This window comes from Zea mays, chromosome 7, assembly GCF_902167145.1.
Source record: "Zea mays cultivar B73 chromosome 7, Zm-B73-REFERENCE-NAM-5.0, whole genome shotgun sequence".
Lineage (NCBI taxonomy): Eukaryota > Viridiplantae > Streptophyta > Magnoliopsida > Poales > Poaceae > Zea > Zea mays.
In genome coordinates, this window is record NC_050102.1 from 178,423,219 (window position 1) to 178,484,166 (window position 60,948).

Here is a 60,948-nt window from a genome sequence, read left to right on the forward strand (position 1 = left end):
TCACTACGCAGCCTGCAAAAGGTCTTCTCATCTAAAGGCTTGGTAAAGATATCGGATAGCTGGTTCTCGGTGCTAACATGAAACACTTCGATATCTCCCTTTTGCTGGTGGTCTCTCAAAAAGTGATGCCGGATGTCAATGTGCTTTGTGCGGCTGTGCTCAACAGGATTTTCCGCTATTCGGATAGCACTCTCATTATCACATAGGAGTGGGACTTTGCTCAGATTGTAGCCAAAGTCCTGGAGGGTTTGCCTCATCCAAAGTAGTTGCGTGCAACATTGTCCTGCGGCAACGTACTCGGCCTCAGCGGTGGATAGGGCAACGGAAGTTTGTTTCTTGGAATTCCATGACACCAGGGACCTTCCTAAGAATTGGCACGTCCCCGATGTACTCTTCCTATCGACCTTACATCCAGCGTAGTCGGAATCTGAATATCCAATCAAGTCAAAGTTAGACCCCCTTTGGATACCAGATCCCAAAGCAAGGCGTAGCGACTAAATATCTAAGAATTCGCTTCACGACCACTAAGTGACACTCCCTTGGATCGGATTGAAATCTAGCACACATGCATACGCTAAGCATAATATCCGGTCTACTAGCACATAAATAAAGTAAAGATCCTATCATTGACCGGTATGCTTTTTGATCAACGGACTTACCTCCTTTGTTGAGGTCGGTGTGTCCGTTGGTTCCCATCGGCGTCTTTGCGGGCTTGGCGTCCTTCATCCCAAACCGCTTTAGCAAGTCTTGCGTGTACTTCGTTTGGGAGATGAAGGTACCATCCTTGAGTTGCTTCACTTGGAACCCAAGGAAGTAGTTCAACTCGCCCATCATTGACATCTCGAATTTCTGCGTCATCACCCTGCTAAACTCTTCACAAGACTTTTGGTTAGTAGAACCAAATATTATGTCATCGACATAAATTTGGCACACAAAGAGATCACCATCGCAAGTCTTAGTGAAAAGAGTTGGATCGGCTTTCCCAACCTTGAAAGCATTAGCAATTAAAAAATCTCTAAGGCATTCATACCATGCTCTTGGGGCTTGCTTAAGTCCTTAGAGCGCCTTAGAGAGCTTACACACGTGGTCGGGGTACCGTTCATCCTCGAAGCCAGGGGGTTGCTCCACGTACACCTCCTCCTTGATTGGCCCATTGAGGAAAGCGCTCTTAACATCCATTTGGTACAACCTGAAAGAATGGTGAGCGGCATATGCTAGCAAAATACGAATAGATTCTAGCCTAGCCACAGGAGCAAAAGTCTCCTCAAAGTCCAAACCTGCGACTTGGGCATAACCTTTTGCCACAAGTCGAGCCTTGTTCCTCGTCACCACCCCGTGCTTGTCCTGTTTGTTGCGGAACACCCACTTGGTTCCCACAACGTTTTGCTTGGGACGAGGCACCAGTGTCCAAACTTCATTACGCTTGAAGTTGTTTAGCTCCTCCTGCATGGCCAACACCCAGTCCGGATCTAGCAAGGCCTCTTCTATCCTGAAAGGCTCAATAGAAGAGACAAAGGAGTAATGCTCACAAAAATTAACTAGTCTAGAGCGAGTAGTTACTCCCTTGCTAATATCACCCAAAATTTGGTCGACGGGATGATCCCTTTGAATCGTCGCTCGAACTTGGGTTGGAGGTGCCGGTTGTGCTTCTTCCTCCATCACATGATCATCTTGTGCTCCCCCTTGATCACACGCCTCCTCCTGATGAACCTGTTCATCGTCTTGAGTTGGGGGATGCACCATTGTTGAGGAAGAAGGTTGATCTTGCTCCAATTGTTCCTGTGGTCGCACATCGCCAATCGCCATGGTGCGCATTGCGGCCGTTGGAACGTCTTCTTCATCTACATCATCAAGATCAACAACTTGCTCTCTTGGAGAGCCATTAGTCTCATCAAATACAACGTCGCTAGAGACTTCAACCAAACCCGATGATTTGTTGAAGACCCTATACGCCTTTGTATTTGAATCATAACCTAATAAAAACCCTTCTACAGCTTTGGGAGCAAATTTAGAAGTTCTACCTTTCTTTACAAGAATATAACACTTGCTCCCAAATACACGAAAATAAGACACATTGGGTTTGTTACCAGTTAGCAGCTCGTACGAAGTCTTCTTGAGGAGGCGGTGAAGGTAGACCCGGTTGATGGCGTGGCAAGCCGTGTTCACGGCTTCCGACCAAAAGCGCTCGGGGGTCTTGAACTCTCCAAGCATAGTCCTTGCCATATCGATGAGTGTCATGTTCTTCCTCTCTACCACACCATTTTGTTGTGGTGTGTAGGGAGCGGAGAACTCGTGCTTGATCCCATCCTCCTCAAGGAACTCCTCCACTTGAAGGTTCTTGAACTCGGACCCGTTGTCGCTCCTTATCTTCTTCACCTTGAGCTCAAACTCATTTTGAGCTCTCCTGAGGAAGCGCTTGAGGGTCCCCTGGGTTTCAGATTTATCCTGCAAAAAGAATACCCAAGTGAAGCGGGAAAAATCATCAACTATAACAAGACCATACTTACTTCCTCCTATACTTAGATAGGCGACGGGTCCGAAGAGGTCCATATGAAGCATCTCCAAGGGTCTTGATGTGGTCATCACATTTTTGGTGTGATGAGAGCCTCCCACCTGTTTCCCTGCTTGACAAGCTGCACAAGGTCTATCTTTTTCGAAATGTACGTTAGTTAGACCTATCACGTGTTCTCCCTTTAGAAGCTTGTGGAGGTTCTTCATCCCCACATGTGCTAAGCGGCGATGCCACAGCCAACCCATGCAAGTCTTAGCAATTAAGCATGCATCTAGACCGACCTCTTCTTTTGCAAAATCAACCAAATAAAGTTTGCCGTCTAGTACACCCTTAAAAGCTAGTGAACCATCACATCTTCTAAAGACAGACACATCTACATTTGTGAATAGACAATTATATCCCATATTGCATAATTGACTAACAGATAACAAATTATATCCAAGAGACTCAACTAAAAACACATTAGATATAGAGTGCTCAGATGAAATAGCAATTTTACCTAACCCTTTTATCTTGCCTTGGTTCCCATCACTGAATATTATTAAATCTTGGGAATCCTTGTTTTTGACGTAGGAGGTGAACATCTTCTTCTCCCCCGTCATATGGTTTGTGCATCCGCTGTCGATAATCCAGCTTGAACCTCCGGATGCATAAACCTGCAAGGCAAATTTAGGCTTGGGTCTTAGGTACCCAACTCTTGTTGGGTCCTACAAGGTTAGTGACAATGGTCTTAGGGACCCAAATGCAAGTTTTGTCTCCCTTACATTTGGCCCCTAACTTCCTAGCAATTACCTTCTTATCCTTTCTACAAATAGCAAAGGAAGCATTGCAAGCATAATAAATTGTAGAAGGTTCATTCATTACTTTCCTAGGAGCATGAACAATATTCCTCCTAGACATATCTCTACCATGCATATGGGAAGAACTAGAAGCAAACATGGCATGGGAATCAAAAGCATCATAAGCATTATAACTCCTATAAGCATTTCTAGACTGTCTCCTATGATGGTACATAAAAGCATGGTTCTTTTGCACACTACTAGCCATAGGGGCCTTCCCTTTCTCCTTGGTGGAGATGGAAGCCTTATGGCTTGTTAAGTTCTTGACTTCCCTCTTGAAGCCAAGACCATCCTTAATTGAGGGGTGTCTACCAATCGTGTAGGCATCCCTTGCAAATTTTAGCTTGTCAAATTCACTCTTGCTAGTCTTAAGTTGGGCATTAAGACTAGCCACTTCATCATTTAATTTAGAAATGCAAACTAGGTGTTCACTACAAGCATTAATGTCAAAATCTTTACACCTAGTGCAAATCACAACATGTTCTACACAGGAGTTAGATTTATTTGCTACTTCTAGTTTAGCATTTAAATCATTGTTGATTCTCTTTAAGCTAGAGATAGAGTCATGACATGTAGACACTTCACTAGAAAGAATTTCATTTCTTTTAACTTCTAGAGCAAGTGAATTTTGTGCACTAACAAATTTATCATGCTCTTCATATAAAAGGTCCTCTTGTTTCTCTAAAAGTCTATCCTTTTCATTCAAGGCATCAATCAATTCATTAATCTTATCTATTTTAGCTCTATCCAATCCCTTGAACAAACTAGAGTAATCTATTTCTTCATCACTCGACTCATCATCACTAGAAGAATTATAAGTATTACTGTCTCGAGTACATACCTTCTTCTCCTTCGCCATGAGGCATGTGTGACGCTCGTTTGGGAAGAGAGATGACTTGTTGAAGGCGGTGGCGGCGATTCCTTCATTTTCGGAGTCAGATGACGAACAATCCGAGTCCCACTCCTTGCCAAGGTGTGCCTCGCCCTTAGCCGTCTTGTATGCCTTCTTCTTCTCCCTCTTGCTCCCTTGTTCCTGGTCACTATCATTATCGGGACAGTTAGCAATAAAATGACCAATCTTACCACATTTGAAGCATGAGCGCTTCCCCTTTGTCTTGGTCTTGCTTGGCTGTCCCTTGCGACCCTTTAGCGCCGTCTTGAAGCGCTTGATAATGAGGGTCATCTCTTCATCATTGAGTCCGGCCGCCTCAACTTGTGCCACCTTGCTAGGTAGCGCCTCCTTGCTCCTCGTTGCCTTGAGAGCAATGGGTTGAGGCTCATGGATTGGACCATTCAACGCGTCGTCCACGTATCTCGCCTCCTTGATCATCATTCGCCCGCTTACGAACTTCCCAAGGACTTCTTCGGGCGACATCTTGGTGTACCTAGGATTTTCACGAATATTGTTCACCAAATGTGGATCAAGTACAGTAAAGGACCTTAGCATTAGGCGGACGACGTCGTGGTCCGTCCATCGCGTGCTTTCGTAGCTCCTTATTTTGTTGATGAGGGTCTTGAGCCGGTTGTATGTTGGGTTGGCTCCTTGCCCCTTATCATCGCGAATCTTCCAAGCTCGCCCTCCACCAACTCCATCTTGGTGAGTAAGGTGACGTCGTTCCCCTCATGAGAGATCTTGAGGGTGTCCCAGATCTGCTTGGCATTGTCCAAGCCGCTCACCTTATGGTACTCGTCCCTGCACAAAGAGGCTAACAGCACAGTAGTAGCTTGTGCATTTTTATGAATCTGTTCATTATAAATATAGGACTATCCGAGCTATCAAATTTCATTCCATTCTCAACAATCTCCCATATGCTTGGATGGAGAGAGAACAAGTGACTACGCATTTTGTGACTCCAAAATCCGTAGTCCTCCCCATCAAAGTGTGGAGGTTTGCTAAGAGGGATGGAAAGCAAATGAGCATTTGAGCTATGCGGGATACGCGAATAATCGAAAGAAAAGTTTGAGTTAACCGTCTTTCGTTTGTCGTAGTCGTTGTCGTCGTTGTCCTTTTGGGAAGAAGTAGACTCATCGCTGTCGTCGTAGTAGACGATCTCCTTGATGCGTCTTGTCTTCTTCTTCTTCCCATTTTTGCGTCTGTGGCCCGAACCCGAGTCGGTAGGCTTGTCATCCTTCGGCTCGTTGACGAAGGACTCCTTCTCCTTATCGTTGATCACGATTCCCTTCCCCTTAGGATCCATCTCTTCGGGCGATTAGTCCCTTCGTGAAGAGAACGGCTCTGATACCAATTGAGAGCACCTAGAGGGGGGGTGAATAGGTGATCCTAATAAAACTTGAAACTTAAGCCACAAAAACTTGGTTAAGTGTTAGCACAATAATTGCCAAGTGGCTGGAGAGGAGTCTCAACAAAACACAATAACCACAAGAGATCAATCACAGAGATGGCACGGTGGTTATCCCGTGGTTCGGCCAAGACCAACGCTTGCCTACTCCACGTTGTGGCGTCCCAATGGACGAGGGTTGCAATCAACCCCTCTCAAGCGGTCCAAAGACCCACTTGAATACCACGGTGTTTTGCTTTGCTTTTCTTAATCCCGTCCGCGAGGAATCTCCACAACTTGGAGTCTCTCACCCTTACACTTAAAGTTCACAAAGAAGCACGGAGTAAGGGAGGGATGAGCAACGCACACAAGACACAAAAATCAGAATGTCAACATGCACACAAGTCGCAACAAGAGCTCACAACACAACCCGACGAGTTCACAACTCAACAAGAGCTCTAGATGCTATCACGAAGAAACAAATGTGTGGAATCAAAGTCTTGGTGCTTAGGAATGCTTTGAGTATTCTTAGTATTGTCCTCCATGCGCCTAGGGGTCCCTTTTATAGCCCCAAGGCAGCTAGGAGCCGTTGAGAGCATTCCAGGAAGGCTGATCTTGCCTTCTGTCGCCTGGCGCACCGGACAGTCCGGTGCACCCTCCCGACCGTTGGCTCGGCCACGTGTCTCGCGCGGATCGCCCGGCCGACCGTTGGCCCGGCCGACCGTTGGCTCACCGGACACTGTCCGGTGCACACCGGACAGTCCGGTGAATTATAGCCGTACGCCGTTAATTTCTTCCCGAGAGCAGCCAGTTCGCCTGAGCCAGCCCGACGCACCGGACACTGTCCGATGCACCACCGGACAGTCCGGTGCACCCAGACCGAGCTGACTTTGGCTGAACAGAGCCATCTCATTTCCAATTCAATCTTTCCTGTTTCCAGCACTTAGACACAATACATTAGTCCATAAAACAATGTACTAAGTCTAGAAACATACCTTTTGACATGATTTGCACTTTGTTCACCACATTGCATAGATCAACACAAAAGCACTTGCGTTGGCACTCAATCACCAAAATACTTAGAAATGGCCCAAAGGCACATTTCCCTTTCACCCATCCCCAGTGCCTCGGGCACCCATCCCTTCCACGCACGATCCCTAAGGTGAGATCAACATCTCCGTCCTAGAAATGGATTACAAAATCTTATCTCATAACATTATAACTCACATTTATACATAAGTTATTATAGTATTCTATGTTTCCGTTGCAACGCACGAACACTCACATAATAACTTCAATAACTATCTGTCATCACCATGCCACAACGGTGGAGAGCAGCTGATAGCAGTGACGCCTAGCAGGCCAAGGGAGGGCACGAGCGTCGGCTTAGGCGTGGCAACGTCCGCGTCTCAGGTCCAGAATGGGCATTGTAAATATGTGTGGCTGTGGGAGACGATAAGGTTGTCTCCAGCAAGACACGCTAAACGATATTGTCCGCTATATTTAGGGGAGTGAAATGTCCGGTAGGCGTCCAGCAACGTCCGGTAACGGACCTGTAAATTTTGGCGTGCATCCTTCAACCTCTAAATGTGGTGGAAGGGAATCGTTCGTCAAACGTCGGTTGCATCCTCCTCCCGCCTCGATCTGGAAATTTCTGAGCTCGTGTCTATGCTGCTTGCGACCTTCTCCCTCGAGGCGATAGTTGGATTACAGCGGTTCTCGTCGGAGCTCGACACAAAGCTGGGCAGCAGGAGGGCTGAGTGTGGCGGATCCAGCCATGGAGCGCTAGCTTCGTCGGCTAGATCCGAGCGAGAGAAGATCAGGCGACGACGGGCTTTGTGTGTGAAGGCGGTGACCCGTGACCAACACCAACCTGCGTCCGAAGAGCGCCATCGGAAAACAAAATTAATATTATAGATATGCCACTAACAAATAGCACACTTACAACCGTCTCGAAGAACAATATCAATAGAAACAAAATTAATATTATGTTATTCACGTTTTAGTTTCGAAAATAAAAATTATAAATAATTTAAATATACTATGTTGCACATGATTTATTTGAATTAGCGTGTAATGAAAAGAAAACAAATCAAAACTAAAGAAATAGAGAAAAGAAAGTAGCTTTAGAGGTCCGAATTTAGGGGACATTGATGGAGACTGAGAAGATACAGAAGAAAAAACTTTTAGGGATAGTTTGGGAACCTCATTTTTAAGAGATTTCTATTTTCTTATGGGAAAATGAACTAATTTCCCTCGGGAAAATAGGGTTTCCAAACTAGCCCTTAGAGTGTGTTGTATAGGTTTCTAAGGGGATGGAACATGTAAGAGAATGGATGATCGCATATATAGATGGCCAAATGGACCGTGCTTAACGGGCCGGTCCGAAGCACGACCCGTTTAATAGTGCCGGGTCGGGCCCGACACGACAGCCGTGCCGTGCTTGGGCCGCTGTCTCGGCCCGCAGTGCCGGCCCGGCCCGGCACGATTATATTTTTTTTATTTTATAAAACATAGTATATATATTTAGATTTTATATTTGCTATTTACAACAAATGCACTAGAGTTCCACTAGCTATTCTCTTACATATAGTGCGTTCAGCTTTGGTAGAGGGAGGTCCTGGGTTCAAAACCCCATTACGCACAGGTTTTTTGATTAAATAGACAACGTGGGCGAATTAAACGGGCCAGGCCGCATCTGCGGCACGCGGGCCGACCGGGCACGACCCGTTTATCTGTCGTGCCTAACGGGCCCGTGCTGGGCCGCCCGTTTGGGCACCTATAATCGCATATAATAGAATACTAGCTGAATGCCCGTTGTGACTGTTGTTGCTACAATAGCAATAGCCGACAAAACAAATTGCCCGTGCGTTGCCACGAGAGTTAAAAATTAGTATAAACCATAGATATGAAACAACAAAAATCACTATAACATGCATAATCCGGTAACACTAATTTTATATCGACGTTTAAATATGTGTTATTATTATAAATATGTTGACTCAAATAAAATGAACAGAAGTCGAACAAATATTATAATACCGCACAAATTATTGTAAAGAATCAATATAGAATTTTAAATGATAGGCAAATATATCAACAACACCACACTAATTTAATATTTTTTAGCGTTATTGAAAAGTCTCTGTTGTATGTTTGAAGAGATGTCATATCGATACGAATTGCCTTTATAACTTAACAAATCAATCACAAATTTCCTCCGAAAAATCTCCGCAACCTATGCAAACATAAGAGAACAAAACATTATTTTTTTATTATGTAACTTGAATTTATGTTTAAACATGGAACAAACTTACTCTACTCTTCCTGACAAATTTCATCCGCATCGTTTCTCCACATTTCCATAGCTTGTAAAACAATTCCATAGCTTATAAAACGATGTAGCTGGTGTTACTTCTATAGACTAATGTTTTGTCAACTATATTATATATAATAAAAATCATAGAAAAATTTAAATTGCTGAGAAGGTGGTACGAAGAAAATACCTTGAGTCAATTTGAGCATCAGTCTAAATTGTATGTTCCCACTTAAAAATATATTATGTCCATGTAAAACGTTTCTTGTATGCAATCTTATTTTTTATGAAGCCATGATAACCGCTTCTACAAATCTTTTGTATGGCATGGGCTTACATAACTCATAATTATGCACATAATTTTTGGTAGAAAAAAGATACCTAGCCTGAGTATTGTAAATCTAAGCCAAAGAGGAGACTATAAGATTTCTATCAGAGTTGTCAAGGGAAATAAAAAGTGTGTAACACAAAACATTGATGTTAAGGTTTACCTGCTATTGGCGGTAAACATCATCATCCATATACGAAGTCCAGCACCAGCCTTACTAATTTAACATTCGATTCCAAATATCCAGAATGGTACAAAGCTTCAGCATACATAGAAATATCAGAAACATAAAAATTGTGGGAATGAAAATTGATACCTACCTGAGATTATTTTTTCTCGTGTAAAAAAGAATATTGTAGGGTTCCAACAGAGCTGAGAAGAGACTTAAACAAGTGTGACACTTCAATAAAACCCATTGTACGATAATAAATAGCAGAAGGGAACGGTATACATCATGAGTCCCAACTATGAATAAAAATATTTAAATGTTCAGCTAATGATCTAGACTTATAGATCTTTCATAGGCATGCCTTGTTGGAGAATGTGGCCTGCTCCTCATTCTCCCTCGGGCGCTTGTCATATCACCACTCCTGTATCTATGACCGACTCTTTCAGAATCCCTCCCATTTCTATAGAGATTGCTTCGGTGCTCTGATCCTCTCTCTCTCTCTAATCATAGGATTTGTCTTTTCTACAACTTTGCTCATACTGACGATCACGATTATAGTCATGCTCCCTAGACCTCTCTCTTCTGGTATCTCTATCCCTGCCTCCACATCAGACTCTTTTCCCCTCTGCTTTTGACGCTCCTCTGCTTTCTGCTCCCTGGCAAGCCTATCTATCTCTTTCGACTTCTCTTTTGTTGCCTGGATTAGATACAACCATCATAAGTGCTCAATAAATTTAATCATTATTCAAAAGCTTCTAGTGAAGTAATAATTCACCTTGTATCCCACCAAAAAAATCTCTAACCATAGGAGGTTGAAGGTTATGCTCCATTGACTGATGTAACTTGATGAGTATATGTTTCTAAAAACTACATCATGTTTTGGATTAACCAATATAAAAACAGAATAGTTTGTTCCTTTACGCAAATTGCAGACCTCGATTAAGTGCTTGTTTTTCGGTCCTAACTTTACATTCTAAACTGAACACTAATTCAAAGCATGTTTCTGCCCACTAAACTGAACATATACCCCTGTTTTCAGTCCTTACTTTACATTCTAAACTGAACACTAATTCAAAGCATGTTTCTGCCCACTAAACTGAACATATACTCCTGTTTTCAGTCATAACTTTACATTCTAAACTGAACACTAATTCAAAGCATGTTTCTGCCCACTAAACTGAACATATACCCCTATTTTTCAGTCCTAACTTTACATTCTAAACTGAACACTAATTCAAAGCATGTTTCTGCCCACTAAACTGAACATATACACCTATTTTTCAGTCCTAACTTTACACTCTAAACACTAATTCAAAGCATGATTAACTAAAATAAATTCAACCCATCTGTGGACCACCTCTTTTTTAAATAACACTCTAACGAGTAAAGCTGACACCATATTGTCATTCTATCTTTAACCTGCTTTGTGGTTATCCATCTATTTTTCATGTGTTGTTAATCAGATGTTGAGGTTCGAGGCAAAGTTAGGCTTGAGTTATTTGTTCAGGAATGAACTAAAAACAGAAAATGAGCAAGAAAAATCAAATGCTACTGCAATTGGACAATTAATAGGACAACTATTAGCTGCTGACCGATGATGAGGAAATTGGCTATCAACATAACATCTGAAAATCTGAAAGAAGCATTTGAAAAATACGCATTCATTTTCTTAACTCAAGAAAATTAGGTACATACATGCAACAAAAATGGGGGTCAACTGAACTCTTCAAACATGTTTAAAAAATGAAACATGAGGGACTTAACTTTACTCTCCGTTTAAAATAACAAAAATTATAATTTAGAAAAGAGGGAATAGTAACAAGAGTGAGAAATTACTTAGTCTAGAATGGCAGACAAGTCCTTGACAGAGGGGCTAGAGTTCCCAACAAGGGCAGTAAGCAGGTACACAACCAGCAACAAACTTCATGTGCAAACCACCATTCCAGTTAGTTCCCAACTTTTAGCTATGTTGGACCCAACTCAACTATCAAATGGACCTGTTTGTTTCGCCTTTACCCCTGCTCCCCTCCCATGCTAAAAACAACAAAGACATTGAAGTTTGGAGACCCTTCAAAAACCAAAACCCAGATGACCAAGAGAACCCAACCTAGAAGCTTTGATTAGGAGGACCTGTGTCGATGCAATAGACCACCTAATATTCCTCACACTACATTACTTATGTCTTCCTTTAGGACTATGTTTTTAGCTCTGTATTAAATGTTATGAACCTATGTATTAAAAGGTTGCATTTGAGACAACATGTCATTTTTGTTGAAATATTTCTTTCTTATATGCTACCAAAAATCCAGGAATATGTTACTCCACCCCCCTAACAGCAAGAATGGTACCAAAAATATTTCTTTCTTATCAACCAAGCAATGTTTCACTAATTCAATATGTAGGATGGATGGATATGCCTACCTTGTGGAAGAGGGGTGGCATAGAAAAGAATGCATCTAAAAAAGTCAAAATGTCTTATATGTTGATTTTAGCTCTACCTATAGGCACACACCACAACTGAACAACACGTAGACCAGCTGTTGTTCCTGATCGTTACCACAAATGAGAACCTACCAAAGAACCTTCTGCTCGCACCACACACACATTTAGCTAAGAAAACAGGTGGCTATGTAGAGTGATTTGAGCTGACTACACTTCTAGCATCAGGGCTTGTACTGGTTGGGATCGTAGGTAACACTGTTCCTAGTTTGCAAGAACAAAAATGGTCCAAGCATGTCTGTAACTGCAAAACCAAGGCCCTGAAGCATCTAATAATTGCACCACTAAATTCATCTGAAGAATCTCAAGGTGAAAGCATAGCCCCAGAAGTCAACTATTTTAGCATTGCTACTATCGTGAGGAGGAAAAGGAAAAGAAGCGCAAGAGTTACACACAGAAACCACACTGTGTGCCTAATTCATTTCATACCATCCTCAACTGGCCCTGAATCAACTGTTGGAACAAGTGCTATTTCACTTCATAATGTTATCAACTAACCCAAAATAAACTACTGAAACAAGTACTAATTAGTTCACTGCAGAGTCAGATTTTCAGTAAAGCCGCTAACTGCTAGACTGTAATTAAGGGATTCGATGATATGAGTACGGCAGAGCAGAATTAAGCGGGTGACCTGATTCATCGAGGAGAGGCGTCACTTGCATACCTGAGGAACAATATGGTGGCCCGGTAACTGGAGATGAGCATTGCATAGGGGCAGACAAAAATGCAGGAGCAGCAGAAGGTGCTGGCGCAGGAGCAGGCGCAAGCACTGGTGCAGCAGGAGGTGCAGGTGTAACATAAGGGGCAGGCACAGGCACAAGAGAGGCGGTCTTCAGTTCGCCATCAGCTGGTAGGGGTGGGCACTTTTTTACCAAAAACCGAAAATCGAACCGAACCGTACCGAACCGAAATTTCGATTTTTTCGGTAGTTCGGTTCGGTTTCGGTTTTTGTATCTCAAAAGTTCGGTTTTCACCGTATACCAAACCGAAATACCAAAAAACCGAATTACCTAACTTTATCAATTCTAAAATTTGGCTATTCGATTATGTGAACTAAATGTGTGAAACAATTAAATTGTTATTCACTTATTTATATGTGATGTATGATGAATCTCTAAATATTTGTACATATATAATTTTTAATTTTTAAAATTATGTGTAATCTATCATATAAACTTTTTATATGTGTTGTCGTGAGTGTAAGTTTGGTATTCGGTTTTTACCGAAAAACCGAAATAAAAAACCGAAACCGAACTTCTCAATTTTTCATTTTCAAGAAAACCGATCGGTTTCTAATGTCTAGAAAACCGAAGTTTTTTAAAACCGAAAAACCGAACCGAAGTTTCAAAAAAACCGAATGCCCAGCCCTATCAGCTGGACTTCCATCAGCAACAGCTTCAGCAGGATCCACAGGGCCTTGAACCTTCTGCTTCTCATACTTGGTCAAACCTTGCCCCCATCCAAGGCGTGCCTTCTTCCTTGGTGCCTCGTCCTCGGTCCCATGAGGACAGACACAGACAAAGGCTGAGCTGAAGCCTCCTTCCCTGAGGCAGAGAGCCGGGTGGTTTGGCCAACAGAGTCTGCTGGCTCAGATCCGCTTTCCCTTCTCCGCCATGGTGTCACCCGTGGGAGGTTATCCCTATCCGGCCGGCCAGAACAGCGCGGCCACGCGCTCGTAGGGGTCGCGCGATAGCACGGCCGGCCCGGTTGAAAGGGAAATGTGCCCTTGGGCCATTTCTAAGTATTTTGGTGATTGAGTGCCAACACAAGTGCTTAAATGTGAATTTATGCTCATGGATAGACAAAGTGCAAATCAAGAGTAAAGGTATGTTTCTAAGCCTTAGTACATTGGTTTTGTGTACTAATATACTTGTCTAAGTGTTAGAAACAGAAAGAAGAAGAAAAGAAAAGAGGTGAAAAAGGCTTGGCTGTGTACAGCCAAGACTCAGCTCAGTCTGGCACACCGGACTGTCCGGTGGTGCACCGAACAGTGTCCGGTGCGCCAGGCTGACTCGGCGTGAAGTGGTCGCTCTCGGGAATTCGCCGACGGCGTACGACTAAAATTCACCGGACTGTCCGGTGTGCACCGGACTGTCCGGTGAGCCAACGGTCGGCCGGGCCAACGGTCGGCCGCGGAATCTGCGCGCGACACGTGGCCGGGCCAACGGTCGGAAGGGGGCACCGGACTGTCCGGTGTGCACCGGACATGTCCGGTGCGCCAACGGCTCCCAGATCAGCAACGGTCGGCTGCGCCATTTTAGGAAGGAAATCGGGCACCGGACTGTCCGGTGCACCCGACGACAGAAGGCAAGATTGGCCTTCCAGATTTGCTCTCAACGGCTCCTTGCTGCCTTGGGACTATAAAAGGGACCCCTAGGCGCATGGAGGAGAACACAAAGCAACCTTAGAGCATTCTTGATCATCCATATTCAGTCTTTGCGCATTCGTTTGTCATTCTCAGTGATTCGAGCTCCGTTCTAGTGAGAACTTTGAGATAGTCTTTTGAGCTCGATTCTTGGCCGTGTGTGTGCGCATTTTGCTGTGGATTTGTGTGTGTTGCTACCCTCCCTTACTCCGTATTTCTTTGTGAATCTCAAGTGTAAGGGCGAGAGGCTCCAAGTTGTGGAGATTCCTCGCAAACGGGATATTGAAAGGCAAAGCAAAACACCGTGGTATTCAAGTTGGTCTTTGGACCGCTTGAGAGGGGTTGATTGCAACCCTCGTCCGGTGGGACGCCACAACGTGGAGTAGGCAAGCGTTGGTCTTGGCCGAACCACGGGATAAACCACTGTGTCATCTCTGTGTTTGATCTCTTGTGGTATTGTGTTTTGTTGAGACTCCTCTCTAGCCACTTGGCGATTATTGTGCTAACACTTAACAAGTTTTTGTGGCTTAAGTTTTTAAGTTTCACAGGATCACCTATTCACCCCCCCTCTAGGTGCTCTCAATTGGTATCGGAGCCGTTCTCTTCACAAAGGGACTAACCGCCCGAAGAGATGGATCCTAAAGGGAAGGGAATCGTGATCAACGACAAGGAGAAGGAGTCCTTCGTCAACGAGCCAAGGGATGACAAGTCCAACGACTCGGGCTCGGGCCACAGACGCAAAGATGGGAAGAAGAAGAAGACAAGACGCATCAAGGAGATCGTCTACTACGACAGCGATGAGTCTACTTCCTCCCAAAAGGACGAAGACCACAACGAATACAAGAGAAAGAAACCAGTCAATTCGAACTTTTCTTTTGATTACTCTCGTATTCCTCAAAGTACTAATGCTCATTTATTATCTATTCCACTTGGTAAACCTCCTCATTTTGATGGAGAGGACTACAGATTTTGGAGTCACAAAATGCGTAGTCACTTGTTCTCTCTTCATCCTAGCATATGGGAGATTGTAGAAAGTGGAATGCACTTTGATAGTACGGATAGTCCCATGTTTATTAATGAACAGATTCATAAAAATGCTCAAGCTACTACTGTGTTGCTAGCCTCTTTGTGCAGGGACGAGTACCATAAGGTGAGCGGCTTGGACAATGCCAAGCAGATCTGGGACACCCTCAAGATCTCTCATGAGGGGAATGATGTCACCTTGCTCACCAAGATGGAGTTGGTGGAGGGCGAGCTTGGACGGTTTGCAATGATAAGGGGCGAGGAGCCAACTCAAACATACAACCGGCTCAAGACCCTTATCAACAAAATAAGGAGCTACGGAAGCACGCGATGGACGGATCACGACGTCGTCCGCCTAATGCTAAGATCCTTTACCGTTCTTGATCCTCATTTGGTGAACAATATTCGTGAAAATCCTAGGTACACCAAGATGTCGCCCGAAGAAGTTCTGGGGAAGTTCGTAAGCGGGCGAATGATGATCAAGGAGGCAAGATATGTGGACGACGCGTTGAATGGTCCTATTCATGAGCCTCAACCCATTGCTCTCAAGGCAACGAGGAGCAAGGAGGCGCTACCGAGCAAGGTGGCGCAAGTTGAGGCGGCCGGGCTAAATAATGAGGAGATGACCCTCATCATTAAGCGCTTCAAGACGGCGCTTAAAGGTCGCAAGGGACAGCCAAGCAAGACCAAGACAAAGGAGAAGCGCTCGTGCTTCAAATGTGGTAAGATTGGTCATTTCATTGCTAACTGTCCCGATAATGAAAGTGACCAGGAAAAGGGGAACAAAAGGGAGAAGAAGAAGCATTACAAGAAGGCCAAGGGCGAGGCACATATCGGAAAGGAGTGGGATTCGGATTGCTCCTCCTCCGACTCCGACAATGAAGGACTCGCCGTCACCGCCTTCAACAAGTCATCCCTCTTCCCCAACGAGCGTCACACTTGCCTCATGGCAAGGGAGAAGAAAGTAAGCACTCATGATACTAGTACTTATGCTTCTTCAAGTGAGGATGAGTCTAGTGATGATGATGAGATAGATTACTCATGCTTATTCAAGGGATTAGATAGATCTAAAATTAATAAGATTAATGAGTTGATTGATGCTTTGAATGACAAGAATAGATTACTAGAAAAACAAGAGGATCTTTTATATGAGGAGCATGATAAATTTGTTAGTGCACAAAATTCTCTTGCTCTAGAAATTAAAAGGAATGAAATGCTCTCTAGTGAATTATCTACTTGTCATGAATCCATCTCTAAACTAAAAAGTGTTAATGATGATTTGAATGCTAAGTTAGAAATAGCTAGTAAATCAACATCTTGTGTAGAAATTGTTGAAACTTGCAATAGGTGTAAAGATTTTGACATTGATGCTTGTAGTGAACACCTAGTTTCAATTTCCAAACTTAATGATGAATTGGCTAGTCTTAATGCTCAACTTAAGACTAGCAAGAGTAATTTTGATAAGCTAAAATTTGCAAGGGATGCCTACACAATTGGTAGACACCCCTCAATTAAGGATGGACTTGGCTACAAGAAGGAAGCCAAGAACTTGACAAGCCATAAGGCTCCCATCTCCGCCAAGGAGAAAGGGAAGGCCCCTATGGCTAGTAGTGTGCAAAAGAACCATGCCTTTATGTACCATGATAGGAGACAATCTAGAAATGCTTATAGGAGATGTAACGCATATGATGCTTTTGATTCTCATGACATGTTTGCTTCTAGTTCTTCTTATGTGCATGATAGAAATGTTGGTAGGAGAAATGCTGTTCATAATATGCCTAGGAGAAATGTTGTTAATGTTCCTAGGAAAGTAATGAATGAACCCTCTACAATTTATCATGCTTTAAATGCTTCCTTTGCTATTTGTAGAAAGGATAGGAAAATAGTTGCTAGAAAATTAGGGGCAAGATGCAAGGGAGACAAAACTTGCATTTGGGTCCCTAAGGATATTTGTGCTAACCTTGCAGGACCCAACATAAGTTGGGTACCTAAGACCCAAGCCTAAATTTGCCTTGCAGGTTTATGCATCCGGGGGTTCAAGCTGGATTATTGACAGCGGATGCACAAACCATATGACGGGGGAGAAGAAGATGTTCACCTCCTACGTCAAAAACAAAGATTCCCAAGATTCAATAATATTCGGTGATGGGAATCAAGGCAAGGTAAAAGGGTTAGGTAAAATTGCAATCTCAAATGAGCACTCTATCTCTAATGTGTTTTTAGTAGAGTCTCTTGGATATAATTTGCTATCTGTTAGTCAATTATGCAATATGGGATATAATTGTTTGTTTACAAATGTAGATGTGTCTGTCTTTAGAAGAAGTGATGGTTCACTAGCCTTTAAGGGTGTATTAGACGGAAAGCTTTAATTAGTTGATTTTGCAAAAGAAGAGGCCGGTCTAGATGCATGCTTAATTGCTAAGACTAGCATGGGCTGGTTGTGGCATCGCCGCTTAGCACATGTGGGGATGAAGAACCTTCACAAGCTTCTAAAGGGAGAACACGTGATAGGTTTGACTAACGTACAATTCGAAAAAGATAGACCTTGTGCAGCTTGTCAGGTAGGTAAACAGGTGGGAGGAGCGCATCACAGCAAGAATGTGATGACCACATCAAGACCTATGGAGATGCTACATATGGACCTCTTCGGACTCGTCGCCTATCTAAGCATAGGAGGAAGTAAGTATGGTTTAGTTATTGTTGATGACTTTTCCCGCTTCACTTGGGTGTTCTTTTTGCAGGATAAGTCTGAAACCCAAGGGACCCTCAAGCGCTTCCTCAAGAGAGCTCAAAATGAGTTTGAGCTCAAGGTGAAGAAGATAAGGAGCGACAACGGGTCCGAGTTCAAGAACCTTCAAGTGGAGGAGTTCCTTGAGGAGGAAGGGATCAAGCACGAGTTCTCCGCTCCCTACACACCACAGCAAAATGGTGTGGTAGAGAGGAAGAACAGGACGCTAATCGATATGGCGAGGACGATGCTTGGAGAATTCAAGACCCCCGAGCGTTTTTGGTCGGAAGCCGTGAACACGGCTTGCCACGCCATCAACAGGGTCTACCTTCACCGCCTCCTCAAGAAGACTTCATATGAGCTGCTGACCGGTAACAAACCAAATGTATCTTACTTTCGTGTATTTGGGAGCAAGTGCTACATTCTAGTAAAGAAGGGTAGAAATTCTAAGTTTGCTCCCAAAGCTGTAGACGGGTTTTTGTTAGGTTATGACTCAAATACAAAGGCGTATAGAGTCTTCAACAAATCATCGGGTTTGGTTGAAGTCTCTAGCGACGTTGTATTTGATGAGACTAATGGCTCTCCAAGAGAGCAAGTTGTTGATTGTGATGATGTAGATGAAGAAGATGTTCCGACGGCCGCTATACGAACCATGGCGATTGGAGAAGTGCGGCCACAGGAGCAAGATGAACGAGATCAACCTTCTTCCTCAACAACGGTGCATCCCCCAACTCAAGACGATGAACAGGTTCATCAAAAGGAGGCGTGTGATCAAGGGGGAGCACAAGATGATCACGTGATGGAGGAAGAAGCGCAACCGGCACCTCCAACCCAAGTTCGAGCGGTGATTCAAAGGGATCATCCCGTCGACCAAATTTTGGGTGACATTAGCAAGGGAGTAACTACTCGATCTCGATTAGTTAATTTTTGTGAGCATTACTCCTTTGTCTCTTCTATTGAGCCTTTCAGGGTAGAGGAGGCCTTGCTAGATCCGGATTGGGTATTGGCCATGCAGGAGGAACTCAACAACTTCAAGCGCAATGAAGTTTGGACACTAGTGCCTCGTCCCAAGCAAAATGTTGTGGGAACCAAGTGGGTGTTCCGCAACAAACAGGACGAGCACGGGGTGGTGACAAGGAACAAGGCTCGACTTGTGGCAAAAGGTTATGCCCAAGTCGCAGGTTTGGACTTTGAGGAGACTTTTGCTTCTGTGGCTAGGCTAGAGTCCATTCGTATCTTGCTAGCATATGCCGCTCACCATTCTTTCAGGTTGTACCAAATGGATGTGAAGAGCGCTTTCCTCAATGGGCCAATCAAGGAGGAGGTGTACGTGGAGCAACCCCCTGGCTTCGAGGATGAACGGTACCCCGACCACGTGTGTAAGCTCTCTAAGGCGCTCTATGGACTTAAGCAAGCCCCAAGAGCATGGTATGAATGCCTTAGAGACTTCTTAATTGCTAATGCTTTCAAGGTTGGGAAAGCCGATCCAACTCTTTTCACTAAGACTTGTGACGGTGATCTTTTTGTGTGCCAAATTTATGTCGATGACATAATATTTGGTTCTACTAATAAAAAGTCTTGTGAAGAGTTTAGCAGGGTGATGACGCAGAAATTCGAGATGTCTATGACGGGCGAGTTGAACTACTTCCTTGGGTTCCAAGTGAAGCAACTCAAGGATGGCACCTTTATCTCTCAAACGAAGTACACGCAAGACTTGCTGAAGCGGTTTGGAATGAAGGACGCCAAGCCCGCAAAGACTCCGATGGGGACCGACGGACACACCGACCTCAACAAAGGAGGTAAGTCCGTTGATCAAAAAGCATACCGGTCAATGATAGGGTCTTTACTTTATTTATGTGCTAGTAGACCGGATATTATGCTTAGCGTATGCATGTGTGCTAGATTTCAATCCGATCCTAAGGAGTGTCACTTAGTGGCGGTGAAGCGAATTCTTAGATATTTGGTTGCTACGCCTTGCTTCGGGCTCTGGTATCCAAAGGGGTCTACCTTTGACTTGGTTGGATACTCAGATTCCGACTATGCTGGATGTAAGGTCGATAGGAAGAGTACATCAGGGACGTGCCAATTCTTAGGAAGGTCCCTGGTGTCGTGGAACTCTAAGAAACAAACCTCCGTTGCCCTATCCACCGCTGAGGCCGAGTATGTTGCCGCAGGGCAGTGTTGCGCGCAACTACTTTGGATGAGGCAAACCCTTCGGGACTTTGGCTACAATCTGAGCAAAGTCCCACTCCTATGTGATAATGAGAGTGTTATCCGCATGGCGGAAAATCCTGTTGAACACAGCCGCACAAAGCACATAGACATCCGGCATCACTTTTTGAGAGACCACCAGCAAAAGGGAGATATCGAAGTGTTTCATGTTAGCACCGAGAACCAGCTAGCCAATATCTTTACCAAGCCTCTAGATGAGAAGACCTTTTGCAGGCTGCGTAGTGAGCTAAATGTCTTAGATTCGCGGAACTTGGATTGAATTGTAGCATACATGTGTTTATGCTTTTGATCATGTTCCTTCTGCATTTTGTTGCTTAATAATGGTGCTCAAGTTGTACAAACACTCACTGGACCTCACAAGTCCATTGCAAAGTGGTGCACATGTTTAGGGGGAGATGTGTTACAACTTGACCCTTTGAGACTAACCATGTGCTTGAGTTTGCTTGTTTTAGTCTCAAATGAGGTTTGAAAGGGATAAGGTGGACTTGGACCATGAAAGACTTCCACTGCACTCCGATGAGAGGGTAACTTTTCCAAGTTCATCTCATGAACTCTTATTGCCATTTGCTCTTAATTGAAGATTTTGGTGAGGCAATGGGGTTAACGGGCCAAGATTGATCCCGTTTTGGTGCTTGATGCCAAAGGGGGAGAAAATAAAGGCCAAAGTGATAAATGGATCAGCTACCACTTGAGAAATTTTGAAAATAGTAAAATAGAGCTTTTTGTTTTGTCAAAACTCTTGCATTGTCTCTTTTGTCAAAAGTTGGCCTCTTGTGGGGAGAAGCGTTGATTATGGGAAATAGGGGGAGTTTTGAAATCTTTGATCAATCTCTTTTGGAATGACTCTCTTTATGCTTCAACATGTGTGTTCGACTTAGAGATAGAGATTTGAGTTTGATTTGCAAAAACAAACCAAGTGGTGGCAAAGGATGATCCATATATGCCAAAATGGAATCAAAATAAATTTGAGTTTTATTTGAAGTGATATTGCACTTGTTCTAGTTGCTTTATGTTGTGTTGGCATAAATCACCAAAAAGGGGGAGATTGAAAGGGAAATGTGCCCTTGGGCCATTTCTAAGTATTTTGGTGATTGAGTGCCAACACAAGTGCTTAAATGTGAATTTATGCTCATGGATAGACAAAGTGCAAATCAAGAGTAAAGGTATGTTTCTAAGCCTTAGTACATTGGTTTTGTGTACTAATATACTTGTCTAAGTGTTAGAAACAGAAAGAAGAAGAAAAGAAAAGAGGTGAAAAAGGCTTGGCTGTGTACAGCCAAGACTCAGCTCAGTCTGGCACACCGGACTGTCCGGTGGTGCACCGGACAGTGTCCGGTGCGCCAGGCTGACTCGGCGTGAAGTGGCCGCTCTCGGGAATTCGCCGACGGCGTACGGCTAAAATTCACCGGACTGTCCGGTGTGCACCGGACTGTCCGGTGAGCCAACGGTCGGCCGGGCCAACGGTCGGCCGCGGAATCTGCGCGCGACACGTGGCCGGGCCAACGGTCGGAAGGGGGCACCGGACTGTCCGGTGTGCACCGGACATGTCCGGTGCGCCAACGGCTCCCAGATCAGCAACGGTCGGCTGCGCCATTTTAGGAAGGAAATCGGGCACCGGACTGTCCGGTGCGCCCGATGACAGAAGGCAAGATTGGCCTTCCAGAATTGCTCTCAACGGCTCCTAGTTGCCTTGGGGCTATAAAAGGGACCCCTAGGCGCATGGAGGAGTACACCAAGCAACCTTAAAGCATTCTTGATCATCCACACTCAGTCTTTGCGCATTCATTTGTCATTCTCAGTGATTCGAGCTCCGTTCTAGTGAGAACTTTGAGATAGTCTTTTGAGCTCGATTCTTGGCCGTGTGTGTGCGCATTTTGCTGTGGATTTGTGTGTGTTGCTACCCTCCCTTACTCCGTATTTCTTTGTGAATCTCAAGTGTAAGGGTGAGAGGCTCCAAGTTGTGGAGATTCCTCGCAAACGGGATATTGAAAGGCAAAGCAAAACACCGTGGTATTCAAGTTGGTCTTTGGACCGCTTGAGAGGGGTTGATTGCAACCCTCGTCCGGTGGGACGCCACAATGTGGAGTAGGCAAGCGTTGGTCTTGGCTGAACCACGGGATAAACCACTGTGTCATCTCTGTGTTTGATCTCTTGTGGTATTGTGTTTTGTTGAGACTCCTCTCTAGCCACTTGGCGATTATTGTGCTAACACTTAACAAGTTTTTGTGGCTTAAGTTTTTAAGTTTCACAGGATCACCTATTCACCCCCCCCTCTAGGTGCTCTCACCGGTCCCTGCCTAGACCTTGTCGATGTACTGTAGGATGATCTGGGACTTGTTTACGGGGCGACCCACGTGGAGCAGCACGGGCACGGTCTTGTGCACCGGGTTGGAGCTGAGCAGGAGCGCGCTCTTGTTGCCGAGGTCCTCCTCCACGTACTCGTACGCCAGGCCCTTGAGGTTGAGCACGATGCGGACTCGGATCACAAACGGGCTCGTCCACATTCCCAGCACCTTCAGGTCGTCGGCTCCCGCCATTGCCAGCTCTCTCTCTCTCTCTCCTGCCCAGTCCAATGGGTTGCCCGGTGAGTCATAGCAGATCAGAACAGCGACTCACCTCAACGGAGACCTTCTAGGTGGTGGCGGAGGGGGCTACTCTGGATGGTTTTGGGAGAAGTCGCTTCCATAGCCACCCCTGTATGGGGACCTCCGGTTTGAACCCCTCATGTCACGGCCGTCCCTGTGGCCACGCCGCCATACCGAACAAAACCCTTGTATCCCCCGCCGTCGTCCTTCGGCCAGTACCGGTCCGAGCGCGACGGTGTGTAGATAGGCTGCGGGTCGTCAGGGTAGGAGCGGTCGTACGCGCCACCGCCCTATCGGTAGTAGCCTCCTGAAATAGCAGAACGGTTGGAGGAAATTAGGGGCGCCGAAGGGGGGTCGGCAAGGCGGCGGCCTCAGATCTGAGGATTCGCGAGGGGCATGCCTACCTGAGGAGGCCGACATCGGCGCTCGGCGCGGCGAGGGCCGCGCATGGTCCCGCAGATGTGGTGGTGGCGATGGGTGGTACGGCGAGTCCCACCAGCGCGGAGGCATTGGGGCGGGCAGCAGGAGCGGGTCGCCTTCGCCGCCGTCGTGCCTGCGGCCCTCCCGGTACAAATACTCCCTTTGATCCGGCGGCGGCGGAGGCATCCACGGCGCCGTTGTCATCGTTGCCCCAGCTGCGGCTGTGCCAGCCTCCGGCCGCCGCCTCAAATCACATGCGCGCGACGAAGCCAACTCTGAGGCGTCTGTGACCTCCTCCTAGAGTGTAGAAAACCTACAAAGAGGCACACAAACGGAGTCTGCGGGAAGCGCGGTTGTTTGCGGCGGAGGGAGACGCGGTTGTTTGTGGCGGTCGCGGCATGTGCGGGATTGCGGCGGGGTCGCGGGCGAACAGACTGCGGCGGTGTTTGCGGCGGGCGGGCGGGCGGAGGGAGGGAGGGAGGCGGGGGCAGTCTACAATAGAGACTTAATAGTTAGTAGAGATAGAACACTACTGGCCTTCGATCGTCTTCCTTCCGCTCTGCTTTCTATCGTCTTCCTCATGCCATATCTTCCCATTCTGCACACCTCTAGCGAAGGAGCAGTAAGCCAAGGGAGGGCACAAGCATCGGCTTATGCGTGGCAACGTCCACGTCTCAGGTCCAGAATGGGCCTTGTAAATATGTGTGGCCGTGGGAGAGGATAAGAGGATTGAATTTGTAACAGAACGGATGATCGCATAACAGAATACAGAACACTACTAGTCTTCATCGCTGTAACACCCCTGGTGTTTAGCATACTGATACATGGCATGTGCATCATAAAAACATTATCATGAGCATTATCAATCATTCACTACCTATATTAGAATCTAGAACTACCACTATTTGTTATGAAGTGAACTCTTGCTTGAACCAATAGGGGGCCCATGTTTCATGGCAATAGAGTATCCTTGAGTGCTTGTATGCATTAGTAAAATCCACCTAGATAATCTAGATTGATAATGGTTGATCTTTTAACTCTTGAGTCCATGTGATGATAGTTTCTTAAACTATATGTGATGGTGTGACTTAGTGAAGGTTGTGCTTGATAAATGAAATTCTCTCAAATACCAAAACTTAGGAAGCAGACATTTGACTCATAAAAATATTAAATTACAAGAATTCAAATTCCAAAGAAATGAATCTCAACCAATAATGAAAGTTTGAGTAATGAGCTAAAGGAATAAGAGCAACCCTTATTTTTCTAAGTCCAACTGTATACCTCTTTTCAAATGCCAGCATGTTCAAATAGAAATAATTATCAAATCAAATTGCTCCAATTACAAAAGTTCTAGATAATTACTTAAGACATACCCTGTAAAAGGCTGGCAAACTTTTGAAGTCGTTTGACATGTTTTGACACAGTTAGACATCTAGTTTCCACTGTTTTGCGCAGTGCTGACAAACCAAAGTTTGGAGGCCTGTAATTCAAAAACTAGCTGCCAAATCACCCAAATCCCTATAACAAAATTGTAGCCGGTAGAGAGGGGGACAAATCGGTTGTAGTGGGCGATGCTTCGTGCTCTCCATTTGGTCTCACTCGCGTCTGCAAGAGCCGCAGACCATGTTCGCCATGTAGCACCCTCTGGGACGCGAGAAGCTCGCGCCCTAGCGCGCACATCGCTCCTCCTCGCGTGCACGCCTCGTCCAGCACTTCATTTCCTCCACTCTCCACTCGTTTCCCTTGCTCTCCCCTCTTCTTCCACCCAACGCCGACCGCCATGGCTGACACGAGCTGAGCTCGTGGCCACGCTCCCACCTTTCCCCCATTGTCCGAACCAAGCCCAGTCGTTGCTTCGCCGTCGTGAGCCGAGAACCCGGAGTCCGTGCTTGAGCTCAGAGGAACCCCAGGCGCACACCGTTGACATCGCCGAGCTTCGGTTTGCGCCGGTGAACGTGGACCGAGCGCCACCGCCCACCGTTCGCGAAGCCGAAGACACCATCGAGTTTGTCATCGACCACCTCTTCTCCCCGTCCCTTGCCTCGATCGTCTCATCACTGGTATGCCACCATCCGACCCGCCATTCTCTCTCTCTCTCTCTCTCTCTCTACCGAAGAAGGAAGTGGTCAGACCACGGGCTAGAATAAGGGAAAGCCTAGGGGGTTGTCTACGAACTGTCATAGACCCATGCGAATAGTGTTAGAGGACCTTGAAGTGAGATCTGCATTTATTTAGAACCCAAGGGGCTAACATGCAAAGTGTTTTTTCTGATTTCCTTTTTCCTTTTCGGTTTAAAACGTAGTGAACATTAGAAAAATCAGTAGTTCGAGTTGAACTCGAAAAATGGTGAAATAAATTTTGTAGGACTCCTCTGTGATAGATCTATAGTTTAAAAATGTTGCATGTCAAGTTTGAATGTTTTTGTACACGGTTTGAATTTAAATATGAAAACCAAGTTTCTCTATAAGTGATAAATAAATAAATCCGAGGCCACAAAAATATGAGTCCAATTTTTATTAGGTTCCTTTATTTATTGTCTACATGTGATAAATATTTTGGGAGTATGTTTTGTTGATTAATTTATGTGTATGGATTAAAAGGTTAAGTTGTTGATTTCATAAAATTAGGAAATAAATAGCAGAACCTCCAATATTGTTATGAAAGTTTTTGTGAGCAAATCATGTGTCATCAACCACCTCTAAATTTAATTTGAACCAGCAGTCTTGTAGGGAAATTTTGAATAATAAATTCAAAACAGAAAATGTTGATTTCTTTAGAAAACCGTGGAAAAAGATTTGTAAAGGAAATATCTGTGTAAATTTTTATGACATGTTGTTAGACCAAGAGTATAGGGAAAATATGGCAATAACTGTTTGGCTGGTTTAGTAATGAAAAGTAGTTTAAATTATTTTCTACACCATTTCTTGTTACTTTTGTGCAGTCAAAAGCATTGGTCCAAATCAATTGAAATTTCTGTGGCGAAGTATGGTAGAGGAATACTATTTGCTAGAATTTATTAAATAAATTTTGAAGTAATTGAGTGGTAGTCTCAATATAAGTCTAACTAAATGAAATGCACATGTTTGAATGATGTTAGGTAATTCTAGTTCAATATGGAGTTAGTCCGAAATAATTTAGGAGCTAATTACTATTGAGATAGTAGAGTTTGAAAAAATCCCTCTCTCAAAGTATAACTAACTTCTAAAAGAAAAGGGAGGGCTAAATGAAGAATATTGCTTAGTGTGTTTGCACCTATAGGTGTAAGGCAATTAGAAATATATTGTAATATAACTTGTGAAAGGGAAATAGGGTCAAACCTTTTCCTAAATGATTTTGGTGGTTGAAATGTCCAACACAAATAATTGGACTAACTAGTTTGCTCTAGATTATATATTCTACAGGTGCTAAAGGTTCAACACAAACCAATAAAAAGATCCAAGTTAGGGTTCAAAAGAAAGGAGCAAAAGAAACCGAAGAGAACCCTGGTCTGGCGCATCGGACTGTCCGGTGCCGAGGGCCGTACGCCTTCAAACTCTTCACCTTCGGGTTTTTGGGACCGCGCTCCGCTATAATTCACCGGACTGTCTGGTGTGACATCGGACTGTCCGGTGTGCCAACGGAGCAACGGCTAGCGAGCACAACGGTCGACTCCAATAGTCGCCTGCAACGTGAACAATGCGCAGATAGTTCGCGCAGAGTCAGAGCAGCGCCAGTAGGCGCACCGGACAGTGAACAGGACATGTCCGGTGCGGCACCAGACTGTCCGATGCCCCAAGATGTCAGAGCTCCAACGGTCAAAACCGTCAGAACCCTAACGGTTGGGTGACGTGGCTGGCGCACCGGACTGTCCGGTGCGCCCATCGACAGACAGCCTTCCCAAAGGTTGAATTGGTGGTTGGGGCTATAAATACCCCCCAACCACCACCACTCCAAGCATCCAAGTTTTTCAGACATCTCATTCAATACAAGAGCTAGTGCAATCAATACAAGACACAATTCAAAAGAATCAAAGCCTCTCCAAGTCCCAAATACACTCCAAACACCTAGTGACTAGAGAGAGAGTTTTGCTCGTGTTCTTTGAGCTATTGTTTTTTGATCGCTTTCTTCTTACTCATTCTTGTTCTTCAAGCACTTGTAATCAAAGCAAGAGACACCAGTTGTGTGGTGGTCCTTGTGGGGTCTAAGTGACCCGTTTGATTAAGGAGAAAGCTCACTCGGTCTAGGTGACCGTTTGAGAGAGGGAAAGGGTTGAAAGAGACCCGGTCTTTGTGATCACCTCAACGGGGACTAGGTTCATTGGAACCGAACCTCGGTAAAACAAATCACCATGTCATACGCTCTATTTCTTTGAGTTGATTTGTTTTTTCCCTCTCTTTTGGACTCGGATTTAATTCTAACGCTAACCCCGGCTTGTAGTTGTGCTTTAAGTTTATAAATTTCAGTTTCCGCCTATCCACCCCCTCTAGACGACTTTCAATTGGTATCAGAGCCCGGTGCTTCATTTGAGTCTAACCACTCGAAGTGATGTCGGGAGATCACGCCAAGAGGGAGATCGTGACCGGCAGTGACAAGTCCGCAAGCTCAGGAAGAACTCATTCGAGGGAGTCTGGCCACAAGCACAAAGAGGAATCCTCTTCCTCCATCAAGTCACAACGAAGAGGTGACAAGAAGAAGATGATGAAGAAAGTGGTCTACTACGAGACCGACTCTTCGTCACCATCCACCTCTGGCTCCGAATCAGCGTCTGTCACTTCTAAGCGCCATGAGCGCAAGAAGTATAGTAAGATGCCCCTCCGCTATCCTCGCATTTCCAAACGCACTCCATTACTTTCTGTTCCCCTAGGCAAACCACCATTTTTTGATGGTGAGGATTATTGTATGTGGAGTGATAAAATGACGCATCACCTAACTCCACTCCACAAAAGCATATGAGATATTGTTGAGTATGGAGCGCAGGTACCGAAGGTAGGGGACAAGGACTACGATTCGGACAAGGCCGACCAAATTCGGCACTTTAACTCCCAAGCCACAACTATACTACTCGCCTCTTTGTGTCGAGAGGAGTATAATAAGGTGCAAGAGTTAAAGACGGCCAAAGAAATTTGGGACGTCCTCAAGATGGCGCACGAAGGGGACGAGGTGACCAAGATCACCAAACGAGAGACGATCGAGGGAGAGCTCGGTCGATTCATCCTCAACCAAGGAGAGGAGCCACAAGCAATGTACAACCGTCTCAAGACCTTAGTCAACCAAGTGTGCAACCTCGGGAGCATAAAATGGGATCACCATGAAATGGTCAAGGTTATTCTTAGATCACTCATATTTCGCAATCCTACTCAAGTTTAATTAATACGTGGTGATCTTAGATATAAGCTAATGTCTCCTGAGGAAGTAATAGTAAAGTTCGTGAGCTTTGAGTTGATGATCAAAGGCTCCAAACATATCGTCAACTTGGAGCAAGGCGACACCTCCACACCTGAGGTGCAACCCGTCGCATTCAAGGCGACGGAAGAAGAAAAAAGGAACCTATACCAAGTAGGATTCCCATCGACGCCTCCAAGCTCGACAACGAGGAAATGGCGCTTATCATCAAAAGCTTTCGCCAAATCCTCAAGCAAAGGAGGGGGAAGGACTACAAACCCCGCTCCAAAAGGGTGTGCTACAAATGTGGTAAGCCCGATCATTTCATTGCTAAATGTCCTATGTCTAGTGACAGTGACAGGGGCGATGACAAGAGAGAGAAGAAGGAAAAGAAGAGATACTACAAGAAGAAGGGCGGCGATGCCCACGTGTGTCAGGAATGGGACTCCGACATGAGCTCCACCGACACCTCCTCCGACGAGGACGCCGCCAACATCGTCGTCAACAAGGGACTTCTCTTCCCCAACGTCAGCCACAAGGGCCTCATGGCAAAGGACGACAAGAAAAAGAAGGTACAAGCTAGAACCACCACCAAGTATACTACATCTAGTGATGAGGGTAGTTCTAGTGATGATGAAGATAACTTGCTTAGTCTTTTTGCCAACCTTAACATGCAACAAAAAGAAAAATTAAATGAATTAATAGGTGCTATTCATGAGAAGGATGAACTCTTGGATAGCCAAGAGGAATTCCTTATTAAGGAAAACAAAAGGCATGTTAAGGTAAAGAATGCTTATGCTCAGGAAATAGAAAATGTGAAAACTTGACTAAGGAGCTTAGCATTTGCCATGATACTATCTCCAACCTTAGAACTGAGAATGTTAACTTGATTGCTAAGGTTGAGAAATCAAATGTTTGCCATGATTAATTTGCCAATCTTAGAAATGAAAATGCTAGTTTAATTGCTAAGATCGATAAACTGAATGAATCAATTTCTAGCCTTAAGACTGAGAATGCTAGTTTAATTTCTAAGGCTAAAGTTTTGAGTGTTTGCAATAATTCTATTTCCTATCTTAGAGATGAAAATGTCATGCTAAAATCTAAGATAGATGAATTAAATGTTTGCAAACCCTCTACATCTAGTGTCGATCATGTTTTTATTTGTACTAGATATAGAGATATTAATGTTGATGCTATTCATGATCACCTAGCTTTAATTAAACAACAAAATGATCACATAGCTCAACTAACTGCTAAAATTAATGAGCATGAGATAGAAAATGAAAAATTCAAATTTGCTAGAAGCATGCTTTATAATGGGAGACGCCCTGGCATTAAGGATGGCATTGGCTTCCAACAGGGAGACAATGTCAAGCTTAATGCCCCCAAGAAATTGTCTAATTTTGTTAAGGGTAAAGCTCCCATGGCTCAGGATAACGAGGGCTATATTTTATATCCTATTGGTTATCCCGAGCACAAAATTAGGAGAATTCATGCTAAGAAGTCTCATTCTGTTTCTCACCATGCTTATATGTACAAGAATGAGGCATCTAGCTATAGTCATTCTACACATGTTAAAATGCCTAAAAAGAAAACTCCTACTGCATCAAATGAGCCTAATGTTTCATTTAAGACTTTTGATGCTTCTTATGTGTTTACTAACAAATCAGGCAAAGTAGTTTCCAAATATGTTGGGGGCAAACACAAAGGCTCCAAGACTTGTGTTTGGGTACCCAAGGTGCTTGTTTCTAATGTGAAAGGACCCAAGACCATTTGGGTACCTAAGAACAAGGCCTAAACTTGTTTTGTAGGTATATGCATCCGGCGGCTCAAGTTGGATCATTGATAGCGGATGCACGAACCACATGACAGGGGAGAAAAGGATGTTCTCCTCCTATGAGAAAAACGAAGATCCTCAAAGAGCTATCACATTCGGGGATGGAAATCAAGGTTTGGTCAAAGGACTTGGTAAAATTGCTATATCACCTGACCATTCTATTTCCAATGTTTTTCTTGTAGATTCTTTAGATTATAACTTGCTTTCAGTTTCTCAATTATGTAAAATGGGTTACAACTGTCTTTTTGCGGATATAGGTGTTACTGTCTTTATAAGAAGTGATGATTCAGTAGCATTTAAGGGAGTACTAGAGGGTTAGCTATACTTAGTTGATTTTAATAGAGCTAAACTTGATACTTGCTTAATTGCTAAGACTAATATGGGTTGGCTCTGGCATCGCCGACTAGCCCATGTTGGGATGAAGAATCTTCGCAAACTTCTAAAGGAAGAACACATTTTGGGACTAACCAATGTTCATTTTGAGAAAGACAGAGTATGTAGCACATGTCAAGCAGGAAAGCAAGTTGGAACCCATCATCCACACAAGAACATCATGACGACCGACAGGACGCTTGAGCTACTCCACATGGATTTATTCGGCCCGATAACTTACATAAGCATCAACGGGAGTAAGTATTGTCTTGTAATTATGGATGATTATTCTCGCTTCACTTGGGTATTCTTTTTGCAGGAAAAATATCAAACCCAAGAGACACTTAAGGGATTCTTGAGACAGGCTCAAAATGAGTTCGGATTAAGAATCAAAAAGATAAGAAGCGACAACGGAACGAAGTTCAAGAACTCACAAATCGAAGGCTTCCTTGAGGAGGAGGGCATCAAGCATGAGTTCTCTTCTCCCTACACACCTCAACAAAATGGTGTAGTGGAGAGGAAGAATAGAACTCTATTGGACATGGCGAGGACCATGCTTGATGAATACAAGACTCCGAACCGGTTTTGGGCCGAGGCGATTAACACCGCCTGCTACTCCATCAACCGGCTCTACCTTCACCGAATCCTCAAGAAGACATCATATGAACTCATAACCAGTAAAAGTCCAATGTTTCATATTTTAGAGTCTTTGGTAGCAAATGTTTTATTCTTGTTAAAAGAGGTAGAAAATCTAAATTTGCTCCTAAGGCTGTAGAAGGCTTTTTACTTGGTTATGACTCAAACACAAGGGCATATAGAGTCTTCAACAAATCCACTGGATTAGTTGAGGTTTCTTGTGACATTATGTTTGATGAGACTAATGGCTCTCAAGAAGAGCAAGTTGATCTTGATGAGCTAGATGATGAAGAGGCTCTGTGCGTCGCGCTAAGGAACATGTCCATTGGGGATGTGTGTCCTAAGGAATCCAAAGAGCCTCCACAAGCACAAGATCAACTGTTATCTTCCATACAAGCTTCCCCTCCAACTCAAGATGAGGAACAGGCTCAAGACAATGAAGATAAAGATCAAGAGGAAGAGCCATCTCAAGACTAGGACAATGATCAAGGGGAGATAAAATTGATCAAGACAAGGAAGATGATCAGGGTCAAAGACCGCCACACCCAAGAGTCCACCAAGCGATTCAAAGAGATCACCCCGTGAACTCCATCCTCGGCGATATTCGTAAGGGGGTAACCACTCGATCTCGAGTTGCTCATTTTTGTGAACATTACTCTTTTATCTCCTCTATTGAGCCATACAGGGTAGAGGATGCACTAAGAGATTCGGATTGGGTGCTGGCAATGCAAGAGGAGCTCAACAACTTCACGAGGAATGAGGTATGACATTTAGTTCCACGTCCTAACCAAAATGTTGTAGGAACCAAGTGGGTATTCCGCAACAAGCAAGATGAGCATGGTGTGGTGACAAGGAACAAAGCATGACTTGTGACCAAGGGATATTCACAAGTCGAAGGTTTGGATTTCGGTGAAACTTATGCACCCGTAGCTAGGCTTGAGTCAATTTGCATATTACTTGCCTATGCTACTTACCATGGCTTTAAGCTTTACCAAATGGACGTGAAAAGTGCCTTCCTCAATGGACCAATCAAGGAAGAAGTCTATGTTGAGCAACCTCCCAGCTTTGAAGATAGTGAGTACCCTAACCATGTCTATAGGCTCTCAAAGGCTAAGAGCACCTAGAGGGGGGGGGGTGAATAGGTGATCCTGTAACACTTTAAAACTTAAGCCACAAAACTTGGTTAAACGTTAGCACAGTTAATGCCAAGTGGCTAGAGAGAAGATCTTGCACAATACGATAACCACAAAGAGTTCAACACAGAGAGGACACAGTGGTTTATCCCGTGGTTCGGCCAAGTACAAAACTTGCCTACTCCACGTTGTGGCGTCCCAACGGACGAGAGTTGCACTCAACTCCTCTCAAGTGATCCAATGATCAACTTGAATACCACAGTGTTATGCTTTTCTTTTCTTATCCCGTTCGCGAGGAATCTCCACAACTTGGAGCCTCTCGCCCTTACACTTTTGATGTTCACAAAGAATCACGGAGTAAGGAAGGGAAGCAACACACACAAATCCACAGCAAAATGCGCACACACACAGCCAAGAATCGAGCTCAAAAGACTATCTCAAAGTTCTCACTAGAACGGAGCTCGAATCACTGAGAATGACAAATGAATGCGCAAAGACTGAGTGTGGATGATCAAGAATGCTTTAAGGTTGCTTGGTGTACTCCTCCATGCGCCTAGGGGTCCCTTTTATAGCCCCAAGGCAGCTAGGAGCCGTTGAGAGCAATTCTGGAAGGCTGATCTTGCCTTCTGTCATCGGGCGCACCGGACAGTCTGGTGCACACCGGACACTGTCCGGTGCCCGATCTCCTTCCTAAAATGGCACAGCCGACCGTTGCAGATCCGGGAGCCGTTGGCGCACCGGACATGTCCGGTGCACACAGGACAGTCCGGTGCCCCCTTCCGACCGTTGGCCCGGCCACGTGTCGCGCGCAGATTCCGCGACCGACCGTTGGCCCGGCCGACCGTTGACTCACCGGACAGTCCGGTGCACACCGGACAGTCCGGTGAATTTTAGCCGTACGTCGTCGGCGAATTCCCGAGAGCGGCCACTTCGCTCGAGCCAGCCTGGCGCACCGGACACTGTCCGGTGCACCACCGGACAGTCCGGTGCCCCAGACCAAAACAGCCTCTTGAATGTACACAGCCAACTCTTCTCTTTTCTTCTTCTTTCTGTTTCTGATACTTAGACAAGTATATTTAGTACACAAAACCAATGTACTAAGACTTAGAAACATACCTTTGCTCTTGATTTGCACTTTGTTCATCCATGGGCATAGATTCACATTTAAGCACTTGTGTTGGCACTCAATCACCAAAATACTTAGAAATGGCCCAAGGGCACATTTCCCTTTCAATCTCCCCCTTTTTGGTGATTTATGCCAACACAACATAAAGCAACTAGAACAAGTGCAATATCACTTCAAATAAAAACTCAAATTTATTTTGATTCAATTTGGCATATATGGATCATCCTTTGCCACCACTTGGTTTGTTTTTGCAAATCAAACACAAAATCCTATCTCTAAGTCAAATCCACTTGTAGAGACATAAAGAGAGGTTTTTCAAAGAAAATTGATTCAAGATTCCAAAAACTCCCCCTTTTTCCCATAATCAACACTTCTCCCCACAAGAGGCCAACTTTTGACAAAAGAGACAATGCAAGAGTTTTGTCAAAACAAAAAGCTCTATTCTAAAGCTCTATTCTACTATTTTCAAAATCTCTCAAGTGGTAGCTGATCCATTTATCGCTTTGGCCTTTATTTTCTCCCCCTTTGGCATCAAGCACCAAAACGGGATCAATCTTGGCCCTTTAACCCCATTGCCTCACCAAAATCTTCAATTAAGAGCAAATAGGCAATAAGAGTTAAAAGATGAACTTGGAAAAGTTACTCTTTTCATCGGAGTGCAGTGGAAGTCTTGCATGGTCCAAGTCCACCTTTTTCCTTTTAAATCTCCTTCGAGACTAAAACAAGCAAACTCAAGCATATAGTTAGTCTCAAAGGGTCAAGTTGTAACACATCTCCCCCTAAAACTGTGCATCACTTTGCAACGGACTTGTGAGGTCCAGGGAGTGTTTGGACAACTTGAGCACCACAATAAACAACAAAATGCAGAATGATCAAAAGCATAAACATATGTATGCTACATTTCAATCCAAGTTCCGCGAATCTAAGATATTGAGCTCACTACGCAGCCTGCAAAAGGTCTTCTCATCTAGAGGCTTGGTAAAGATATCGGCTAGCTGGTTCTCGGTGCTAACATGAAACACTTTGATATCTCCCTTTTGCTGGTGGTCTCTCAAAAAGTGATGTCGGATGTCAATGTGCTTTGTGCGGCTGTGCTCAACAGGATTTTCCGCCATGCGGATAGCACTCTCATTATCACATAGGAGTGGGACTTTGCTCAGATTGTAGCCAAAGTCCCTAAGGGTTTGCCTCATCCAAAGTAGTTGCGCGCAACACTGTCCTGCGGCAACGTACTCGGCCTCAGCGGTGGATAGGGCAACGGAGGTTTGTTTCTTAGAGTTCCATGACACCAGGGACCTTCCTAAGAATTGGCACGTCCCCGATGTACTTTTCCTATCGACCTTACATCCAGCATAGTCGGAATCTGAGTATCCAACCAAGTCAAAGGTAGACCCCTTTGGATACCAGAGCCCGAAGCAAGGCGTAGCAACCAAATATCTAAGAATTCGCTTCACTGCCACTAAGTGACACTCCTTAGGATCGGATTGAAATCTAGCACACATGCATACGCTAAGCATAATGTCCGGTCTACTAGCACATAAATAAAGTAAAGACCCTATCATTGACCGGTATGCTTTTTGATCAATGGACTTACCTCCTTTGTTGAGGTCGGTGTGTCCGTCGGTTCCCATCGGAGTCTTTGCGGGCTTGGCGTCCTTCATCCCAAACCGCTTTAGCAGATCTTGCGTGTACTTCGTTTGGGAGATGAAGGTGCCGTCCTTGAGTTGCTTCACTTGGAACCCAAGGAAGTAGTTCAACTCGCCCATCATCGACATCTCGAATTTCTGCGTCATCACCCTGCTAAACTCTTCACAAGACTTTTGGTTAGTAGAACCAAATATTATGTCATCGACATAAATTTGGCATACAAACAAATCACCATCACATGTCTTAGTAAATAGAGTTGGATCGGCTTTCCCAACCTTGAAAGCATTAATAATTAGAAAGTCTCTAAGGCATTCATACCATGCTCTTGGGGCTTGCTTAAGTCCATAGAGCGCCTTAGAGAGCTTACACACGTGGTCGGGGTATCGCTCATCCTCAAAGCCAGGGGGTTGCTCCACGTACACCTCCTCCTTGATTGGCCCGTTGAGGAAAGCGCTCTTCACATCCATTTGGAACAACCTGAAAGAATGGTGAGCGGCATATGCTAGCAAGATACGAATTGATTCTAGCCTAGCCACAGGAGCAAATGTCTCCTCAAAGTCCAAACCTGCGACTTGGGCATAACCTTTTGCCACAAGTCGAGCCTTGTTCCTTGTCACCACCCCGTGCTTGTCCTGTTTGTTGCGGAACACCCACTTGGTTCCCACAACATTTTGCTTGGGACGAGGCACCAGTGTCCAAACTTCATTGCGCTTGAAGTTGTTGAGTTCCTCCTGCATGGCCAATACCCAATCCGGATCTAGCAAGGCCTCCTCTACCCTGAAAGGCTCAATAGAAGAGACAAAGGAGTAATGCTCACAAAAATTAACTAATCGAGATCGAGTAGTTACTCCCTTGCTAATGTCACCCAAAATTTGGTCGACGGGATGATCCCTTTGAATCACCGCTCGAACTTGGGTTGGAGGTGCCGGTTGCGCTTCTTCCTCCATTACGTGATCATCTTGTGATCCCCCTTGATCACACGCCTCCTTTTGATGAACCTGTTCATCGTCTTGAGTTGGGGGATGCACCGTTGTTGAGGAAGAAGGTTGATCTCGTTCATCTTGTTCCTGTGGCCGCACTTCTCCAATCGCCATGGTTCGTATAGCGGCCGTCGGAACATCTTCTTCATCTACATCATCACAATCAACAACTTGCTCTCTTGGAGAGCCATTAGTCTCATCAAATACAACGTCGCTAGAGACTTCAACCAAACCCGATGATTTGTTGAAGACTCTATACGCCTTTGTATTTGAGTCATAACCTAACAAAAACCCTTCTACAGCTTTGGGAGCAAATTTAGAATTTCTACCTTTCTTCACTAGAATGTAGCATTTGCTTCCAAATACACGAAAGTAAGATACATTGGGTTTGTTACCGGTTAGAAGCTCATACGACGTCTTCTTGAGGAGGCGATGAAGGTAGACCCTGTTGATGGCGTGGCAAGCCGTGTTCACGGCTTCCGACCAAAAACGCTCGGGGGTCTTGAATTCTCCAAGCATCGTCCTCGCCATATCGATTAGCATCCTGTTCTTCCTCTCTACCACACCATTTTGCTGTGGTGTGTAGGGAGCGGAGAACTCGTGCTTGATCCCTTCCTCCTCAAGGAACTCCTCCACTTGAAGGTTCTTGAACTCGGACCCGTTGTCGCTCCTTATCTTCTTCACCTTGAGCTCAAACTCATTTTGAGCTCTCCTGAGGAAGCGCTTGAGGGTTCCTTGGGTTTCAGACTTATCCTGCAAAAAGAACACCCAAGTGAAGCGGAAAAGTCATCAACAATAACTAAACCATACTTACTTCCTCCTATGCTTAGATAGGCGACGGGTCCGAAGAGGTCCATATGCAGCAGCTCCAGAGGTCTTGAAGTGGTCATCACATTCTTGCTGTGATGCGCTCCTCCCACTTGTTTACCTATTTGACAAGCTGCACAAGGTCTATCTTTTTCGAATTGCACGTTAGACAAACCTACCACATGTTCTCCCTTTAGAAGCTTGTGAAGGTTCTTCATCCCTACATGTGCTAATTGGCGATGCCACAGCCAGCCCATGCTAGTCTTAGCTATCAAGCATGCATCTAGACCGGCCTCCTCTTTTGCAAAATCAACTAAATAAAGTTTGTCGTCTAATACACCCTTAAAAGCTAGTGAACCATCACTTCTTCTAAAGACAGACACATCTACATTTGTAAAAAGACAATTATATCCCATATTGCATAGTTGACTAACGGATAGCAAATTGTAACCAAGAGACTCAACTAAAAACACATTAGAGATGGAGTGCTCATTTGAAATTGCAATTTTACCTAACCCTTTTACCTTGCCTTGATTCCCATCACCGAATATAATTGAATCTTGGGAATCCTTATTCTTGACGTAGGAGGTGAACATCTTCTTCTCCCCCGTCATATGGTTTGTGCATCCGCTATCAATAATCCAGCTTGAACCCCCGGATGCATAAACCTGCAAGGCAAATTTAGGCTTGGGACTTAGGTACCCAACTCTTGTTGGGTCCTACAAGGTTAGTCACAATTGTCTTAGGGACCCAAATGCAAGTTTTATCACCCTTGCATTTTGCCCCTAATTTCCTAGCAATCACCTTTCTATCCTTTCTACAAATTGCAAAGGAAGCATTCAAAGCATGATATATTGTAGAAGGTTCATTCATTACTTTCCTAGGAACATGAATAATATTCTTTCTAGGCACATGATGAATAGCACCTCTCATATTTCTACCATGTATATAGGAAGAACTAGAAGCAAACATGGCATGAGAATCAAAATCATCATAAGCATTATAACTCCTATAAGCATTTCTAGTCTGTCTCCTATCATGGTACATAAAAGCATGGTTCTTTTTAGCACTACTAGCCATAGGAGCCTTCCCTTTCTCCTTGGCGGAGATAGGAGCCTTATGGCTTGTCAAGTCCTTGGCTTCCCTCTTGTAGCCAAGTCCATCCTTAATTGAGGGGTGTCTACCAATTGTGTAGGCATCCCTTGCAAATTTTAGCTTATCAAAATTACTCTTGCTAGTCTTAAGTTGAGCATTAAGACTAGCTAATTCATCATTAAGTTTGGAAATTGAAACTAGGTGTTCACTACAAGCATCAATGTCAAAATCTTTACACCTATTACAAGTTTCAACAATTTCTTCACAAGAATTAGATTTACTAGCTACTTCTAGTCTAGCATTTAAATCATCATTAAAACTCTTTAACTTAGCAATAGTTTCATGACAAGAAGATAGTTCACTAGAGAGCATTTCATTTCTCTTAATTTCTAGAGCAAGAGATTTCTGAGCTTCTACAAATTTATCATGTTCTTCATACAACAAATCCTCTTGCTTTTCTAAAAGTATATTCCTATCATTCAAGGCATCAATCAATTCATTAATTTTGTCTACCTTGGTTCTATCTAATCCCTTGAATAAGCATGAGTAATTATCTCATCATCATCACTAGACTCATCCTCACTTGAAGAAGCATAAGTACTAGTATTATGAGTGCTTACTTTCTTTTCCCTTGCCATGAGGCAAGTGTGTCGCTCGTTGGGGAAGAGGGATGACTTGTTGAAGGTAGTGGCGGCGAGTCCTTCATTGTCGGAGTCGGACGAAGAGCAGTCCGAATCCCACTCCTTGCCAAGATGAGCCTCGCCCTTTGCCTTCTTATAGTTCTTCTTTCTCTCCCTCTTGTTCCCTTGATCCTGATCACTATCATTTTCGGGACAGTTAGCAATAAAATGACCAAGCTTACCGCATTTGAAGCATGAGCGCTTCCCCTTGGCTTTGGTCTTGCTTGGCTGTCCCTTGCGACCTTTAAGCACCGTCTTGAATCTTTTGATGATGAGAGCCATCTCTTCATCATTAAGTCCGGCCGCCTCAATTTGTGCCACCTTGCTAGGTAGCGCCTCCTTGCTTCGTGTTGCCTTGAGAGCAAGGGGTTGCGGCTCGTTGATTGGACCATTCAAGGCGTCGTCCACGTACCTCGCCTCCTTGATCATCATTCGCCCGCTAACGAATTTCCCAAGAACTTCTTCGGGCGACATCTTGGTGTACCTGGGATTTTCACGTATATTGTTTACCAAATGAGGATCAAGAATGGTAAATGACCTTAGCATTAGGCGGACGACGTCGTGGTCCGTCCATCGCGTGCTCCCGTAGCTCCTTATTTTGTTGATAAGGGTCTTGAGCCTGTTGTATGTTTGTGTCGGCTCCTCGCCCCTTATCATTGCGAACCGTCCAAGCTCACCCTCCACCAACTCCATTTTGGTGAGCAAGGTGACGTCGTTTCCCTCATGAGAGATCTTGAGAGTGTCCCAGATCTGCTTGGCATTGTCCAAGCCGCTCACCTTGTGATACTCGTCCCTGCACAAAGAGGCTAGCAACACAGTAGTAGCTTGTGCATTTTTATGAATCTGTTCATTAATAAACACAGGGCTATCCGAGCTATCAAATTTCATTCCACTTTCCACAATCTCCCAAATGCTTGGATGGAGAGAAAACAGGTGAGTACGCATTTTATGGCTCCAAAATCCGTAGTCCTCTCCATCGAAGTGAGGGGGCTTGCCAAGTGGAATGGGGAGCAATTGAGCATTTGAGCTATGCGGGATGCGCGAATAATCGAAAGAAAAGTTTGAGTGAACCGTCTTTCGTCTATCGTAGTCGTCGTCCTTTTGGGAGGAGGAAGATTCGTCGCTGTCGTAGTAGACAATTTCCTTGATGCGCCTTGTCTTCTTCTTCCTCCCATCTTTTCTTTTGTGGCCCGAGCCCGAGTCGTTGGACTTGTCATCCCTTGGCTCGTTGACGAAGGACTCCTTTTCCTTGTCGTTGATCACCATCCCCTTGCCTTTAGGATCCATCTCTTCGGGCGGTTAGTCCCTTTCTTGAAGAGAACGGCTCTGATACCAATTGAGAGCACCTAGAGGGGGGTGAATAGGTGATCCTGTAACACTTTAAAACTTAAGCCACAAAACTTGGTTAAACGTTAGCACAGTTAATGCCAAGTGGCTAGAGAGAAGATCTTGCACAATACGATAACCACAAAGAGTTCAACACAGAGAGGACACAGTGGTTTATCCCGTGGTTCGGCCAAGTACAAAACTTGCCTACTCCACGTTGTGGCGTCCCAACGGACGAGAGTTGCACTCAACTCTTCTCAAGTGATCCAATGATCAACTTGAATACCACAGTGTTATGCTTTTCTTTTCTTATCCCGTTCGCGAGGAATCTCCACAACTTGGAGCCTCTCGCCCTTACACTTTTGATGTTCACAAAGAATCACGGAGTAAGGAAGGGAAGCAACACACACAAATCCACAGCAAAATGCGCACACACACGACCAAGAATCGAGCTCAAAAGACTATCTCAAAGTTCTCACTAAAACAGAGCTCGAATCACAGAGAATGACAAATGAATGCGCAAAGACTGAGTGTGGATGATCAAGAATGCTTTAAGGTTGCTTGGTGTACTCCTCCATGCGCCTAGGGGTCCCTTTTATAGCCCCAAGGCAGCTAGGAGCCGTTGAGAGCAATTCTGGAAGGCTGATCTTGCCTTCTGTCATCGGGCGCACCGGACAGTCCGGTGCACACCGGACACTGTCCGGTGCCCGATCTCCTTCCTAAAATGGCACAGCCGACCGTTGCAGATCCGGGAGCCATTGGCGCACCGGACATGTCCGGTGCACACCGGACAGTCCGGTGCCCCCTTCCGACCGTTGGCCCGGCCACGTGTCGCGCGCAGATTCCGCGACCGACCGTTGGCCCGGCCGACCGTTGACTCACCGGACAGTCCGGTGCACACCGGACAGTCCGGTGAATTTTAGCCGTACGTCGTCGGCGAATTCCCGAGAACGGCCACTTCGCTCGAGCCAGCATGGCGCACCGGACACTGTCCGGTGCCCCAGACCGAAACAGCCTCTTGAATGTACACAACCAACTCTTCTCTTTTCTTCTTCTTTCTGTTTCTGATACTTAGACAAGTATATTTAGTACACAAAACCAATGTACTAAGACTTAGAAACATACATTTGCTCTTGATTTGCACTTTGTTCATCCATGGGCATAGATTCACATTTAAGCACTTGTGTTGGCACTCAATCACCAAAATACTTAGAAATGGCCCAAGGGCACATTTCCCTTTCAAAGGCGCTCTATGGGCTTAAGCAAGCACCAAGAGCATGGTATGAATGCCTAAGAGACTTCCTAATCACTAATAGCTTCAAAGTCGGTAAAGCCGATCCAACTCTCTTTACTAAAACTATTGCAAATGATTTTTTTCAATGCCAAATTTATGTTGATGATATCATATTTGGGTCTACTAACAAATTTACTTTTGAAGAGTTTAGTAGGATCATGATTCAAAAATTCGAGATGTCTATAATGGGGGAGTTGAAGTACTTTCTATGATTTCAAGTTAAGCAACTCCAAGAGGGCACCTTCATCAGCTAAACGAAGTACATTCAAGACATACTTACCAAGTTTGGGATGAAGGATGCCAAGCCCATCAAAACACTCATGGGAACTAATGGGCATCTCGACCTCGACACGGGAGGTAAATCCGTAGATCAAAAGGTATATCGGTCGATGATAGGATCTTTACTCTATTTATGTGCATCTCGACCGGACATTATGCTTTCCGTATGCATGTGTGCAAGGTTCCAAGCCGATCCTAAGGAAGTTCACCTTAGGGCCGTGAAAAGAATCATGAGATATTTTGTTTATACACCTAAGTTTGGACTTTGGTACCCCAAGGGATCCACTTTTGATTTAATAGGTTATTTAGATGCTGATTGGGCAGGGTGTAAAATTGATAGGAAGAGCACATCAGGGACTTGTCAGTTTTTGGGAAGATCTGTGGTGTCTTGGGCTTCTAAGAAACAAAACTCAGTAGCTCTTTCTACCGCCGAAGCCGAGTATATTGTCGCAGGCCATTGTTGCACGCAATTACTTTGGATGAGGCAAACCCTCAGGGACTATGGCTACAAATTGAGCAAAGTCCCTCTCCTATGTGACAATGAGAGTGCAATCCGCATGGCGGATAACCCCGTTAAACACAGCCGCACTAAGCACATAGCCATTCGGTATCACTTTTTGAGGGATCACCAACAAAGGGGGATATCGAGATAGCCTATATTAACACCAAAGAACAATTAACCGATATCTTTACCAAGCCACTAGATGAGAAAACCTTCACCAAACTTAGGAATGAGCTAAACATTCTTGATTCTCGGAACTTTGATTGAAACTTTGCATACATAGATCATGTATATACCTTTGATCATATCTCTTTTATGTCTACGACTAATGTGTTTTCAAGTGTATTTTTATGCTAAGTCGTACATTGAAAGGAAAATGGAGTCTTCGGCAAAGACAAGGCTTCCACTCAACTCTATCAGTATTATTCACCCTTCGCCGTCACTCTGTATCACACTCTACTGTGGTATAATCTTTCACTCATATTTACTTGTACCAATAGGAGAGAAAGTAAAAAGGGCTCTCAAAAGACTCCGTTTTTGGCGATTAATGCCAAAGGTGGAGAAATACTAAGCCCAAAGCAAAAGGACCGCACCACCACCAATTTAAAACTTTTTAAATTGCTATATTTTGGGTATGTTTATTTTCAAGAATCATTTCGAAATTGGTACCTAAATGTATTTGATCTATATTTACAAAAAATGGTAAAACCCTCTTGAACACTAAGAGGAGCATTTGACTCAGGGGGAGTTTTGTTAAGTCAAAGGAAAAGCATTTGAAACAGGGGGAGGAAATTTCAAATCTTGAAAATGCTTCTCACAATCTTATTCATATACCTTTGACTATTTGCAAAAAGACTTTTAAAAGAGTTTCCAAAAGAATTTGCAAAAACAAAACAAGTGGTGCAAGCGTGGTCCAAAATGTTAAAAGAAAGAAAGCAATCCATGCATATCCAGTGAAAGTATAAATTGGTTTAAATCCAAGCAACCTTTGCACTTGCCTTATGCAAACTAGTTCAATTTTGCACTTATATATTTGCTTTGGTTTGTGTTGGCATCAATCACCAAAAAGGGGGAGATTGAAAGGGAAATAGGGTCAAACCTTTTCCTAAATGATTTTGGTGGTTGAAATGTCCAACACAAATAATTGGACTAACTATTTTGCTCTAGATTATATATTCTACAGGTGCTAAAGGTTCAACACAAACCAATAAAAAGATCCAAGTTAGGGTTCAAAAGAAAGGAGCAAAAGAATCCGAAGAGAACCCTGGTCTGGTGCATCGTACTGTCCGGTGTGCCACCGGACAGTGTCCAGTGCCCAGGGCCGTACGCCTTCAAACTCTTCACCTTCGGGTTTTTGGGACCGCGCTCCGCTATAATTCACCGGACTGTCCGGTGTGCCAACGGAGCAACGGCTAGCGAGCGCAACGGTCGACTCCAACGATCGCCTGCAACGTGAACAGTGCGTGGATAGTTCGCGCAGAGTCAGAGCAGCGCCAGAAGGCACACCGGACAGTGAATAGGACCTGTCCGGTGCGGCACCGGACTGTCCGGTGCCCCAAGATGTCAGAGCTCCAATGGTCGAAACCGTTAGAACCCTAACGGTTGGGTGACGTGGCTGGCGCACCGGACAGTGTCCGGTGGCGCACCGAACTGCACGATGCGCCCATCGATAGACAGCCTCCCCAGCGGTTGAATTGGTGGTTGGGGCTATAAATACCCCCCAACCACCACCACTCCAAGCATCTAAGTTTTTCAGACATCTCATTCAATACAAGAGCTAGTGCAATCAATACAAGACACAATTCAAAAGAATCAAAGCCTCTCCAAGTCCCAAATACACTCCAAACACCTAGTGACTAGAGAGAGAGTTTTGCTCGTGTTCTTTGAGCTCTTGTTCTTGGATCGTTTTCTTCTTCCTTATTCTTGTTCTTCAAGCACTTGTAATCAAAGCAAGAGACACCAATTGTGTGGTGGTCCTTGTGGGGTCTAAGTGACACATTTGATTAAGGAGAAAGCTCACTCGGTCTAGGTGATCGTTTGAGAGAGGGAAAGGGTTGAAAGAGACCGGTCTTTGTGACCACCTCAACGGGGACTAGGTTCATTGGAACCGAACCTCGGTAAAACAAATCACCGTGTCATCCGCTCTATTTCTTTGAGTTGATTTGTTTTTTCCCTCTCTTTCGGACTCGGATTTATTTCTAATGCTAACCCCGACTTGTAGTTGTGCTTTAAGTTTATAAATTTCAGTTTCTGCCTATCCACCCCCCTCTAGGCGACTTTCAACTTGTGCTAAGTTGTGTGGAATCTTTAAGTAGCAGTCAGGATCAACCAAGAAAAGACAGACTACATGTTCTTGGACGATGTAGACTATCTTGTAGAAATCCTTATGTAATGAATCGATTTAATATTTATATATACACATTCATGCACCCATAAGCATCATACATCTCTTGCATGAAGCATCATGTATCCTCATACTGCATCCATACATCATACAAGATCGCAGGAAGAAGTACCAGTGAGGATTGTCGAGTAGCTGCCAGGAATTCTCGTGGAAGAGGGTGAACCGAAGCTGAAGCTCAGGAGTGTCCTGATCACCGCCCTAGTTCCTTCGAGAAAGGCGAGCCCCGACATCTAACTTCCTACATTTGCAATACTTTAATTTACTCACTGCTCACCTATACTGTTGCATTAGGTAAAGGAGTTGATTGAAACCAAATCGCTGCATATACCCTTGATTACTTTGTTTACCCTATCCTTGCCACATATTTAAAGTAAGCACACTTTAAATGCTTAGGCCTGCTTAGACGATAGAAGTCGGTTGATTTCCTGTCACCTGTGAGATATAGGTGATTACTTATACTTGATTTGGGATAAGTCATCGGGTAATATCCATGATGGAAACAAAGATTTAAAATGAGATCGGACAGACTCTTATGGGCATCACGTAGGCCATAGTGATCCCGCCTGTGTCGATTAAGGATCGTACCGTTGTGGTCCCTAGAGTCATATTGAAGTTATGCCTACACAATTAGATGGCCAGATAATTCGTTCCAACCGCGAAGCCAGAACACCATTCCGCCGGATTCGACCTTGCGGTGCACTTACCGGTGTGGTTGAGGAGTGACGGGGATACGACGAGATGACCCATGGTGGATGGTACGCCCTAACCCTCTGGTAGTCGGGCGGTCCCTGGGTATGGTGGCCCATGTGGAATCCGAGATGTGTAGTAAGGCTGCTATTGGAATGAGTGTAGTGGTGATTGTATCTCACGAAGTACTGTGGGTACGATTTGTGTTAAGAGTACCCACCATCTGGTCAGTAATCGATTCGAATCGTCATCGCTCCTGGATAGTGAGCACTTGACTTGAGTTATCTCATCGTAGTAAGAACTATACTTTTTTGAGTTGACGATAAGATATGAAATGATGTTATTCCCAACTATGTTTAAGGGATGGGGTAGCTTGATGTGATAACTATGAGTAGTCTATCTTAACTTGATTCTTCACTAAAACTATAATTAGACTTACAACAAAATTTAGCATTAAATATTTAGAGATTCAGATGTAAACCTAGTCTGCAACAAAGTAGGTATTAATACTGACCTGCTAAAAAGGATTAATGAAATTGGTAACCTCCTTAATTTGCTAATAACTTCATTAACTCTCGTTACTCTTGTAAAGCAAAGAGCCAACTCCAGATATAACTTTGCATACTCCTTGGAGTCTTTTACTTTCTTATTTCCTGGTTTTGGACTGGTCAGTCTAGCTGAGTACATTCAAGTACTCGGGGTGTTATTGCCAATGATTTGTTGCAGATGGTCAGATGTACTACGGGTACTGCGAGCACTGCTTATACCGGCTACGAGAGATGACTAAGCACAGGGCATGGCTCCTCCATTCTTGTCTCATGCTTTTGGTGGGTTGACATATCCAAATGTTGGCACATTATTCTCGTCTCATGCTTTTAGTGGGTGTTAGTTAAATAAATGCTTCGCTAAACTTATCACTTCGGTGAATGCTACTTGGAGTTATTCGGGGCCCGTGTGTCACCTATGTTGTAATAACTCTATGTACTCCGGTTTATGTTAAAAACTCTGTGAAATGTTGTAACACTTGAAAAAGCGAATGTCAGTTCATTACGATCTTGGTGCGAAGGAAAGGTTTGAGATCTTTCACGATTTCACCAGACCTTTGGTTTATATGGGCTCAAGTGTGAGAAAATCACTGCAGAACAGATGATTTGCATACTTGATCTCTTATAAATCTGATCGAGTCGCCGCAATAGTCCGTCTTCCCGGCGCCATATCTTGTCGTTCTCCACATCTCTAGCGACTGGTGGCCGTGCCCTATCCTGCGGAGTTGCTAACACTATCCAATAATAATTATGTAATATAGGTATCAATATTTTTTCTATATATTTGTTTACCTTCTAGGAAACCAGAACGACGTCCTAGTGCGTTGTTTCTTGACGGAGGGAGTATGCATTTTTTTTTGAATCCTTGCTCGCCATTCGCCAACGGTTACAAGGTGGATAGAAGCAGTAAAAATTCTCCAATCTTAACTAAGAGCGCAACGCAAACCCCACACGGCCACTCCCCCCGTTCCGGCTCTCGTTTCCGCCGCGACGCCGCCTATTCAAACCCCGCAATCCCAAACCCTCCCCCCCCCCTGCCACCGGGCCATGGCGGCCTCCTCCTCCCGCGGCGCCGCCGCTGCCGCCGTTGATGACGACGACGAGCCCTACCTCCTGGGCTTCATCATCTCCAAGATCGTCGGCATGCGCTACTACCGCGGCAAGGTCCACGGCCGCGAGACCGTCGGCCTGGTCCGCCAGCCGCTCAACCGGTACGATAACAACGCCATCGCCGTCTTTAATGCCCGCAACGACCAGGTCGGCCACCTCCCAGGCGCCCTCGCGGCGGTGCTCGCCCCGCTCCTCGACTCCCACCTCCTCGCCGCGGCGCAGGGCATCGTGCCCCGGTCGGGCTCGAAGATCAACCCCAACGCCTACAGCCTCCCCTGCCAGGTCCACCTATTCGCGCGCCCCGCTGCCGCATCCGTCGTCGAGGCCGCGCTCCACGAGGCCGGCATCGACCTCATCCACGTCGACCACCCCGAGTTCGCCCTCTCCCAGGCGGCCGCGGTCATGGAGCAGTTCAAGAAGCCGGACCGCGACCGCGACGTCGATAAGCTCTTCTCGCTTGTGGGGAAAGAAGGGAAGAATCAGACTCAGCCCATGGACCCGCCCGGGGATGTCGTGCTGTCCGAGCTCTTCGGACACCAGAAGGAGGCGCTGGGGTGGATGGTGCACCGGGAGGAGTCCGCCGACCTGCCGCCCTTCTGGCAAGAAGGTGAAGATGGGGGATTCGAGAACGTGCTTACCAATCAAAAGACGGAGAAACGACCGCCGCCGTTAAAGGGCGGGATCTTCGCTGATGATATGGGGCTTGGGAAGACGCTTACACTCCTGTCATTGATTGGAAGGACTAAAGCTCGCAATGTGGGTGCGAAGAAGGCTAGAGGGGGCAAGAGGAGGAAGGTTGAGGACGGAGGGGAGGGGTCGCGGACCACGCTTGTGGTCTGCCCACCCTCGGTGTTCTCATCTTGGGTGACACAACTGGAGGAACACTTGAAAGCAGGCAGCCTGAAAGTCTACATGTACCATGGCGAGCGGACGAGAGATAAGAAGGAGCTGTTGAAGTATGACCTCGTTCTTACCACCTACAGCATCTTGGGGACAGAATTTGAGCAGGAGGACTCACCGGTGAAGGATATCGAGTGGTTTCGTGTGATCCTGGATGAAGCCCATGTGATCAAGAACTCTGCAGCACGGCAGACGAAGGCGGTTATCGCTCTGAATGCAGAGAGGCGGTGGGTGGTCACTGGGACACCCATTCAGAACAGCTCATTTGATTTATATCCCCTCATGGCATTTTTGAGATTCCAGCCTTTCTCAATCAAGAGCTACTGGCAGAGCTTGATCCAGCGCCCCTTAGAGAAAGGAAGTAAGGCTGGATTGTCACGGTTGCAAGTAAGTTGACCTGAATTTTCCTGTCTTCTTAATTTTCACCATATAGGACATCGATTAATTTGGTGTTTTAAACAGTGCATGCTCAAAGTGATCTAAAAATACTTATCTTTCACTCACAAATTTTGAGTTTCTTTTGTGTGCTTATTCCAGAACCTCTTAGGTGCTATTTCATTGCGGAGAATCAAAGAGATGGACGATGGAAACAAGAGCATGGTTGAACTTCCCTCCAAAACTGTTTTGGCATGTTATATTGATCTTTCTGCAGAGGAGCGTGAATACTATGATCAGATGGAACAGGAAGGGAGGAACAAAATGCAGGAATTCGGTGACAGAGATTCGATTCTGAGTAATTACTCAACCGTGCTTTATTTCATTCTGAGGCTCCGCCAGCTCTGTGATGATGTTGCTTTGTGTCCTTTAGACATGAAAGCATGGTTTCCTGCAAGCTCTATCGAAGGTATGCCCTTTTTTATACTTTTATCTTAACTCTGCCTTTTTGTTACCATGATATTGTATGGCCATAGCAAGCCTTTCATCTGCCCTACTCGATAGTTGAGATGTGCTAACTCAAATGGATGGACTTGTTTCTTAAATAATATAAATATGTCAGGCATTGTATTGTTAGTTTTCATCTGCCCAATTTCATGAAGTATTATTTAGCTTTTGTAGAAAGGAATTCTATCTTGTTTTATTTACAACCAAATGGCAAGTAGTAATTGTTTTTAGTTTACCCATTCAACTTAACAAATAGTAGTAACTGGTTTTATGCTTAATTTTGTTAAGCTTACATCGCCCTTTGTAGTGGATGGTTAGTGTGTATAAAGTGACATGGGATTATTTATAGAAGGAAAGAAACTCATTTTATTCACCAACATTGGCCATATGTTACTGCAATGTGCAATATCCTGTCGTTCTTCAAAAAAGCCTTAGGGTCCGTTTGATTGCGGGACAGCCAGGACAGGGACGTCCCCTGTCGTCCTCTCTCGTCCCTCCAATTTTGAGGGACAGCAGGGGACAACACTGGATAGTCCTGTCCCAACCCTTGACCCAGAACCAAACAACCTAATTTGAGGGATCGTCTCATCCCATCCCGTCCTGTCATTGTAACCAAACGCACCCTTAAATCATTGCATGGTCACTAAAGCATGTGTTGAAATTGTTTTCTACAAGAGTCCAATATTGTCGGATTCGGATTGTTTTTCTAAGACACCTTATTGCCAAGGAGTTTTGTCACTATGCTGTCAGTTCAGCCAAGTTAGAATTGTTAGATAGCAGCTCTGCTTTCTGTAGGAAAAAAAGTTCCGTTTTGATAGACATCATTAGTAATAAGTTCCATCCTTATTTCTTACAGAAAATCCGTTATGTGTCAGGCTTATCAATTGTTAATTAAAATGTTAGTGTACATTTAGTCAATAGTAGAGTACTCCATCATACCACAATTTTAAATTGTTTTGGGCAAAGTTTTTGATAGCTTATTGTTTTGGACATTGAAATGGTCTACAATGTGTATTTTCATTAATCGGGTAACATCAACCTTATGTTGTCAATCAACCTGGCTCTTTAGAGCATCTCCAATAGTTTCCAAAAAATCAATTGGTAAATCAATGAGTTTTCCGAGTGGCTAAAAAAAGCTGGTAGTATGTTGACCTTCTCCAATAGTTTCTAAAATCTCGCTTCTAAAATAAAGAAGAATTTTGTGCCAGGAATACTGGACTATATGTAAATCACCTCTCTTGTACATTTGCATTGGGAACCCTTTCCTACTCTTTGTTCTTCCCCACATCCTTCCACCTCCAAATGGGTAAATTAACGAGTTTTCCGAGTGGCTAAAAAAGCTGGTCAGTGCTGGTCGATAGGCGCATGTATATTTCCGTGCGGCTCGGTCGATTTTTAAGTGCAGAAGATTGGGAGTTAATGGAGAGCAGTTTTTTCAATCTTGCATTCTTGCCAAAAAAAATCAAGATTGGGAGTGGGTTTTGGAAACTCTTGGAGATACTCTTATGTCTTATGTATTAGTAGTCATAGTTGTGAAAGTTTGACCATTAAAAATCCTAACACTCCTTATACATAATTACATACAATCGGAGGGGGTGTGAAATATCCCCCCCCCCCCCTCTTTATATGGTTCATACTAGTTACTCAGTCAGATGTAGCGATAAGCTTAGGTTATGGATGCTTACTGAAATCCTATTGATTAGCGAGGAGTGCTTGAATGTATAATGAGTCAATGGCTAATTGTTGTGGTTGCGAGATATGAACTAAAATGCTGGGAAAATTGGGAAGAGAGTAAATTTATCATTTAGCAGTTTATATTTTCTTATCATTTTCACCTTTTGTATGATCATTACAACCTGATGTGTTCATCTTTCATTTTGATATGCCTTCATGCAGATGTGTCTAAACACCCAGAGCTGTTGAAGAAACTGGCCTTATTGGTTGATGATGGAGATGACTTTGACTGTCCTATTTGCCTCTCTCCACCAACTAAAACTGTCATAACCAGCTGCACTCACATATACTGCCAAACCTGCATCCTAAAAATCCTCAAGAGCTCCAGTTCCCGCTGTCCAATATGCAGGCGCACCTTATCTAAAGAGGACCTCTTCCTTGCTCCAGAGGTAAAGCATCCTGATGAAGATGGTTCAGGCAACCTTGAGTCTGACAGACCCCTCTCATCCAAGGTGCAAGCACTGCTGAAGCTGCTGACGGCTTCACAGAACGAAGACCCCTCATCGAAGTCTGTTGTTTTTTCCCAGTTCAGGAAGATGCTGATCTTGCTGGAAGCGCCCCTCAGAAAGGCAGGCTTTAAGACACTACGCCTCGACGGCTCAATGAGCGCGAAGAAGAGGCTGCAAGTCATCCAAGAATTCAGTCACGGTGGCTCTGACTCCCCAACTGTGCTACTGGCCAGTCTGAAAGCCGCGGGAGCCGGCGTGAACCTCACAGCTGCCTCGACGGTGTACCTGTTCGACCCCTGGTGGAACCCTGGGGTAGAGGAGCAGGCCATGGACAGGGTGCACCGGATCGGACAGAAGAAAGAAGTGAAGGTGATAAGGCTCATCGTGAAGGGCAGCATCGAGGAGAGGATACTGGCCCTGCAGGAGAGGAAGAAGCGGCTGATCAGCGGCGCATTCGGGAAGAAGGGAGGCAAGAACGAGAAGGAGATGCGTGTCGAAGAGCTACGGATGATGTTGGGCCTAGGTAAGTAAGGAAAAGGCTGGTTGGTGGTGATAGGAGGAGTGATGCTTGTGTTGCTTGTGATATAGCTCTGGCGGTAGAAGTTGTAGCTAGGGCGATGGAGATGAGACCATCAACCATGACATCACAGTTTTCTCGGTGTAGGTAGTTTCAGTGTAGGCATAGGTAGGGCTGGAAGAAAACGAAATCCAGGCACGCGTGCTAAACATTAGCACTAGATCAGTGCTAAATGATTGGGTCCTCACTTCCTCAGCTGTGATGGTCAATTACTGAACACGGTCAAATCTAGTAGTAGCTGTGCTAAATGAATTGCGTTTGTAGCTTTCCTATTTATCCAATTGGACAGTCAGGACTCCTGGGCTTGGGAAACATAGAACAACGGGGTTCCTTCCAAAGAAAATTATGTTTGTATTAGCTGAGAAATGAAAACCAAAGTTTAGCTCAAACCAGACAGAGGCGGGTGAATGGAAAAATTAAAGGGTAATGAATGGAATCAAGAGCCCAAGTTGTACTAGCTCGAATGGGCCAATGGGCCCAAACCAGTGCAATTACAGCCCAATTGTCCTTCCATCGGCCTAGCCCACTACCACATATCACAAACTTCTCCATCTCTTCCCACTACCTACTGCCGTTGCACGCTCGGTAGTCGGTAGTTGTCCTGCGAGGCTGGCGCGCGAGCACATGTCATGTCAATACAGAAGAAAGTTTTGAGAACAGCACAATCTCTACCCTTGATGTGTGTAACACATTAGGTACCAAGAAAGCATGTATCAATTCAAAAGAGATTAATGAATATTTCACTAGTGATTCTTGTCCAGTATTCCAATTAATAACTGCTTTCTGCTCCCTCTGTCAGAGGAGAACTGCTGTTGATGAACTTAAATATGCATGTTCAGTTCACCTTCTCTATAGTGATCCCATTTTTTTTTTACCTCAGGTGTTACGCTTAACAGCACCAACAAAAAAGTGCATCATCAGTACTGCAACACTCACTTATCATTTTTATTATGTCAGGAAATCGTCTTGTCATATTTCCGTGCACTGCACTTTTTTTGCAAATACTATCAAATTAGCCCTGCAGCAACTACAGCTGTGTGTTTGTTGTCTTGACTCTTGAGGTCGATGGCGTCTTTTCGTTGTTCATTGTCGAATATCATTCTATTGTTAATTCAGAGGCTTCTGCGGAGCTTCCAGTGCTACTGAAATAGCTTTACACTGTTGCATCTCTATTCCGCATAGTTGTAATTCACCTGCCAGTATTTCATTTTTATGTTACTTCGGATTTTAATCTTCGGTGATGAAGTGGCCATGAACTGTGATTTGAGATTGAAGTAGGAGTATATTTCTCTTTATATTCTGGTTGTTGTTGTTTTTTTTACTTGTCTAAATTTGTCTATTATTGTCGCTTGAATTATGATTTCTGTATGTAATATGCTTCGCCTTAAGCAGATTAGGACGCAAACACATGGATCTTGCACTTGTATTCACTCACGTAGTCTTCTAAACAATGAAACAAAGCATAGTTTACAACAACTATATCTACTCTCTATGCGTCATCGATTGTTAATCTATGTGAACCATTTTGCGGACCAGGAGTACCGAGGGCACACTAGCAATGACAAGCATCAAAATACTAAGGTAGCTATGTCTAGAATGAACTGAGCATGAGACCTTATGGTGAAAATTTAGGTTCTACTACTTACGCTCGAACATATCTAGGTTCGTCCCGTGCTTATCTACACATAAAAAAACTCGGCTGGGGAGGGAAAGACCGTCCTCTCGGTATTATATTAAGAAGAGACCAAAATATAGTCTCGGCCAAGAAAATCCCCAAATCCTGGCCCCCATCACTAGCGGGCCATCATCGTCCACTCTGCAACGGCCCACCCGAAGGGTGGTGCGTAGGACGTAACCCGGAAGCGGGTGGGGCACTGCGAGGGGATTTTTTAACAAACCAGAAATTCGCCTCCGAGGGGGATCGAACCTAGGATCTGAAGGTGCTACTCGAAGACCTTAACCATTACGCTAGAGGCCCTTACCTACACATCAGTCCACTGGAAAAAATCGGACTGGTCTTTAAGAAAGGAAGTACCATGTGATGAGTATTTTGGATGGAATAGCTTAGGTTCAAAAATGATCTTGTTGATTTTGAATAGGATGGATAATCCCATGAAGATATTTTGAGTGAACACCAATTCTAGTATTGTATGTTCCGTTTTAAATATTGGTGCTATTTTTATTAGTTTGATTTTTGTGAAAGAGCCTCTAACTGAGTTGGTTAGATGGTCTGAGTAACACTCCTCAGATCCTGAAAGCCTAGGTCGCACAAGTCTAAGATCCGGCTCCGATAGGTCTTCTTAACGTAATATTTGGGGGGCTATCTTCCCCGCAAGTCCGTCTCTAGGTCTTTACTTAATATAATATTGAGGGACCTACAGGTCAAGTTTTTATTAGGCTGCTGTTGAACGAACACCTATTAGAGAAAGTATAATAAGCTAATATAGGCAGACGGTAAGAGATGCCACATCAAATTTATGGTGATATAGAAGAGAGAGAAGGGGAGAAAAATAAAAGGCGGACTAGGGACTACTCACTAGTAGTGAGCTGAGATTAAGAGTGGCTGCATACGGACTCCAAGGCCCTACGTGAGAGAGACATGAGTTGACAAAATATTAAATATACTACTTGTACAATGAGAAAGTTATTATATAGGTAGGTGTTTAATTGGTTATATATGATATGACAACATTATAAAGCTCAACATTGCTCTTATCAGACTGAAGTTCGCTTATATTATATTCTAACACGCCCTATGCTTACCTACACATCAATCCACTGAAAAAAATCTGACTGCTCTTTAAGAAAGGAAGTACCATGTGATGAGTATTTTGGATAGAGTAGCTTAGGTTCAAAAATGATCTTGTTGAATTTGAATAGGATGGATAATCCCATGAAGATATTTTGAATGAACACCAATTCTAGTATTGTATGTTCCGTTTTAAATGTTGTGTTTTCTTTATTAGTCTGATTTTGCAAAAGACCCTCTTAGTGAGTTGGTTATGTGGTTCGAGTAACACTCCTCAATTCCTAAGAGCATAGGTCGCACAAGTCTAAGATCCGGCTCCGGCAGGTCTTCTTCTTAACGTAATATTTAGGGGGCTATCTTCCCCCACAAGTCCGCGGCCAAGTTTTTATTAGGCTGGTTTTGAATGAACACCTATTAGAGAAAGTATAATAAGCTAATATAGGCAGACGGTAAAAGATGCCACATCAGATTTATAGTGATGTAGAAGAAAGAGAAGGGGAGAAAGAGCAAAGGCGGACTGGGGACTACTCACTAGTAGCCAGCTGAGATTGAGAGTGGGCTCCATACAGACTCCAAGGCTCTGTGAGAGAGACAGGAGTTGACCAAATATTAAATGTACAACTTGTATAATGAGAGAGTTATTATATAGGTAGGTGTTTAATTAGTTATATGTGATATGACAACATCATAAAGCTCAACTTTGCTCTTATAAGTTCATGGTTTCCAACATGATGGATCTCTGCGCCTTCAAGCAACGACTGAAAGGTACATACCAGATCGGCTATTATGCTAATTATCTTTAGTGTGCTATTCTAACCAATTTATAGGGTATTTGGTTTTTAGGGACTAATTTTTAGTCTATCCATTTTATAGGCAGACAGTAAGAGATGCCACATCAGATTTATGGTGATGTAGAAGAAAGAGAAGGGCAGAAAAGAAAAGGCGGACTAGGGACTACTCACTAGTAGTAAACTGAGATTAAGAGTGGGCTACATACGAACTCCAAGGCCCTATGAGAGAGAGACATGAGTTGACCAAATATTAAATGTACTGCTTGTACAATGAGAGAGTTATTATATAGGTAGGTGTTTTAATTGGTTATATGTGATATGACAATATTATAAAGCTCAACATTGCTCTTATCATACTGAAGTTAGCGGTTTCCAACATGATGGATCTTTGTGCCTTCAAGCAACGACTGAAAGGTACATACCAGATTAGCTATTATGCCAATTATTTTTAGTGTGTTATTGAGAGCACCTAGAGGGGGGTGAATAGGTGATCCTGTAAAAACTTGAAACTTAATGCCACAAAAACTTGATTAGGAGTTACCACAATAAAGCCAAGTGGCTAGAGAGGAGTTCTGGCGAAACACAATAACCACAAGGAGATCAACACAGAGAGGCACAGTGGTTTATCCCGTGGTTCGGCCAAGTCCAACACTTGCCTACTCCACGTTGTGGCGTCCCTGAAAGTCGCCTAGAGGGGGGTGAATAGGGCGAAACTGAAATTTACAGAATTAATCACAACTACAAGCCGGGTTAGTGTTAGAAATAATAATGAGTCCGAGAGAGAGGGCGCAAAACAAATCGCAAGCGAATGAAGAGTGTGACATGCGGATTTGTTTTACCGAGGTTCGGTTCTCGCAAACCTACTCCCCGTTGAGGAGGCCACAAAGGCCGGGTCTCTTTCAACCCTTACCCTCTCTCAAACGGTCCCTCGGACCGAGTGAGCTTCTCTTCTCAAATCAAAACCGGGAACAAAACTTCCCCGCAAGGACCACCACACAATTGGTGTCTCTTGCCTCGGCTACAATGGAGTTTTGATTACAAGAACAAGTGAGAAAAAAAGAAGCAATCCAAGCGCAAGAGCTCAAAAGAACACGACAAATCTCTCTCACTAATCACTAAAGCCTTGTGTGGAATTGGAGAGGATTTGATCACTTGAGTGTGTCTAGAATTGAATGCCTAGCTCTTGTAAGTGGTTGAGAAGTGGAAAACTTGGATGACTTGAATGTGGGGTGGTTAGGGGTATTTATAGCCCCAACCACCAAACTAGCCGTTTGGGTGGAGGTTGTCTGTCGTATGGTGCACCGGACAGTCCGGAGCACACCGGACATGTCCGGTGTGCCAGCCACGTCACCCGAACGTTAGGGTTCCGACCGTTGGAGCTCTGACGCTGGGCCCGCCTAGATGTCTGGTGGTGCACCGGACATGAATTGTAGGGTGTCCGGTGCGCCAGCATGGGCGTGCCTGCCCTCTGCGCGCGCTGGCGCGCATTTAATGCGCTGCAGGTAGCCGTTGGCGCCTGAAGTAGTCGTTGCCCCGCAGTTACACCGGACAGTCCGGTGTACACCGGACATGTCCGGTGAATTATAGCGGAGCAGCCGTTACGAATTCTCGAGGCTGCCGAGTTCAGAACCGCGTCCTCTTGGAGCATCGGACACTGTCCGGTGTACACCGGACAGTCCGGTGAATTATAGCGCGCCGGCTCTGAAAATTCCCGAAGGTGAAGAGTTTGCAGTTGATCTTCCTTGGTGCACCGGACAGTGTCCGGTGGTGCACCGGACAGTCCGGTGTGCCCGACCAGGATGCCTTCGGTTGTCCCTTGCTCCTTTGTTTGAACCCTTTCTCTTGATCTTTTTATTGGCTTATTGTGAACCTTTGGTACCTGTAGATCTTATAGACTTGGGCAAACTAGTTAGTCCAATTATTTGTGTTGGGCAATTCAACCACCAAAATTAGTTTAGGAAATAGGTGTAAGCCTAATTCCCTTTCAATCTCCCCCTTTTTGGTGATTGATGCCAACACAAACCAAAGCAAATATAAAAGTGCAGAATTTGAACTAGTTTGCATATGCAAGTGCAAAGGTTACTTAGAATTGAGCCAATAAATATTACCTACTAGATATGCATGGATTGTTTCTTTATTTTTAACATTTTGGACCACGCTTGCACCACAAGTTTTGTTTTTACAAATTCTTTTTGTAAATCCTTTTCAAAGTCTTTTTGCAAATAGTCAAAGACAATTGAATAAGATTTTTCGAAGCATTTTTAAGATTTGAAATTTTGACCCCTTGTTTCAAATGCTTTTTCTTTGACTAAACAAAACTCCCCCTCAATAAATTCTCCTCTTAGCGTTCAAGAGGGTTTTAAGACATCAAATTTTGAAAATACTACTTGCTCCCCCTTTAGAACACAAAGAGATACCAATTTGAAATTTACCAATTGAAAATCATTAATTTTAAAATTAGGGTGGTGGTGCGGTCCTTTTGCTTTGGGCTCATACTTTTCTCCCCCTTTGGCATGAATCGCCAAAAACGAATACTTTGAGTGATATATAAGCCCGTTGATAACTACTTTCTCCCCTTTGGCAAATAAAAACATAGGAGTGAAGATTATACCAAATACGGAGAGTGAAGCGGAGCGACGGCGAAGGATGAGTGGTAGAGTGGAGTGGAAGCCTTTGTCTTCGCCGAAGACTCCAATTCCCTTTCAATATGCCTATGACTTGGTTTGAAATACACTTGAGAACACATTAGTCATAGCATATATAAAAGAGACATGATCAAAGGTATATTTATGAGCTATGTGCGCAAATTAGCAAAAGAAGTTCCTAGAATCAAGAATATTGAGCCCATGCCTAAGTTTGGTAAAAGTTTGTTCATCAAGTGGCTTGGTAAAGATATCGGCTAATTGATCTTTAGTATTAATGTATGTAATCTCGATATCCCCCTTTTGTTGGTGATCCCTAAGAAAATGATACCGAATGACTATGTGTTTAGTGCGGCTATGCTCAACGGGATTATCCGCCATGCGGATTGCACTCTCATTATCACATAGAAGAGGAACTTTGGTTAATTTGTAACCATAGCCCCACAGGGTTTGCCTCATCCAAAGCAATTGCGCGCAACAATGGCCTGCGGCAATATACTCGGCTTCGGCGGTAGAAAGAGCGACCGAATTTTGCTTCTTTGAAGCCCAAGACACCAAGGATCTTCCCAAAAACTGGCAAGTCCCCGATGTGCTCTTCCTATTAATCTTACACCCCGCCCAATCGGCATCCGAATAACCAATCAAATCAAATGTGGATCCCCGAGGGTACCAAAGCCCAAACTTAGGAGTATAAGCCAAATATCTCAAGATTTGTTTTACGGCCGTAAGGTGGGATTCCTTAGGGTCGGATTGGAATCTTGCACACATGCAAACAGAAAGCATAATGTCCGGTCGAGATGCACATAAATAAAGCAATGAACCAATCATCGACCGGTATACCTTTTGATCGACGGATTTACCTCCCGTGTCGAGGTCGAGATGCCCATTGGTTCCCATGGGAGTCTTGATGGGCTTGGCATCCTTCATTCCAAACTTGCTTAGAATGTCTTGAGTATACTTCGTTTGGCTAATGAAGGTGCCCTCTTAGAGTTGCTTGACTTGGAATCCTAGAAAATACTTCAACTCCCCCATCATAGACATCTCGAATTTCTGTGTCATGATCCTACTAAATTCTTCACATGTAGATTCGTTAGTAGACCCAAATATAATATCATCAACATAAATTTGGCATACAAACAAATCATTGTCAAGAGTTTTAGTGAATAAAGTAGGATCGGCTTTTCCGACTTTGAAGCCATTAGCAATAAGGAAATCTCTTAGGCATTCATACCATGCTCTTGGGGCTTGCTTGAGCCCATAAAGCGCCTTAGAGAGCCTATAGACATGGTTAGGGTACTTACTGTCTTCAAAGCCGGGAGGTTGCTCAACATAGACCTCTTCCTTGATTGGTCCATTGAGAAAGGCACTCTTCACGTCCATTTGGTAAAGCTTGAAGCCATGGTAAGTAGCATAGGCTAATAATATACAAATTGACTCAAGCCTAGCTACGGGTGCATAGGTTTCACCAAAATCCAAACCTTCGACTTGGGAGTATCCCTTGGCCACAAGTCGAGCTTTGTTCCTTGTCACCACACCATGCTCATCTTGTTTGTTGCGGAAGACCCACTTGGTTCCTACAACATTTTGGTTAGGACGTGGAACTAAATGCCATACCTCATTCCTAGTGAAATTGTTGAGCTCCTCTTGCATCGCCATCACCCAATCCGAATCTTGAAGTGCTTCCTCTACCCTGTGTGGCTCAATAGAGGAAACAAAAGAGTAATGCTCACAAAAATGTGCAACACGAGATCGAGTAGTTACCCCCTTATGAATGTCGCCGAGGATGGTGTCGACGGGGTGATCTCGTTGGATTGCTTGGTGGACTCTTGGGTGTGGCGGCCTTGGTTCTTCATCCTCCTTGTCTTGATCGTTTGCATCTCCCCCTTGATCATTGTTGTCATCTTGAGGTGGCTCATCTCTTTGATCTTCTCCTTCATCAACTTGAGCCTCGTGCTTATTTTGGGTTGGTGGAGATGCTTGCGTGGAGGAGGATGGTTGATCTTGTGCATTTGGAGGCTCTTCGGATTCCTTAGGGCACACATCCCCAATGGACATGTTCCTTAGCGCGATGCACGGAGCCTGTTCTTCACCTATCTCATCAAGATCAACTTGCTCTACTTGAGAGCCGTTAGTTTCATCAAACACAACGTCACAAGAAACTTCAACAAGTCCTGAGGACTTGTTAAAGACTCTATATGCCCTTGTGTTTGAGTCATATCCTAGTAAAAAGCCTTCTACAGTATTAGGAGCAAATTTAGATTTTCTACCTCTCTTCACAAGAATAAAGCATTTGCTACCAAAAACTCTAAAATATGAAATATTGGGCTTTTTACCGGTTAGGAGTTCATAGGATGTCTTCTTGAGGATTCGGTGTAGATATAACCGGTTGATGGCGTAGCAGGCGGTGTTGACCGCCTCGGCCCAAAACCGATCTGGTGTCTTGTACTCATCAAGCATGGTTCTTGCCATGTCCAATAGAGTTCGATTCTTCCTCTCCACTACACCATTTTGTTGTGGGGTGTAGGGAGAAGAGAACTCATGCTTGATGCCCTCCTCCTCAAGGAAGCATTCTATTTGTGAGTTCTTGAACTCCGTCCCGTTGTCGCTTCTAATTTTCTTGATCCTTAAGCCGAACTCATTTTGAGCCCATCTCAAGAATCCCTTTAAGGTCTCTTGGGTATGGGATTTTTCCTGCAAAAAGAACACCCAAGTGAAGCGAGAATAATCATCCACAATAACTAGACAGTACTTACTCCTGCCGATGCTTATGTAAGCAATCGGGCCGAATAGATCCATGTGTAGTAGCTCCAGTGGCCTGTCACTTGTCATGATGTTTTTGTGTGGATGATGAGTGCCAACTTGCTTCCCGGCCTGGCATGCGCTACAAATCCTGTCTTTCTCAAAATGAACATTTGTTATACCTAAAATGTGCTCTCCCTTTAGAAGCTTATGAAGATTCTTCATTCCAACATGGGCTAGTCGGCGGTGCCAGAGCCAACCCATGTTAGTCTTAGCAATTAAGCAAGTGTCGAGTTCAGCTCTATCAAAATCTACCAAGTATAGCTGACCCTCTAACACTCCCTTAAATGCTATTGAATCATCACTTCT

General features: G+C 44.4%; 1 protein-coding gene across 1 annotated transcript; it reads left to right on the forward strand.

The window, feature by feature from the left end:
* Positions 1–46,812: 46,812 nt before the first annotated feature.
* LOC103633493 (putative SWI/SNF-related matrix-associated actin-dependent regulator of chromatin subfamily A member 3-like 1) lies at positions 46,813–51,934 on the forward strand. Its single transcript, XM_008655181.3, has 3 exons — positions 46,813–48,403; positions 48,554–48,860; positions 50,795–51,934. The coding sequence occupies exons 1-3, from the start codon at positions 47,054–47,056 to the stop codon at positions 51,610–51,612; spliced, it is 2,475 nt and encodes an 824-aa protein (XP_008653403.1). The 5' UTR covers positions 46,813–47,053; the 3' UTR covers positions 51,613–51,934.
* The last annotated feature ends 9,014 nt before the right edge of the window (positions 51,935–60,948 follow it).

Excerpts from the sequence above, each read along its gene's own strand:
- LOC103633493 (XM_008655181.3), top strand. The coding sequence starts at position 47,054 with ATGGCGGCCTCCTCCTCCCGCGGCGCCGCCGCTGCCGCCGTTGATGAC. Across the intron at positions 48,404-48,553 it reads CTGGATTGTCACGGTTGCAA|AACCTCTTAGGTGCTATTTC; the intron begins GTAAGTTGACCT and ends TGCTTATTCCAG. Across the intron at positions 48,861-50,794 it reads TCCTGCAAGCTCTATCGAAG|ATGTGTCTAAACACCCAGAG; the intron begins GTATGCCCTTTT and ends GCCTTCATGCAG.